The sequence below is a fragment of the Styela clava genome, chromosome 1 (assembly GCF_964204865.1).
Source record: "Styela clava chromosome 1, kaStyClav1.hap1.2, whole genome shotgun sequence".
Lineage (NCBI taxonomy): Eukaryota > Metazoa > Chordata > Ascidiacea > Stolidobranchia > Styelidae > Styela > Styela clava.
The window spans coordinates 16,624,009-16,696,097 of record NC_135250.1 but is presented as its reverse complement, the minus strand read 5'-3'; the positions used below and the strand labels follow the sequence as shown (position 1 = coordinate 16,696,097).

The 72,089-nt window shown below is 34.8% G+C and overlaps 2 protein-coding genes across 4 annotated transcripts; both read right to left on the bottom strand.

Moving 5' to 3' along the window:
- Positions 1 to 23,072: 23,072 nt before the first annotated feature.
- On the bottom strand, positions 23,073 to 39,658 carry LOC120348431 (outer dynein arm-docking complex subunit 4-like). Of its 3 annotated transcripts, none has more exons than XM_039418547.2 (13): positions 39,435 to 39,658; positions 35,459 to 35,590; positions 35,049 to 35,202; positions 34,660 to 34,756; positions 32,237 to 32,373; positions 31,470 to 31,697; positions 30,335 to 30,542; positions 29,459 to 29,545; positions 28,792 to 28,988; positions 28,332 to 28,455; positions 28,096 to 28,139; positions 26,305 to 26,347; positions 23,073 to 23,212 (listed from the first exon to the last, which is right to left on the bottom strand). In XM_039418547.2, exons 1-12 carry the CDS (start codon positions 39,549 to 39,551, stop codon positions 26,307 to 26,309), a joined length of 1,566 nt encoding a protein of 521 aa, XP_039274481.1. In that variant the 5' UTR covers positions 39,552 to 39,658; the 3' UTR covers positions 23,073 to 23,212; positions 26,305 to 26,306. The 3 variants fall into 3 exon arrangements, with proteins under 3 accessions (XP_039274481.1, XP_039274479.1, XP_039274480.1); XM_039418545.2 differs by lacking the exon at positions 39,435 to 39,658 and adding an exon at positions 36,443 to 36,631; XM_039418546.2 differs by lacking the exons at positions 26,305 to 26,347; positions 39,435 to 39,658 and adding an exon at positions 36,443 to 36,631.
- Positions 39,659 to 49,270: 9,612 nt separating this feature from the next.
- On the bottom strand, positions 49,271 to 49,797 carry LOC144426940 (uncharacterized). The gene is made up of 2 exons (XM_078115769.1): positions 49,670 to 49,797; positions 49,271 to 49,539 (listed from the first exon to the last, which is right to left on the bottom strand). The coding sequence occupies exons 1-2, from the start codon at positions 49,785 to 49,787 to the stop codon at positions 49,271 to 49,273; spliced, it is 387 nt and encodes a 128-aa protein (XP_077971895.1). The 5' UTR covers positions 49,788 to 49,797.
- Positions 49,798 to 72,089: the final 22,292 nt, after the last annotated feature.

Genomic DNA, 72,089 nt, shown 5'->3' with positions numbered 1-72,089 from the left:
CAGGGCCCGTCTTGGTTCGAAAATTTGTTAGAAATAAAGATGATCCTTTATGTGAAGAAGTCGATTTACTGGATGCTAATCCAAACTTTGCTTTAATAAAATATGAAGATGTACGAGAGTCTACAGTATCAACGCAAGATCTAGCCCCTCTTGGATGCACTGATAAGGTATCACATTGTGATGAGAGTAATAGGTCAAAAGAGGTGGCAATTCCTATTGAACAAAATATTGAATCTGAAGAAGTTCAGAACACTGAGATCAAAAACCAACCTTCAACATTTGAAGCGGAAATGACCCAGGTACCTGTTCCAAGCAGCGTTATAAGACCAACAAGAATAAGAAAGCCTCCTGAAATATATGGTGATTGGGAATAATATTGATAAATTTTGAAGGAGGTAGAGTGTGGTAATTTATATTGTATTATTGCATATTTTGGTATTCTCAACTTACCTGTTTACTGGCAACAGTAATTTATCTGCCGAGTCAAACTCGCCTTGCTTTTATCTGAGTCATGTTTTGTTGGTGCTTTATCATTTCATTGTGAACTGCTTTAAGGTGCTGCTAACGTTTATGTTAATTAAAGCCTAGTATTTGTGGATGGGTTTGTTTGTGCAGTAATAAATAGAACTTCTGTTACCACAACTGGCTGATGCGCTCTTGGTATGAAAGGTGAATCGTCTCGCAGCATATGAATTCACTACTGGCTGATACGCACCAGTAGCGTGTGTTAACACAGGATGAGTACAATCGCTCTGAACGAGAGGCGCAGTTCTTACCACTTCATGGCAGCTCCTGCCACGAACGAACCGCGGCAGCTCTTGCCATGGTTTTATAGCGCTGTTCAGTAAACAGTATTAACGGTATATTCACAAATTAATGTACCAAATTTTAATTGATCATGTGGAATTATATTTACTTAAACCCTAACCCCAAATCCATCAAAACTGTATCCATAAGAAAAACGTTCCAACTTACCCAATATTTGTTACCATGAGGCAGCAAAATTTTACCTGCCATTGGTTTTCAATTTGCTGCCGCGATAACGGCAGCTCGTCATTGGTTTGTGGCAGCTAAAAAGTCAGTCGCCATAGGTTTGGCCGTAGCGGCCATGGTATGGAAATACGGCCATGTGTTTTTTAAAAGTACCGGTAGAGAATTTTAGCCTAGTCTATTATAGCTATTTCTATACTAAGTTTTGATTACTGTTATTAAACTGAAACTCCTAGGATGACAAAGTGATCATTGACTTATTTGATTTATATTTAAATTTCCAAAAAATAAACTGAAACTAATGAATTTAATTCAAAAACGCGAAAATGAGGTAATGTTCACGACCACGCCTGAAAATCTGTCTGAGTGAGAAATGTGTCTGAGCGGATGCGAAGGGGGCATTGTTACGTTTATTTTTGCATCTTGCTGATTGGTCAATGTCACGAGGTAAACAGGGAAGTCTATGCCCGGGGAAACATTCAAGCGGCGGTTTTGACTAAGAATTAATTTTATTCATAATCTACGCAAGGAATATATTACATTATATCCTAAAAATTCTACTGAACAGCTACTCGTTTAACAAGCCTACAATAATTAGACAAATGGAACCACGCAGAAAAGGTGCTGCCGAGTGCAGAGGTTCAATACCGCAGTAAATATTCGAATATATTGCCATGCAACAAGGAAATTTAATTCATATGCTATTCGAGAGATTCGTGCATCTTCCTGAAGAAAATCTTTATCTAAATTTCACAAATCATGCGCAAATATTCACTTCGATGTTTGGAAGTACATATTTGTGCGAACAATTATTTTCGAAAATGAACATTACAAAGAACTAGGATTAGTGATTGTAAGAAATGTTTGCATGCATTTTAGGGAACCTTAAGTCCTTCCCTTTAAGCACCCTTAGTCACGCCTTATGATTTAACATTGCCCATCTTTACTGTGACGTAATAGTCACTTATTCCCCCGCGCTTTATGGCCTTCTAGAACTTTCCTTGCCACGAGGTAGACGCTTGTTGCGCTTTGCTTATTAGGGAGGCTTCTGCGCGATTGCAGATTTTATAGTTTATAAGTTTTACTATTTTCTGGTTATATTACTAAATCATTATCAGGTAGGAATTCTAGAGTTGATATGATTATGTTTATCCATATATTGTCCGATAGGTTGTGAGGATTGCTGTAATTATTTGCATCGTTATATTGATTATTGTATTATTTTGTATTCTAGTACACTTATGGCTGTTCTTTGAGTCCTTGTCAAAAACAGTCAATTTATCACCGACACTAACACTGACACTAATACTGTAATAGACTGTTATCACTGACGTCAACATTAGATGTGTTTAAACAAGATAATAAAGTTTCTTTCAACACAAGTCTACGGAATTGTTGGTGTACAGGTTGCAGTGTGTGTTGGTCAGTTGGTGCATAGATTGAAGACATTATTTGGGATTGGGACACATTAGGTACCGTACCCTACGCGTAGGCTACTTATCCCACATCGAAATAAATTGACTCGTGGCTTTAAATGATTTAATTCTTCAATCTGCTGTGTCTCACACCAGCACAGCATTGGAAATCCAGACACTGTAAACAATTCAACTCGTTCATGATCGAAACATCTCTACATTACTTACCAGTCTTGATAGACTGATGAATATTCCAAATAATCGAAAAAATGTAGTTGCTGCAAAAGATAGACTGGATAGTGCAGTGGCTACTTGGAAGGAATATTTGAACAATTACATTATTTTGCATTCAGCAACAACAGAATCTGATGCCATGAATATTCAAAACGCTTCACAGTATTTAACTCGGCTAAATGATATGAAAAATTTATGTAATATGAAATATCGACATTATCAACAAGAATGCCTTGCTAGTGCGAGTCCCAAGCTAGCACAAGAAAATCTAAACATTCACACTCAAAGACTAGTAGCACCATTTCTTCCACAAAAGCTAGATTACTGAAGCTTGAGGCAGCTGAAGAATTAGAAGAAGCCCAACTGCAACTTAAAATTAATAAAGCGTATTATAAGCAGCAACGTGCCAAATTTCTATCACAAGCCAGTAGTACAAAATCTTCAAGAAGTTCATTGATTGAAGTCAAGCTCTTGATGAAACACTGTTTGAACCACCCCCAGCGTTGAATTTGCGAAATTATGTGCCGGAATATCCTTGTAACGTCATGCAACCTTCTGTTCAAGTTTCAACAGGAGGTGGAATAACTGGCATTCTCAGCTCAGCAATTGACACTTCTACAGGTATTGCCATTACAATGTCTTCTGCTAGTATTACTGAGCTTACGTTGTGTAATTCGACTCATGTTATCAGTAGGAGCCAACAGCTTCATAGAATTGGAAATAACATTGGCACCTCACTAGTTGTATCTTCAGCTATCCACTACAATATTGCACCATTGCAAAATTTGCCTGCTGTGACGACCCCAGGTATCTCTATGGGGCCGGCGTTATCTCACCAAACTGTAAGAAAGGAATTTGTCCTATCCCACTGTCACATCAAGTCACCATGATAACATGTTACCCGCATATCCCCCAATGAGGCCGCCATCTTGCTATTTGTGAACCAATTTTTACCTACCCACAAATTTTTCAGCCTGTGACTTATCCTGACCCCCTTCGTACCTTGCCTACCCGACCCATTATGTCATCAATGGCCAGAGATGACTGTTGGATGCCACCGCCTCCAAGATTCTATCTTTCTCCTAATTCTGCACTACCACCAGGAATTTGAATTGATCCTCACACTTCAGTACTCCCGGAATATCCATCTCAAAGATTTGATCATAATTATCCCAGCAGGGATGATTTGTATGTTTTGGCAAATACCATGAAACAAGGCTTCACACGGCCTAAACTCGACCCCATAACATTTGATGGTGACCCAAAAATCTATCATGCATTCATGCGTGGATTTGACAACATCATTGGTCATCACGCCTATGAACCTGCGGTGAAATTAGCTCAACTTATACAGATGTGCACTGGTGAGGCCAAGGATGGTATTACGCATTTTGTAATTGTCGACTCTCCATGCGAAGGATATCAAGCAGCACGAGACACCTTACTTTATTAATTTGGAAATCGTACACTGGTCATTGACGCTCACATTCGTCAACTGACAGAAGGTCCTAGAATAAGAGTCAACGATACTAGAGCACTGTGTCGACTTGCTTCACAGATGAGAAACTGTTTCATTATTCTGACACAGTGGAAAGCTGAACAAATGCTGGATGCACAAGCTTATTTCAAAGATATATTTCGTCGTTTACCACCAACATTACAAGCAGATTATGTACACGACACTTCTTGGAAGAATCATCCGATTCCTTCATTCACTCATTTCTTGGAATTTGTTGAACTGAGAGCCCATCTCAGTAATAATTTTTATGGACGTTTAATGGCAGAAAATGACAACAAGCCAAAGGCAGTACAAAATTTTAAACCTCGCTCTGGGAAAATGTCTGCCTATTCTACAATCAGTTCTTCAACATCACAGAAGAGGAATTCATCACCTGCTTACAGACCAACGCATCACAATGGAAGACAACAAGCTCATGGTGCTAGCCAAAAGCACCCACAAACTTTATGTTTATGTTGCAAGAACGATCACCCTTTATATCGTTGTGCAACATTCAAACACTATGACCTGCAACATCGTCGTGATTTCATTCGAGAGAACAATTTATGCTTCAACTGCATGAGATCCGGACACTTCGTCAAGGAATGTCCGTCTCAGAAACGTTGCCAAGCTGATGGGTGTACACGGAAGCACCACACACCACTTCATCAGTATGAAATGCCAACCAGGACTCAATCACCTGTGACCGGAGATATACCCACTGACACTAATAGTAAGGTCAATTCATCAAATGTAAGTTCTTATTATGCCAATGTTGTAAACGTTTGTGATACAGATTGTTTTGTTAGGCTCATGGTTGTCCCTGTTGAGGTAAAAGTTTTGTAATTCGAACCATGAGTCATTGACATATGCCTTCCTAGATTATGGGGCAACTAGATCCTTGTGTTCCACTAAATTAGCTAGGGATTGGGCTCTCAATGGGGAGCCAGAAAGGTGTTCAATACGGACTGCCACTTGTCCAAAACTTCATGATGGCATGAAGGTTTCCTTTACTATTAGAGGTGTCCATGAACCACAGACCGTTGATGTTCACCATGCCCTGACCTGATGAACGAGATTTAATACCAAACACTGAGGCCACACGACGTTATCCTCACCTTCAGAACCTGGATTTTCCCCTGTTAGATGAACCGATTGATTTGCTTATTGGGGATGTCCTGGGTCGTTATCCAATTACCGAAACCCGGGTGGGTGCAGCTGGATCCCCCACTGCATTACACACCATCCTAGGTTGGGCCCTTACTGGCCCAGATGTAAGCATGGTAGAGACCAATGCAGAGGTCAATTATTTGAATACTGTACAACCATTTGATTGTATTCTTACTGATTTTTCTAGTTTAAATGTTTTGAACCTCCACAACGGCGGTTACATACGCGTTACTGAATAACAATCAACAATCACGCATTCTTATTTATCATTATCAGCGCCAACTAAAATAGATAACATATCGCAAAGATAAAGAAGTCTGGCGATGTTAATTGCGCTACAGTGATAATACACAGAATAATATCGTTTTGACGAAACCATAATGCGCGACCGTAAAACGACGGTGCTGCTTTTTTGTGGAAGAAATTTCGCATGAAAAAAATTTTCGCACCCGACGCGGCGGAAGCAAGGAATTTTTGCAGCGAGCGATATGTTTTCTCCATATGCAACGAACCATTTAGCTGGACGACGTAAAAAATGCAGGGCACAATGGATTAATGAGCAAGTATTTGGAAGTTTCTACTCATTGTATATATGCTTATTGGTTGTGCACATGAAATATTACACGATATACTTGACTACAGAACTGATAGAATGCAGATTACAAAACAAAATAGAAGAACCATCAATTGAGTGGAATGTTCTTATAGGTACCCAATACAGTAATGATTTGTCAAGGAATGTAAATTTTGATAAGAGATATGTATATTTTCGGATCATAAAAAAGTTGCAGTGTGAGGATTTGATTTATGCTGTGTGATCAAAGGAGTAAGCAAGAATATAAATTGACTGATGGGTGATGCTTTATCTCAAAAATCAAAATTAGCTTACACCATATCAATGAAAATGTTTTTGGTGGAGCAACTAAAACTGTCAGCAAAAAAAGAAATGTGGTGAGCGATACCACCCTGAAATTGCGACGTCTGTATGAAAAACATAAATTAAACACACATATTTTAACTTCAATTAATTAGTGTTTTATGATGGAGTTCTACTGATCTTGATAATTTTTCCCCAGACTCATTCTGTCATTGTATACGAAGTCACCAGCTGCATATTACAACATACGAGGCGTTGTTATACGTTTGCCATGATAATTCATTTTGTTTGATTTCAGGCTGGTACTAATAACTTTTTTCACATAAATTGGATACCTATTATTGCTATTATTTAAACATGGCTTCAACATATATATATATCTATAATTTTGGATGTGCCAAAAAGTTTTGAATTATTTTGTCGAGTGTTTTGAAATTATTGATTTGTGATCAATAGCAATAACTTTTTTGCTCTTGTAAAATCCACCACATTCATTGAATGCATTAATATTTCTCCTGGAACCGTTACGTTTTATCAATTCCAATTTGTTTTGTGGGGTATTCACTTTTTTGTTTTAAATAATACTTTGTCGAAGTGGCTGTTATACTTATATATAAACACATACATGCTTAGATGGTAAACAAGGTTCAGATGTTGTGGGCAATTTACTTCAAAATACCCTAACTAAAATATAAATTTTGCAGACGTCTCAAAACTCACTTTTGAAGAATGATTTGCTGTCACCAGATGGGGTTTTGGCATGAAAAAGTATCTAGAGGAAATTTATAAAAATATGTCTAAAAAAGCGTTTGAAACAGCCATGTAAACTAACAGACCAACATGTTTAACTCAATAGCTTGATAAAAAATGTATGTTAAATATTAAGCACAGGTATAGCTCAAAGAATTGTTTTGGGTTTTAATTCATTTGTATTTTCTTATTAGATCTATCTCCTATTGAGCATTTAAATACTTGGATCATGATTAATATTTCTAAAATTACCAACAGTATTCAGGTCATTAATAACAGATGAACCGGGGAAATTTTTCTTGGTAGGTTCTTCCTGCATCTGTTGCTAGGATTTCGGAAATGTCTGAATTTGAAGCAACTGCCAAGTTTTGCAAACTGCAAAATACCTTTTTTGACATATGCAACAGCACTACTGACGTGGCTTCCCTCAAAAACGAAAAACTACTACTACTCTCTGAAACATCTGGAGACAAAAGACTGCAGTAGATCAGCTAAAATTTCATAAATTATTTTACACACTGGAAGTCTACAACATGTGATTAGCTCAAGGATTTTTTAACAAAATAAATGCTATACAGCTACATGCAACACATGCTCCAAATACTGGTACCTTCAACACGTGATATACCATATTAGACCAAACATCTGTCAGCCCCCCTAATCTTCTAAATTGTTTTACTATATCATACATATAAATTTTTCGTGGCTTGAAACACTTTTTAAAGTTAGACCATCGGGACTATTATAAACTAACATTTTCGACCAGACCTGCTAGGTGTTTTGGTCTAACTTGTCAATTAAAAATTTCTTACCCACCCTTCAAAATCTTCTCTAAGCCTCATCCTAGATATTGAATGAATCACCAAATGATTTTCAGTTTAAAAAATGCATATTTCGCAGGTCGCGGGGCTGGGAATCCATCGGTGCTCCAGTTGATTGAAAAGCAGCAAATAAAAATATGTAGCAATGTCCACGTGATAGAACTTAAATTGCCTTTTTACTCCAGCTAAGAACCACTCGCAAAGCCTTAAAAAACATCAATACCACTATTAATATAACTCGATATTCAGTGTTTATTCACATTAGTAATTAAAATAATAATTTCTATGGATTATTGAGAAAAAAAACTTGGATACTCCAGAAATACGTGTACCAAGATGACGGACAACGGAACATAGTATGTGTACCCGGTTAGGCCATACTTTTAGGTACAAATAATACAAAACTCACTTGGTTAGTCCCTGAACTCGTAATAGAACTAAAATAAAGAAAAAGGAATAAAAAATTTTCCTAACCTAACGTGGTACACATACTACGTTCCGGTGTCCTCATTTCCTGGTACGCATACTTCCGAAGTACGGAAACTTGACTGTAATCACATACATCTTAATCTTCGTTCTAGCTGCTGTGTTTCTTCAATTGTTTTCGTATTCCACGAGTCTTATTGTCCATCTTGTTGTTATTATTTTGGCTGCAGTCCTTTGCGTATACATTTACTCAAATTTTTTGAATACTTTCTCAAGTAGTGTTGTTACATTTTGACATTCAGTTACATTGTTTAATAGGTATTCGCTCATTAATGATTTGAAAATATTTTCCTTTTATATCAAGTGTCGGATGTTCAATGATGTGATGATGGAAATAAATTTCAGCTGCTTGCATGTGTTGAGATAGCCTTTGTATAATCATTGACTCTTAAAAAATTATTTATAGATTGATTTGATAAATTTCTTGAGCAGAGCCTTGTGTTTCTGGGTTGCATTATTAACAGAAATTGCTTCTACCTATGCATTCCAGATTGTTGTCACATCCACAAAAGCTGCAGCGCGCAAATCACTGGCCCTTCGTTTCGTTTGACGCCGTTGAATTCTTTCTCATAATCATCACGGCAAATTTTTCACGTTTACTCATTTTATCTCTTATGAAGTTCCAGATCTAAACTAAATTCAAAATTTAATTTACTGGTATATTCATTTATAAGGTTAAAAATTAGGACACGCGTCAAAATAAAGATGTTTCTTAGAAATAAAGACAAAAATATTTCCTAAAACAAAGACCTTCAAAATAAGGACAAATTCTAAAAATAAGGACGTTATGTCAGCCCTGATTATAGGCCAAGTGGACAAAAAACTTCTGTGAAAGCTACAATACTTGAGATGGAGTGAGTAGCGTTTTTTTTATATAAAGTGCAAAGTATTTATTTTCGTCACCACTTTACCTACATCTGACTGACATTTTTTGCAATGCATCGCATTTTTGATGCCTTGCTTTCTTTCGACAAGGAAGTTGTCACATCATCCTGGTCATTTGCAAGACAGACTGTGTCTTAATTTTCACATTTATTTGTTCATTTTTATCAAATTCCTTCGTCCTTCAGCAAATATTTCGATCAGTCATCAATGAACAGGGCTAGTTTTCGAGCTGCGATGCAGGGGCGTCGTCGTCGTTAAGCATCTTGTCTGAAAAAAACCAGCCGTGACGCCCGCCACTTGGAGTTGCAGCATCGCCTTTGTTTGTTTATTATACGGCGAGCGGAGTTGGACATCTAGTAGTAGTATATATTTACGCTCAGACAAACATTGCAAATATCCAGGCTCCTTTAGGGCGATAGAATGGTACGTTGCTCGTTTTAAAGGCCTTCGAATGGCATTTCACTGGTGATGGCGATATTTTCGTGCTTCCTACAGTCTGAAGTTATAACATATTGTCAGGGGATCTATTATTAACGTTATTTCACCTTCACATTGCCGTTACCGTACCTAACTTAGTTCCAAAAGCTTATTTAACATACAAAAATTGAATCACTTAGACATGACTTTTCTATGACTTGGTTCTCCAAGAACTTTTCTTTCCACCAGCTGGAGAAGGATACAAAACTTTTCATTGAAAGATGATATTTAAACTTATATGGTTGAAAAATGTCAGATGACTGTGAGACCTGCGTGACATCCGGTACCGTACCGTATCCCATGGTTCATAGACTAATAGATATCGTCCTAGTTAGAACTAAATTGATGGGTTTAGTAAAGAAGCAAATGAAATGCAGGGACGGTTTAAAAAGTCTTTAAAATACATTTTTGCAAATATTGCACAAACTACAGCAATCTGTAATTATGAACAGATGAATATTTTTTCAGATACATTCGTGATTGGTTCAGTCGTCAATCTAGGTTCAACGCTGGAGTTCAAAGCCAAGTGCTATAGATAAGTTCGGGAGTCTCTGCCACCATATCATCTTTAAGTAGTGGTGTCGCTGGATAGTCACCAAGTCTCTGATACAATTTGTACATGCTAGGCACGGTGAGGGCACTTAAGTTTATCGTATCATAAAAACACAGGTTTATTAGATCAGTAAGATGGGTGCAAATATACTCTTGAAAGATTAGATTCAACTGGTTTATTGAGGTATTATGATCGATTACATACCACATAAAATTACAAGACCAATATTATTATAGTGATAAACATGGTTTAAAAATTGTTACATATTCATCAGAATTACTGGTGCTTGTTGCCATATCGTTGGACTAACCAACAGATAAAATTGAGGGGAATAAAAGATTTTCCGCCGAGCCAAGCATGAACAAGCCTTCCCCAGCATTGGTAACAACCTATATGGAGGGAACAAAATAGATCCAACAGTTTTGTCGTCTGTAGTTGGTGCTAAGCCCACAAAGTTAGATCGAGCCAGAGTTCCAATCATACCGGTTCAACTAAAAACAGTCGGGTATCTGATAGGTTTTACAATATAGTTTATTCATTCAGTGTAGAAATAGAATATAACAGATTATAAAAACATATGATGAAGGAACAAGCTAGTAAATTCAAGAAAATTACTACAAATTATACAGTTTTCCAGATATTGTGTTGTAGGATAAAAATACACACCAGATATATGCTTATAGGCACAACAAACAAAAACCATGACAGCAATGGAACGTCAAAATAATAGAATTAAATTCATTTCACAATTTCATTCACCCACCACTTGGTTCGGTTTTAAAGTTATCATGTGATTATGAACAAGTTGTAATATATATAACAGTAATATATTCAAAACAACCTAACAAAATAAGGATATTTATCACACACCACAGTTACTACCAACTTCTGGTATCAGGAGCAGCTTGGTGTGACTTTGCAGTCCTCATAAAGAATGATATTGCAATCACAAGGGTCACACCGGACATGGCATCCATGCGAAGCATCCTTCATAGAGTAACTTCATTTTATCACCAATGGATTGTAGAAGATTCTGCATGCAGTCCCAAGTCTTCAATATTAATTTTCCTTTTTTATTCATCATTTTTACAATTAGCAAATATGACACCAATGCTGGAAATGTATGTGTTTTCTCATTTTAAATTACGTTAAAAGTGTTGCCCGATTCTGAATCTTGTTAATTCTTTCGTGCCCTTTTATTTTTTTGTTTCGTTTCTTGGTATGTAGACGCGTACTTTTTGAAATCTATTTTAAGTTATGCTCGACTTCCAATTTTCTCTGCATTTTGTTTGTATGTTGACTTTTTGTGTTGTTTTATGCCAGAGAACCAAAATAAAATGATGATGATGCTTGCTTACATTTTCTGCTATCTGACAAAGCGCTGTTATTTTCATCAGCGGCACTTGAGGTAGTTTCAACTAAAGAGTCTGGGGCAGATCTGGTTGGATCCCTGACAATCCTTTCTCACTTTCGTCAGATTCGCATGTCTCTGTATCAAATGAAGTATCTGGTGACAGATCCTATTAAATTATGATCCAAAGTTAAATTATGGTATAATTAATCCTTACCTCACTATTTGATAGTGCTTTTTTGTTGGGCGACAAGAATCAGATATAGGGTCAGGGTATTCATCAGTTGGTCTTACTCCATCTCCATCTCCATTTGAACGGCATGGGTACCGTACACTATTGTCAGACCGGCAAATACTATATGCGCAGCGTTTACACATAGTTAGTCTACCAAAATAATTCACTAATAGATTCTGTTTAATAAAAATGCAACATCGTATCGAAGGCGAATTCGTCCGTACTGACATACGGTGGGCTACTAGCGATGGACCGGGATTCGAGTCGAATCCCGGCATTTTTTGGACTCGGATCCGATTTCGAGTCCACGTCGTTTTTACCGAGTCCATAATCAATTCTGTTTTTACTAATTTACGTCTATGTTTGTAATTTTACCCCTATAAATCTCTCTACATACGTTAACTAGTTGAAATTTAAGGTTAGATATGTAACAATATCACTCGTGTGTATTATAAAAACTCCTAATAAAAACGACGACAGATATCCAGATAATATAACGCAAGTTAAAAACTATTGATATAGGCCGCGAGCCGAGGCCCTGAAAAACGCCTAGAAAGTGAATTTCGTAGCGCACATCAGGTAACTACGTGAAAATGATTTTAAAATGTTCCTTAAAAATTTAGTAACAAATATTGCCTTGTTCCCACTTCCAAAAGTTGCACGTTTTACGGAAAATACGCTTTTACTACAATAAATATGTGCTACGATCTGTCCTATATTCTCTACATTTTCGGCAATAAACAAGGACTTCTGCATGACGTAACATTTGAATTGAATCAGCTGTTAGCGAGCGGTTGAATATTATTTATTACTGCTCGACCTTGCGTTGAGTTGGGCAGCCTTTCCATAGCCCTGTTTAGTTATTATTAGTTAAGTTATGCTAAGACGTTGTTGAAAAATGTATAAGTAAGTTATTAAACACTTGTAGATCCTTTCCTTTGTAGTTTTGTGTGAAAATGCACATACCGAACGCATTACAGCTTGTTCCACAATCCTGATGCGAAATTGAATAAAAGAGGTTCCCGGAAATTCAATAACCATAAGTTTACAACACATTCATACTTTATAAATACTTTAAAAAATACTTTAATTTTGTGACAGGAGTCGCGAGTGACGGCGAAAGCAGCGACACCAACAACGCTGATTCACATTAGCGAATAAATTTTATTTAATAACCACGAGCAGTTTACAACAAGAACAGCATAAAAAGCTACATCCATTTTATAGAAGCTATCAAACGTATTTATTTTTAAGCAATGAAGTCACAAATTAACATTGTTAGAACGAAAACACAAATAAATCAGTTATTTCTCACTTAGAAATTTACCGGAAAAGTCAAGAAAATTAAATGAATGTACAATATGTACATAACATGGTGAACAGAAATATTACAATTAGCCTTTTTTTAGTTTGTGGTTATGTATTTGAACAAAGGCAATATTATTTCTAAAAACAGGACTACGACACTAACAAATGTCCGAAAAAAAAACAAATAAATGATACTTATTAAATCAACTGCAATATCTAATTCACTTTCTTCTGAATTGTTTTCGAAATCCACTATCTCGAAAATCGATTTTTGCTTTATAAGTGTACTGTGATTTGCAGTTAATACAAAAACAAAAGTCTGTGCAATTCAAGTTGATTTTGGCACACTTGCGTAAATTATTTTGACTATTTTTCTTACACTTGCAGTTTGCCAACTCAAGAACTGATTTGAGGGCCACATGCTTCTTCAGTGAATCATTGTTGGGTGAGAGAGTATAATCTTTATGTTTGCCAGCTAGACGTGCCCTGGTATCATTTACATTTTTCGTATCCTCTTCATACAGTGAACAAACAAATTCCTCAGCTTTATTTTTTAATGCCTCGTTAATCTCAAAAGATCTTCATAGTTGAGAAAAAAATGAATTGAAAACCTCAATGAAGTCTCCAACATGAGTTTGATGGGCAGTTCCAATTGCAGAAAAGTGCTAAGTATTTCAATATGAATAGCCCATCTGAGCTGTTTGCAACTATTATGATTCTCATATACCTTTACGCTTCGAGACTTCTTGTTTAATCCATTTTATAGCACTGATAGCAGCAGGGATTAGAGCTTGCGTTAGGTCGGATTGGTGGAACATTGCCGTTTTCTTTTGTAGTACAGCATCTAAAATGAGGAAGAAAATCGTATTTGGAACAGCATGAGTGTAAAAATACCACTAAATACTAACTAATACCTTGAATACATAATGCAATTTATCTGATGTACTCAATGAGTGTATATATGCTCATTGCATGTACTACAGTCCAGCAGTGTTTGCATACCATTACTAGACTATATCTACACTAAATTTTGATATATCACAGTCTGAAATGCCCTATGACAGTATGAGTATGGACTATAGACTATATTTTAAAACATCAACTGTCTGTCTACAACCTGATTTCTCACCTCTCAATCGTTCCCAATGCTACTTACTTCCTTCTCCGGCATAACTTATCATTGCTTCCCAGGTTCTTGTCGACTCTATGAATTTAGATTTAGACCAACCGACATTAGTAAAATTGATTATTTTCTTCTCTTTCACACAACCGTGCATTACAGAAACAGCCATTAATTTCTATTTCCAAATATGCTGTGGCCTATATAGTAGTATAAGTCTGCTGAATAGTCAAGAAGAGTCATTAAATTAATCATAAACAGTTCATGCAAGCCAGAAAATATCGTTGTTTGTGACATATTATTCTAGGTCTAGCCTTCCTTGGAGTTACCGCACCGTACCTATTTAACAACATCTTATGAGCTAGTGCTCAACTAAAATTGCTATTTATGGTAAGGATATACAAGTGTTTAATATCTAACTTATACTTTTTCAACACCTCCTTAGAATAACTGAACTAATAATAACTGAAAAAAACTATGGAAAGGCTACTCAACGCAAAAGCGAGCAGTAGTAGTACATCTGATATTCATCCGACCACTGGGGATCCAGCTACAGCTGACTAATTTGATTGTTACGTCATGCAGAAGTCTGCGTTCATTGGCCCATGATACCGAAAAGCAGAGAAAATAGGACAGATGGTAACACATATTTATTGTAGTAAAAGCGTCTTTTCTGTAAAACGTGCAATATTGGAAGTGGGAACAAGGCAATATTTGTTACTAAAATTCTAAGGAACATTTTAAAATCATTTTCAGCTAGTTACCTTATGTGCGCTACGAAACTGAAAGATAAATGGCCTCGGCTCGAGGCCTAATAGCTTATAACAATGATGCGCCAGTCGCCTTCAAACTATCTATCTTTTTTGGTATACATGTGGTACACAATAAAATATGTGTCAGCGCAATATTTCTGAGTCTTAATGAATATGAAACATGCGAAACCCACGAGGAAATCTCATCGATACCTCTTTTAAATCGTGTTTATTCCGTGCAATCCTTTCTCTAAAATAAGAGCAATGGAAAGCATGGAGCGTTTTAGAACGTTTACATGAACTACTAAATTAAGGTTAGGTTAGTAAATTACAATTACATCAAATTTTAATCCACCCATCAATAGAAACAGTTCTCTTTGTCAAAGTAGCATACTGGGCCTTTTCTTTCTCAAATAGGTCGCACAAAATCACATATATTCCTTCCTTCCCTCACCCCAGGAAACTATATTACTCTATTGTAATTCTAATACAATTAGGGCAATCCATGATTTTTGTACATTTATTTTCTTCTGGCAAAAATGCAATCATGACAGGTTTTGTTGAAATGCTTTTCATTAAGTTTATTTTTCGTTTAACCACATTACAACCTTACCACATTCGGCTTTAATTTTATAAATAAAACAAGAATACCTAAGAATTTGACACACGAACTGAAGTATTTCACCAAAATCTGCTTGGTTCACATTTTTGCTGAAATAGATATATTCTATCAAAGACTCTACTAGCACCCTTGAGTGACGCATACCATATAGGCACAAGAACCGCAAATTTATCTCTTATACTTCGCCCATTCATATGATATGTTCTCACCACTCGAAGGCGCTGTATTTGCACCTAAATTTTGATTTCATTGTTATGTATATGTTTATTTGGTGTTGTGTTGTCTCTATTTATATATATTGTCTTGTCTTATAAACTCCCATATATAAACAGTTTTGTATACTTCACCCTTACCACTTTCACCACACCAAACGACCCACCTTGCACAACTGTCTATATATAAGGGAGTAAGGGACCATATTATACATATTTAATCTAATGTTTTTTGTTTTATATTTGTCAAAAGGGGTGCATGCCGCACATTTCTGTTTTAGGCCAGTTACGGTCTTGTGCATGCATCCCGTCTTAAATAATATTAATTGTTCATTTATTTATTTATCACTATTACGAGACGAATATACATACATACATACATACATACACACACACACACACACACACACACACACACACACACACACACACACACACACACACACACACTCACACACACACACCTATTGTCAACTGGAATGGTAAATGAAGGTTTCAATAGCTGTTTCAATTATATGGAGGCAAACAAAATATCTGAAACCAATCCAGTACGAACATAACAGTTTCTCACATCTCAACTCACTCTTGGACAAGCTCTTTCAATCTAAGTAAATTTTTGCATGCTTCAATTATGTTTATTCTAACGAAAAAGTGAGTTAAGTTTGGAAAAAGGGCTTTTTTAAAATAAAAGACATTCTGTGGGTGAATATGATACAGCAAAAATTCTGGTATCGCGATGAAATTAACTTTCTTTGCAGCACGGGGGTGTGGTATCATATTTATTGGAGAAAAATGTTTTCAAGTCGCATGTATTCGCTATCGAAATATGTAATGCCGGATCTCCTGTTTTATTTCTATAGCAGATAGTCTAAGTAGTTTGTAACGTAATATGATTATTTCGTCAGATTTCTGAGATATGTTGCGTAAATAAGAGTTTTGCGAGTCAGCCACAGAAATCCGACAAAGACATTTAATATTTGTGAATATCATTTGTTGATGACAGAGTTGTTGACGTGATCAGAGCCGTAGTTATGTTATGAAGCAATGTTGAATTCTCAAATATCTAAATTTTATTCAAAGCCATTATTAATCACAGTGCAATACGATGACATTGTTTATTAATAATTGGGACATTTTTAAAAACGGTGTACATATTATCTTAATTCAATATGACAGTGAAGAGTTGGCGCAAATTAGGTATCTATTTATACGAGCCTAGTTGATTTTATAGTTTGTGAGTACCAAGCACATCAGGTGTATAAGAAGCGTTATCTTGTCTAAAAGCTTTTTTTTCCATTGACTATTGATATGCATTAGTAAAAATAAGGTTTATATGTTCAGTTATCTAGGTCAGTGATTCCCAAAGTGGGCGATATCGCCCCCCAGTGGGCGAAAACGATACAGAGGGGGGCGAAAAAGTCGAAGGAGGCGATAGGGGGGCGATTTCGCGAAACCTGTTCTATGTTCGGCGCACTTAATTCTGTAATCTGTGTGCAATCGCAGGCTTGAATCACGTGGGCGATTATCACACGCGAAAGGATTTCTGGACTCGTCTTCGCAGTAAGGGACGGTAGTTGCATATCCCAGTGGTCGGCAAAATACGGCCGGAGTAAAATAATCTGGTCCGAGACGATTCGCTGAATGGACCTTTCCCCGACCTTTGACCGCGGAAAATTCTTCTCATACTTTACCATTTTAAGATTTTCGGTGTTTATTTTAAGAGTGGTTTCGCGAATTGTTGCCTGTAAAATGGGGTATTTGTTTCTAACTATCATTCTAATACACACCATTCAACAATCTGTTTTTTAAAAGTACCGATGAAGAATTTTAGCCTAGTCTATCACAGCTATTTCTACACTAATTTTTGATTCCTGTAATTAAACTGAAACTCATAGGAAGACAAAGTAATCATTGATTTATTTGATTTATATTTAAATTTCCGAAAAACAACTAAAAACTAACGAACATAATTCAAAAAGCGAAACTGAGGTAATGTTCACGACCACGCCTGAAAATCTGTCTGAGTGAGCGGATGTGAAAGGGGGCATCGTTACGTTTTTGCATCTTGGTGATCGGCCAATGTTACGAAGTAAACAAGGAAGTCTAGGAGAAGTAAATTACATTTTTTTACGTAACAGAATTTATCGTGAGACACGTTTGGACTAAATTTTATTATACCCTAAAAATTCTATTAAACAGCTACTTGTTCAACGAGCCCACTATTTAATTATAATTAGACAAATGGAAACACGAAGAAAAGTTTATGCTGAGGGCAGGGGTTCAATAGCGCAGTCAATATTCGAATATATTGCAATGCAATAAGAAAAGAAAATTCATATTCTATTCGAGACATTCATCACTGCTTAATTTTTGTAAGAATGTATCTTCTTAAAGGAAATCTTTATCAAAATTTCACAAATCATGCGAAAATATTCACTTCGATGTTTGGAAGTACATATTTGTGCGATCAATTTTTTTCAAAAATGAACAAGCAAAGAACTGGGATTAGTGATGCCCATTTAGAAAATGTTCCAATTTTGGCGTCGTAAAGCTATTCAGCGTGATGCAGCAACAAGACAGTGTCACATTAAATGTCATTGTAATATTTTTTTGAGAAGACGACTGAGTTGAGTTCACGAATTGTCGCAGTTTTCGCGCGCTGTTCCGTTTTTAACTTTCAAAAAATATATGCGACCCGCAAAAGACTGGCAACCCTGAATTTTGTCCCGCGAGCGACATAAAATTTGCCGACCCCTGGGCCGTAGTCGATCACGACTTCTTCCACATCCGAGTCCATGAATCCAAAAATAAATGGCTGATTAATTATGGACTGGAGGCCGTGGTAGGATGAGGAATCGGGGATGAATTTTACCAAAGTATTTTGGTGCATGTCATCATGCTGTACGAATGAATGAGATGTACGAAAATCATTATTATAAATTCGGGAAAATTAACTTCGTTTTCATTATTTTAATGTGAAATAGGGTGAATTTAGGAAGTGAAATACTATAAGGCAAGAGTACACGGCGGTTTTTGAGGAGGTAGAATCCTGGATTCTTTCATTTCCGACCTATTATATGGTGAAAAAGGGGTTTTCAGCCGTGCTACTATTGCTATCAAAACAACGAAATCGCCTTTCCACCAGTAAACGGGGTAATTTTAGATACAATAAAAAACTCGCTGAAGAACACCAAGCTCATCTATTTCATTAAAAAACTCTATAAACTATGATTTGTCTTCTTATTTGGTCTGTAATATATTCGTTTGGTGTTGGTCATAACAATTTATATTCTGGCTATAAGCTGTTGTGCGACATCCAGGTCACAGGCCTGTAGCCCGTGGATAGAACATATTGTTTTTGCCGGATAAGAAAAAGATTTGAGAGATTTAAAAAAACATCCCCGCCACGTATACGAAGAAAAAATTAGTAAATATCCGGGGCTCCCGAAGTATGCGAACCAAGATGGCGGACATCGGAATGTAATATGTGTACTAGGTTAGGGTTAGGCCATAATTTTAGGTATAAATACTACGGGAGGCTCTTGGCTAGTCTTCGAACTGATAATAGGACTAAAATAAGGAAAATTGTAAAAAAAATTATCGCCTAACCCTAACCTGTTACCCATGTTACGTTCCGATGTCCGCCATCTTGGTTCGCATACTTCGGGAGCACCAATTATCCAGTTAGGTGTAGAAATGCATAATGTGCAGAAAATTCAAATTTTTAAATCATTTCAACTTGATAATTACTATTTTTTTTATTTTAAAACGTGGCGGGGTGTATTTCTAAAATTTTGCATTAGGGGCGGGGGGTTTGTACCAAAGTAATATATATATTTGCTATACTATGTTGTAGCGAGTACATAAGGATAGTTATTTTATGTGAACTTTATTACTTTTCACCACTTATTATTAACAGTGCGTGGTATTTGCCTGAAAAAAGATTGACCCAATTGACTTCCATTTTTTTATTATATTTTTGTTTATGTTTGTGATAAGTGTATTTAATTATTTTTTATTTGAATCAATTTGCTTGTGCAACTTTACAATATATATATATATACGAATAATTGGCACCACTCCGCTACAGCCTAGCATTATACTCCCGCCGCGTTGTATTTTTGTAATCAGCATAAACAGTGATTTATATATACTGAAATTGGTGCCTATATGTCAAAATTTTTTTTAGTAAATGTCAATTAATGTCGCAATATTACCCTGCAATATTATCGATTAATCTGCAGTGATTTGCAAGTCGCTTTGTAAACATGAGTTATAAAAGAAAGATGACCAATTCAAACAATTTCTTGGTATGGTAAAACTCGATATGATAAAAAAATTACTTGATTGTGGAAAACTAAGCTCCAATGCTTGCAATGTCTGCAAGTTGTGTCATTGTCAGACGAATATATTCTAAAACGGCATGTTATCTATGTTCGGGAGCGCTTCATTTAAGAAAGCACTTTCTCCGTTGTAAAGAGTCTGTAATTAGGGTTGCCAACTTTGTCCCATTCCGGGAAACCATAATGTCTAAAATTTGAAAATTGATGAAACAGAAGCTTGTGGAGCACGAAGACATCAAAAGCAACAGTGCGCGCCCGAGAGGGATGATGATGCAGCGTTATTTTCACAAACTGTAAATAAATTTACCATACTCAGAAAAACTTGTGAAATGGTAACTCTCTTGGGCATTAATGCAAAAACAAAACAAAACCTAAAACAGGGAAAATGTACAATTTGTGCCAATCAGATTGAAATATTTATCACATAAAAAATCAATCTTTCTGATATTTTGTTTTGTGATTATGCCACTTTAAGAAGATCTTTGTTACTAAGCTAAGTATCAATTTGAGTAAACTAATTAATCTGATCCTATCTTCACCTTTACTTGTCTTCCAACGAAATTTATTTTAATGGTATAATCTATTTTGTAATTGTTCAGTGTATTCGATAGTATTATGTCATCAGGACGTCACGGTTGACGAAAAATGTCTTATGCACACGTTTCAACTCACTTCTATTTGAATGAACCATACAGATGTAGGCTAATCATTTTTATTTCATTAAAACATATTTGCGTGAATTACATCGGTTTGCAGTTTTGAACGAAGCCGATACGCTTACACGTTTTTCTTTTTTAGAACGCCTTAGTTGTCAGTAAATGCCCGGACATTCGTTACCCAGCCCGAGTCACGGGACGCCAGACGTTAATTCCGGGACTGTTCCGGCCATTCCGGGACGGTTGGTAGCCCTATCTGTAATATAATAGCCTACAAGGGACCGGTTGGGTGGCGAAACATTGGCCAGTCAGAGACTTTTAACCACCAACATAATTGTTGATATAAGAAGACTTTTAGTTAGAGAATTTTAACCACCAACATAGTTGTTGATATAAAAAGATTGATTAATGATAAATAAAAATAAAATGTCTTGGGACTGATGTGGCCCGTGAACAACACAAAACTAATATTGTGGCCCCCGACAACATTCGACCACCCTGGGCTAGACTATTGGTTGCAGCTGTGGTTGTTTCAGCTAGATTTCCAGTCTATAGTCCAGTTTATGTCAAATTGTTGTTAGTTCTTAGGTAGGATACCAAGTGTGTTTATTTTTGATTTTATGGTTAATAGTTTCAGATAGATTCAGAATAACCAGGCAAGTGGTATAAAATACTCATATATATATTATACGTAACATGGAGTCATTATCGACATGCTAGTATGCAACAATTCTAAAATGAAAATGCATTAGAAATCACTTCGCCGAACGAATATTATGCGACAACGCCACTAAATCTTACAAGCATTTTGGAAATTTCTATCCAATTCCTACATTTGAGCAGTTATTTTTATGAAGACTTTGGCATATTAGACTTTAAATAATATATACTTAAATAGTATAATTATTCTTTCCAGAATGTAACCACGCCTGTTCATGGTTCTCTTTATACGACCATGGAGCAATAAGCAACCGAAGTTTGCAATGTCCAACTCTACAGCTGCTTATTCTAGCAAATCTACTATCATGTTATCAACATGCCACACACCCTTAATCCCGGCATATCGAATCAATTTTCATGTGTGGATCAGGGGCATATATGACAACTACACAGTAGGAAATAAAATCCTGCAACAAATCGTGAAATTGGCTAATACACATTTGAGCATCATGATATAGAAACTAAAACTATAATGTGCCACCAGTATACCTAACAGTAAAATAAAGTTGGTTTTATGCGCGATACCGCTGTATACAATTGCACTGACTTCTTCGGACGAGTATTGCAGCCGACACTTTGGGATAAAAAAAATATAAACTCCATGCAAAATATTTGGAATTGACAAAAATTATTCTGTTTCAGTTTAAATTTTCACTTTTGATAATTACTAAAACGTCACACTGACTGCAAATGGCCATTATATCAAAAATGCAGGACTATGACAATTAGCGATGGAGTAAATTTGTATTTCTACTTCCACGTGAAACAAGGGATACAAAGATACGACAATGGCATCCTGGATCACCTAATTGCGCAAATACGAATTTAGCCATAAGAATTAAAAGTATTTTATCGCCTAAACTTTTTTCCTGTGTATGGGAACGAATGCCCATTTTCTTTACCTATGTCGGAATAACTAGATCAGCAATAACCGAGCCTGGCATAAGCATGTATATACGTCCCCGTTTCTGACTTCGACACAAATAAGAAAAACGTCCAGCTTGTCGCCGTAACTATGCGAAAAAATGCTAACCACAGAAATTTAACGACCATTATATATACATTTAAACTGATGAGCAAAACTCCAGCCTGTTAACAGCTCGGAGTGGCTGTAATGCTTTTTCTCTGTAATGCTTTTATACATTACGCGCAGCCCTTCTGAAATAGGGTATATCCTCGCATTTTACGTAATATATAAATAACGCTTTAGTGAATAAATTACAATAGAATTAAGAGAGTTTATATACCCCCGCCAATCTTCACTGAAAAGTAATTTTTGTGGCTGTATCCATGAATTCAAACCGTATGGTTCCTCATATGTTTGATGTTGTGATGGCTAGCGTCAATGCGCTAATTTCATATAGTTGGTCAATTTTGTGGTTACTATATATCTTTGTAATAAAAGGCACATTTATGAAAGCAAATAATACTTTAAACAGCGGTGGTGCTTGTCGACCAAGGGCCAAAGATAAATTGAGATATCAATTTATCATTGGTTCATGTCCAACCAAAATTTTTAAAGTTTGGCATTGGTACCAAATTAAAGAAGACTCTTCACAAAAATATCGTCAACAACAGCAAAATGAACAGTGATATATCTACAGAATATGAAAAAATATAATGTTTACATGTTCATGAATACTAATCAAACAATATCCAACAAAATAAAATTGATAAAAATCAATTTCACATATAATTATTCAGTTTCTTCTTTTATTTCTTCTTCTGATTGTCCATCTTAAAAATAATGAAATATTTAAAGATAAGAGTATAAAAAATAATAGTAAACTGCATACAAAAGGAAATTTTTTCACCATAAAAAAAGGAGAGAAAAAAAATCATGACAAAGGGAGGATAAATAGTTTTACTGAACACATTGTTTCCACCGAAACGGATAATTTTATGCGGTAAACAACGTGAAATTTACGAACAAGGTGCTATCTATAGACAGCAGTTGAGTAGACCATGCTCTATTTTATGAAATACATTTCACTTTCCACGTTTTTAAAATTTTTTTTGAACTTCTATAGTTAGTTCAGCCTTTACCGGACGAGAGGCAGTAGTACGCCGTATGATTAAACCATCCTGTCGGCTGTTTATATGTCCCAAATAGTAATAAATTTTAAATTGTTAAGATATGGATTAGTTTGCTGTGATACTTATATACAGTTGGCAACGTTCGGTTGATTCTGAGATATCAAAGACCAGTATTAATGGTGAAGACCTGGCGATACATCATTTCACGAAGATGGGAGGTGCTTCGATAACGTTTCTGTATAAATTATTTGCGACTCCAGAAGTGTACCAATATAAAGGTAACTAATTTTGTTCGCCTATTTACATCAAGTTGTGTAAAGGGGCTGATACCTATGGGCAGGATGGGGGGCAGGGGGTTGGGGGGTTACTTGGGTCGTAAATTTTTGAGAAAATGGGTTATAAGCTAATTTGAGGACTTTCTTTTCCCGACTTCCTTATTCACTTTAAATAATACAAATCACAGCGCATTGGAAAGCGATTTTGCATAAAGCGTGTCAACGCCGTTTTTGTACATTTTGAAATGGGAAACAGATAAGTAAGACAAGCAAATAATGTATTTTATGGAAATTTCTCGAGATATCGGGGAGAAATATTATTTTGACCACGTAGAAAAGTCATTATTGCCGATTTATTTACGTGGCTAGTATCAGTGTTTTAACCAAAAGCTGTGTTACGCGAATACTCAACATTGGGTATTCAAGAGATTGCCAATTTACGGAGTTTTTGAGAATTATTTAATACGAAAATAACACGGACACGACCTAAAATTAAAAGCATAGAAATGTCAACTATCCGCTTTAAAAATATCGCATCCCGGGGTCAGTAATAATAATATTGTTTGCTTAAAACTGGGACCGTAATCATTAAACTGTGATACAAATTCTACACAGAAGATAGAAATCAGAATAAAATTAATTTGTTTTATGAATGCACTCCTTATTAATTGTCTTTAACATCTTCGCCGATGTGAACTCACAATTCTGTCCGAAATATAAAAACCAAACCCCCGATATCCGCCGTTGCCTGATATTTGATATTTGCTAGTGAATAAAAAAGTGCATTAATATAGTTTAACAACATTAATCGGAATGTCGCCGCCGAAAATCTATTGTGGTGACAAAAATTCACTGCAGCTTTCGATTATGACAAAATCATGAAATAAAAAACGCCGCATTGTTACGGAGTTACAGGTAAGAATTATCCGAGGGCTATCACTAACAGGTAAAAACGATAAAGCGTGTCAACGCCGTTTTTGTAAATTCAGAAACGTCGAAACAGATAAGTAAGACAAGTAAATAATGTATTTTATGGAAATTTCTTGAGGTAATTCCAAAATGACTCCAGAAGTGTACCAATATAGAGGTAACTAATTTTGTTCGCCTATTTACATCAAGTTGTGTAAAGGGGCTGATACCTATGGGCAGAATGGGGGGTTACTTGGGTCGTAAATTTTTGAGAAAATGGGTTATAAGCTAATTTGAGGACTTTCTTTTCCCGATTTACTTATTCACTTTAAATAATATAAATCACAGCGCATTGGAAAGCGATTTTGCATGAAGCGTGTCAACGCCGTTTTTGTACATTTTGAAATGGGAAACAGATAAGTAAGACAAGTAAATAATGTATTTTATGAAAATTTCTTGAGGTATTGGGAAGAAATATCACTATTTTGATCACGTAGAAATGTTATTATTGAATAATATAGTTCGCTTAAAATTGGGAGCGTAATTTACAAACTGTGAAACAAATCCTACACAGAAGATAAAAGTCAATAAAATTAATTCGTTTTGTGAATGCACTCCTTAATGGTTGTCTCTAACATCTTCACCGATGTGAACTCACAATTTCGTTTGAAATATGAAAATCAAACTACGATATCCGCCGTTGCGTGAGAATTAATATTTGCTAATGAATAAAAAAAAGTGCTTTAATATAGTTTAACAACATTATTTGGAATGTCTCAATAGCTGTCTTTAACATCTTCGCCGATGTGAACTCAGAATTCCGTTCGAAATATAAAAACCAAACTACGATATCCGCCGTTGCGTGAGAATTAATATTTGCTAATGAATGAAAAAACTGTTTTAATATAGTTTAACAACATTAATTGGAATGTCCTAAATAGTTGTCTTTAACCTCTTCGCCGATGTGAACTCACAATTCTGTCCAAAATATAAAAATCAAACTACTATATCCACCGTTGCGTGAGAATTAATATTTGCTAGTGAATAATATAATATTAATATAGTTTCAATATAGTTGGAATGTGGTTGGAACAATAATTGGAATGTGGGCCGCCGAAAAAACGATCGCGGTGACAAAAAATTTACTACAGCCTTCCATTATGAAATAAAAGCGCCGCATTGTTACGGAGTTCTCAGTCTTCTAGTAAATTCCGAAAAAAAACTTATTGTAACGGCGATCGTTTTCAATAAGATTTTGAATACCCAAACCAAATATAAAATCATGATATTTGGTGAATTTGCGCTATGTTAATTATATTATGCTATATAAATCCAACACTTATCTGACTGAAAACTAGACTTCTTCAGACCTAATAGATAAAATTATCTTGTAACCTTATTATATTTCTAAAATCTCATAACATTTTACAGAAAAATTTGCTTTTCAAAACATGGTAATTATGCTAAATCAAACTACACTTTAGTTAATAACATCTCATTGAAATATCCTGTTCATATATAACATGTATCATTCAACTTTCTACCTTTCTCTAATATTTGAAATATGAAAATCACAAAATGTAAATTTCATATTTTACAATAAAATACCTCTAACAGTTTCCTGCTCTTGGCTGCCCTCCGCTGATAAAATCTTGATAAAAAGATCATATATTTAGTTTTTAAATAACGAAACTGACGTGAATAAAATTGATGAATATTTACAAGTGTCCTATTCCGAAGCTACATATTACATTCATTATAATTAAAACTTAATGTATTTAACAAAATTTCCTGCATTCTCAGTAAATTAGGCTGGGTCTATTTTAGGATAAAGTTTTTATATTTAATCTGGGGAGGAGAAAGCAGATAAACTGCTAATCATATGGCGAACCATGGTCCCTCAACCGTTCACCAGTCCATGTAGAGCAAGGGAATAGTTGGCCAGTTATTTGTTTCAGACGCATGAACTTGACAGCTTAAATAATAATAATTGCCAATTTATTCATTTATCACTATTACGAGACGAATGAACATACATACATAGCGGAGGAAGTCGTAATCGACCAGCGTTAATGTTAACCACCCTACAGAGGTGAGGAGTCAGCGATTCTCTGATACATTATTATCCTCACAGGATTCAAACATGCAAACCCACGCAATGAAATCAGAGGTGGGGTGGCAAGCATATTCCTAAAGCTTAGCATGATGTGTCAACCGTTGCACCATGTTTAATAACGAATGGAGTAATGAATTAATGAAAACGAAATCCTGATAAGAATGTGACAAAAACTGTGATTTCAAGTAAAACTTATTATTGTGTTTTGTTTGACATCATTTCATTACAAAAAATAAACATCACATAGCATAGTCAAATTAAATCCCCAGTATGAAATGTAAAGTGGGATGAATTTTAAATATATATTTGATATAAATTCAGGGGAAAAAAAAGTCAACAAAATAGCCTAATCACCGAATACCAATTGGGTATGGGAATAGCTAACCCCTTACATATGTGTGGACTTCGATAGTGGAGAAAGTGCCAACTGACCAGCGGCCCTCACAGACATAAATATCCCACAGGATTCCAACCTGCAAACTCGACGGTGAACACAATCCTGACACTTAGCCCAATCCGCTAATGCCTAAATGCCATATGGTATAGAGCAGGGCTACTAAACTGGTGGACCGCGGTCCAAATCCGAACCATTCGGGTATTCGGTTCGGATCGCGCATAATCCTTTATTTTGGATCATTAGCCCCACTTTTGAAGTTTCCTTTTATAAAATCACTTTTATAGATTTAAATATATATGGAAAGAATTATAACGTCATAATAAACAATCTTGGGTGCTCCCGAAGTATGCAAACCAAGATGGCGGACATCGGAACGTAACATGGGTAACAGGTTAGGGTTAGGCGATAATTTTTTTCCCATTTTCCTTATTTTAGTCCTATTATCAGTTCGAAGACTAGCCAAGAGCCTCCTGTAGTATTTTGACCTAAAATTATGGCCTAACCCTAACCTAGTACACATATTACATTCCGATGTCCGCCATCTTGGTTCGCATACTTCGGGAGCCCCCAATCTTGATTAGCTAATAATCATTAGTCGGCCGAGGAAGTGCGCGTTTAAGGGTGCCGAAATATAATTTCTGGAAAGACCGGACCCAAATATTTTTTGAAGTTTTGCATGCGGATCTTCGATAAAAATAGTTGAGTAGCCCTGGTATAGAGAACCACATGGCAGCCACGGTGATTAAGAGATATCTAACCATGTGATAGATTCAAATGCATGGAATTATATGGTGCAAGAAATAACCTACCAGCAGTTTTAAAAAGCACCTACCAAATTTTATTCAACATTACATAGTGTCAAAAGCTGACCCCCAATTTTTCTCACCTGATTTCTCTTCAACTCCACTCTCCTCTTTCTTTTTGGTAATCCTGTCAGGAAATCAATTTCATTATAATTAATATATTAACGTTGTCGTATTGGATTTGCACAGAAATAACCCACCAAAAATGAGAATACCATACAGGAATTTATATCTATTAATTTCCCATAGAATTTGAACTCCTGTTAAATAATTACCTTATTTTAACGTGACTGAAAATAAAAAAATAAAATCGAAATACCTTTCTCTAACATCAGTTAATGCCTTCATAATAGCTTGCTCTGCTGCGTCATCTCCTTGAAGCTTCGCCATTTCTAATGACTGTTCAAATGATTCGACAGCAGCTTCATATTGTTCAAGTTTAACTATAAATTACAAACAGAGTCTTATGTAGTCTGATTGGTCCTTGTAAATTTTATGCTAAATTGGCTGGTTCATGAGAAAATGATTACATGCTTGATAATGATTGTTTGATTTGAAAATTTCTTTCTTCTGATTTCTTCATGAAACCTCTAACAGATTTTGATTGATATAAAATTCAGCTAATCCACTACAAATGTGGCCACAAAAGCTTGCTGGTAGTAAATTTCAGCAATAGTTTTGTTGTATTCAGTTTTTTATTACAAAAGACTCGCATTCTTAAACATTGATCAATATTCCAATTTTATTTCAGAAAAAAAACTAAAACTTCAGAAACGAACCTTCGGCTTGTGCTATCAATACACTTGCATTCAGTTGCCAGACGTCATCTTCTGCTTTTTTTGCTTCAAGTAGTGAGTTTTTGCCAAATTCTCGTGCTTTCTCACACTCATCAAGCTCAAGATGACATCTCCCAATTTCATGGAAAAGCCAAGTACTCTCGAGCGCTGATTTACTAAGTGGGATCTTTTGTGTCCAGCTATTCAAAGAATTTGATGTAAAAAAATTCTGTATTTAAATGCCAAGTTTAAAAATCTCTCCGGAAGATTATTGTATTTTCTGTAATTATATTAGACAGCATGAATTAACCTTATCAAATAGTTTAAGTATCCAAGATTCCTGTCCTGCAATTCATTTTAGTTTCAAATATTCATTCAGTACAGAAAATTAATCCATGATATAGCCTACTAAATTTTATGGCATATTTATTCCAAAAAATACAGTTTGACTTAATACTACCTGAGCAGTAGTAAGTACACTTAATAAATACATCAATAAGTAAATTTCGCCGGCAAACTCCTGTTGTATAAATTTAATACATTTTTTATATTTCATCTGAAGCCTTGAGGGGATAAGTTATTTTAAAAAAACTTGTATTTGTGGATGAACGATATTATTTTTCATTTGATTCAATAGTTAGAAGGTTGCAATTTGAAAAATAATACTTACCATTCTATTGCCTTTTGGAATTTTCCAACTCTGGCATAAACTCTTCCAAGATTATCAAGCGCTCTAGACTCTGCATCTGACAATTTGCTGAAATACAAATATAATTGAATGAATGAAGGAGGAAATTTTCCCCAGAGTAATGCCAATTTAGTACAATACCAAAATATACCAAATAAAAAAATCAATATCAAGTGCCGAGATAATTCTTTAAAACTGGAAGTGGCATATTCAAATCAGTTAGATAAATATTAACATTTTAAATAAATTTTATTAATCTAAATAGAATTGAGCAAGCGAGTTAAAAATTATTACCTGTTTATCAAATAATAACACAAAACTAGAAATCGAAAAAGAATTTAAAGAAGAAAAATGGATTTTTAATGAATATTTACTGCTGTACAAGTAGGCAATATACATAAAGAAACAAAAGTTGTTTTTTGAAGTTTGCACATTGTCAACACAGTCCCATCATTTCACTCTAAATGTAAAAATCGGACAAGCTGTGCCAAACCAAAGGAATTCAGGTCCGAGTGAATATAGAACGTTCCAAACATTTGTTGCGTTTATAGTGAAATTAGAAAATCAGAATTTTGTGCATTTGAAACTGTGTAATTTCCACATTATTAACAAATATTAAGTAAATAATATAAATGGAAATTAACAATTGAAAATTCTACTTGTACAGTGTACTTCATGTACGAAAAAATATATGAAAGTACAAAAGTTGAGGACGGAAATACATTAGGTTTGTTTGAAACAAACGCATTACGTTGCTTATATAATTGCTATATAGCATAGTAGCAAAATAAAGTTGGAAAAAGTTAAAAAGCAACGAAAATTTACATAATATTATTATATAAACATAAATTGACATACTGTTCATGCGCGATTGCCAAATCTCTTTGATGGTGTTCAAGTGCTTTGTCGGTTTGTCCAAGTTCAAGATGTGCATTCCCAACACAACTATGTAAATTTGCAACAACATCGGGTTTGTTTGGAATATCTGATTCATTCATTTTTAAAACAGTTCGAAGAGTCTTGTCTGCAAGAGTAAGACTGTCTGATGCTCGCCCATCAGCTAATGCTGAAATGGAGGAAAAAATATTTCATCAAGATTCAAGCTTTTGTATACCGTATTTGCTCGTTTTGTAGCCCGGGCCTATATTTTTTTCAACCAACTCACTAACCGGGCCCTTATTCAAACCGGCCCTTATTCAAGCACGGGCGCTTGTTATTTTCGATCGTTACAATAATTTATATATTGGTATTTCCAGTTCTCAAGTATGATTTAAACAAGAATAACGAAAATTTCGACTTTTCCTAGGCACCGCAGGTACAAATCCGCAAAAGAAGAAAAGTTTTGCGACACCCTATCAATATTGAAACGACGCACTTGGGCGTTGCGACGCCCAGTTTGAGAACTGTGGTGTTACGTAATCAATGCTATCTGTTATGTACTTGGACGCCTGAGGCGTGAGTGTTATCTACCGGCGCTCAAAATTCAACAGCGTTGTGACAAAAGCGCTACTTATTTCCCATTGTTCTCTAACACTAAAAAATCAGCTTCTACATCGGGCGGGTATTCAAGCACCGGCCCTTATTTATCTTTATGTTCTGTTCACACGGGCGGCTATTTAAACGGGCCTATAATCAAGATTGGGCTGTAAAACGAGCATATACGGTATCTGCTTCATAATTTTTATATTACAACTTAAATTCAACACGAGTGGGATTGCTTGAAGCAAATTCAAAATCCATCAGCCATGGGGTCAAATAAAAATTACTGAGAAAATAATTGCAAATAGCCATTATTGTGCTGAGATACAAAGTACACATTTTGTATTTTAACAATTTGTGCACAATTTTAGGGGCTGCCGAAGTATGTGCACCAAGATGGCACACAACCTTACCTGGTAAGTAAGGTTCAGGTTGTGCGCCATCTCTGTGCACAAACTTCGGGAGCTCCCAATTTTAATATTGAAAGAAAATAATTTGTAATAGAGTTGAGAACCTTGATCAATCTCTTCTAGATTTTTCAATATAAATTTAGTCGGATCATCATAAGTTGCATCTGTTGCTTTCCTGTTTGACCATTTTTGTTGCATCAGAGCTTTATCTCGCTTTCTTGCATACATTGGTTTCTGTTGTCTCCAAAATTCAGTTCTTGTATCGAGATAATTAATTCCAGATGACACTAAGTCATATATGCTCATACCACCTGAACTGCCTTTTACCAAATCTGCAATGATTTAATTGGGTCAGGATATAAATTTTAAACTTTGTTCAAACATCTTTGAGCTTCCTTCATGACAACGTCCTTGAATTTTACATTTGTAAAATCAGACAGAAAATTGTACTGTCTACAATAGCTTGATCTGAAAGACTGAATGTGTCAAAAATTATATTTTTATTGTGAAAAAAGAATGTGTGTGTCTGCATCAATGAGGAACTTGTTGTTGCTTTTCTGCAATTCTTATAATATTAGGTTAATAGTATGTAGTTTTGAGCCTTACATATGCAGCATTTATATCAGGACAGAGCCGATTTCTGAAACGAGGTTTCACAAAATTCATATGTTAAAAGACGGAATCGCACACATATGATATACTAAAAAAAATTCATAACGTTTTGTCATCCCTGGTTTAGAACTATGACCTAAAAAATGGAATACATTAAAACCAAAACCGTAAACTTTTGGTAATGGCCATAAATGCCATTATTGTTACTGGAGAATTTCATTCCATTTCAAGAATAAATGAAAAAAATGTGTAAATATACCTTCATCTTTCAATAATTTTTCAAGATATTCTTTGTCAGCATATAATTCTCCGAGTAAGGCTTTGGCTGTTTTATCGCTTGTACCACTTTTGGTTTTATGAACCCGTGTTGTTTTTTGAGCTGCTTTGTTGGGTTGTCTGGATGAATTAGATACGGGATGGAATGAGAGGAACATGAAAAGTGTAACAACAAAAATCTAAATTTATCATTTGTCTAGTACAGTGGTTCCCAACCTTTTGTCGCGGCACACTATTGAGCTATTTAAGTATTCGCGGCACACCTATCACAAAACAGGAACATTTTCTACTCTTGAAGCCATTTAGCTATAAAATTATAAATACCATAGAAGATCAGATAAGGGAAATTCTATTTTTGATAATATAACATATCTTGTATTTAAAATAGATGGTTAATAGTTACTGATATTATAACTGTTTTTTTACAATAATGTACATGAGACCCATCTTCAGAGCACCTCACATTATTGTAAAAGATGCGCGGCCGCACTGGTAATACGAGACAGGATACGCTTTGGTTTTTCTCGACCTTCCCCTGGGTGTAGCCTTATTATTATCACATGTATTCTCACTTTTGCACAACCTAATTCATTTTTGTTACAATTTAATGTTTCTCCCATTGCCAAAATCATTCAACGATGTAATTATCGGCACTAGCGAAAGAAATGAAAGAGGCAAACAAACTGTATTTCATTACAACAATTAATTATTATCGCTAAAAACACCAAATAGGTTCAATTTTCCCCGATGAACGAATCAATTCATGTTATGAATTTCGTGCAATGCCTGAGCATAATTTGATGGCAAAGATTGTAGCATTTACTATGTCAAAAACCCTTATTCGACTTTTCAGACCGCAGAAACTATCTGAAAAATAACCGTTTCTGTGTTCGAGATATGAAATAATCGTCAATTCCACCACGCTTTCGTGAATTAGTGCAATTTACTAAATTTAATGAATGTATGGTTACAGATCGCAAGAATGGGCAAAACAAAATATTTTTATCGAATGGAATAATTCGAATATTTTTAACAAATTGTCGAATACCGGATATTTTTAATACAAATACAATGGGCATCCAGAATGCTAGACATTCTAATGTTGGTGAGCTATTTCCACCCATCCTCTCTTTTTTACAAGGACTAACTCTTATGCAACGTTTGGTTTTATCTTCCTAGGAGAACCATGCGTTCATATGGGCGACATATGTTAAAGACGGCTATTAAAGAGTGAATTCGGGATTTTATTCTGATTTTTATCTTTTTTATCCCAATTTTAAGCTAACAATATTATCATTTCTGACGTCGGAATGCGGATATTTATAAAGACGATAGTTGACCTTTATTTAATTTTACTTTCCTATTGTGTCTGTTTTATTTTCATATTAATTGGTGAATAAAAAACCTGCAAAGTCATTGCGTGAATCCGGAATGTTATTTTGAGTTTAAATAATAATTAAATAAATGGGCAATAATGGGAATTCTCAAATAATAATTCCCTGGTCCAATTTGGGAAAAATTTCCCACAATAATTTATTCCCTTGGTTGACATTTTCAATTTTACGATACAGTGTTGGCGGCTGGCGCGCATTATTCAAAACTTAGAATTGAAACAATACCCAAATACCTGGAATATGACTCCTCAAATTTGTCGTTTTTGTTTGTTAGCAAAAGCCATGAGCCTTGTGGAATTCAAGGGATTAGAAATTGGAATCACTTGAAATAAATTCAAAAATGAAATCTCTTTGCGGCACACCAAAATCTTTTCGCGGCACACTAATGTGCCGCGACACCCTGGTTCATAACCACTGGTCTAGTAAATTATTTGTATTCAAATAGTTTGCTATTCTAGGATAATTCTGTAAGTGCAAATAGAGTATTTAAATTGTTCAATCTTGTTCAATTGTTATAGAATGAGTGATATACTAAAAAATACCAAGTGCAATCATTCAGTATCAAAAAACTTATGCATGAAATCATTATTTTCAGTTTCAGAATAATATAAACATTTCTGAATTACGGTATGTAACAAATAAGTAATGACTTGTGCAGTTAATTGTCATCTTTGTCACAGAAATCGACCTAGAGTGCAGAGCACTTTGAGCGTCTCCGGACGTTGGAGAATATTATTATCAACAAGATAGTAACCTAAATCTAGAACCAGTTCTGTCAGTCAATTGCAATGAAATCCTGTATCCTAAACCTAAAGTATTATAATTTGTGTTAAAATATTCATGATTTCTTGCATGTCGAAATAAAGTTATTGTCCATTGACCAAATTGGAAAAACATTTTTTCATCTGAACAAGGCAGATCAAACCAAGAGAAAAGTGCATATTTGTTGAATACCCATGTAGAGTTTCTGCCATTGAAAATGTAAAGAAATGATAAAGACAGTGCAAATAACCTGTAAGCTCCCCTGGGTTTCGCTTTTCCCTTTCCTTCATCCATCTTATTGAAAAATGATAAATCACCTTTGTTTTCAAGTTTAACAGAGGATGGACCTGAATTTTTAGACAAATTAGGAGAAGTTATAAAAACAGAAAGGGTGAAGTTGCATTGAATATACTGTCTTGAACCTATTCAGGGAACTCATATGTCCTGGATCCGATGATGAATTTGGGATGACCAAAGAACTGACCAGAACTCAAATCGAAGCTTGAGCTACATCTTTACAGCACTAATAACTAGACGAAACATTTAGAATTGGGAAATTTAGATAATTGGCATGGAGGTTACTTGATTATTTCGTAAATACAAATTCAAATAAAGCTGAATATATTTTATAACACTTACTTCCTACACAATTATCAATTGCTTCCTGCGCTTTTTGAATTCCGAGTCTGAATTCTTGAAGTTCTGGACGTAATTTATGTCCTCTATGGTAAAATACAAGAGCGTATTCGAAATCTCCCATTTGGTATAGAGCTTCAGCTTTCTGATATAAGCCCTGAATGAGATAATATGAAAATCATTTAAAATAATAGAAAAATCATTTACAAGAAATCGTTCATAGACAAGGGTATCAACAATTAGGTAGGCGTTCCTCCAATTGATCATATATTTGGTAATCTACATTTTTTCTAGTGTATTATAAGGTTTGAACTCGGATTATCACGTTTGCGATGTGAGGTACCAATAATAACCATAAAATCACAGAATCTTAATAAATATTGGCCGTTCCATTTTTATATAAAGCAGCTAACTTTATGAAATTCTTTCTCTTCTGAAAGTGAAGCTTCAGCATCTTTCAATGCTTCTTGTGCATTACCAATCTGGAGATAACACTTTGATCTTGCAACAAGACAATTCTTGTCTGTCGGCTGAATACTCAGGGCCTGAAAAATAAAACTCAAACTGTAAGCAATTGGTATACTTTAGCATTAGACATAGGTAATAAAGGTTCCATAAGGTTGAAAAATCATCTAGGCATATTTTTTTTTTATATTCATTTATGGCAGACACTTGAAACATCTATATAGAATGATAGATAAAAAAAAAGCACAACGAACAATTATAGTGATAAACAATGAGCAGAAAATAATGCATAAAATTAATATGAGCAAATAGTATAAGCACTCTTAGACTACTACTACTACAAAACTCTTTTATAACAAGACCGCTACACCATCCTTACTTTACATCATAGATTCATGGTGTCTTAAAAATATATTTTTATAATAATTTGAAGAAAATATTACATAATAATATATATTACATATTTTGGCAAGATATTGCAATTATGGTATACAACACTGGCCATTGATTGTAATCGGCCACAAATGAGTCGAATCCCTCCCCTCTTTTATTCACTTCACTTCGTACTGGCCAATGCCGTCCCATACATTCGCTAAAAATAAGTCACCGCGAAGCAACCTTCTAATTTATCTTGAGAAATGGCGGACATGGGGCTTGAAACCAACATAACAAAATTGTGACTACAACATAGCTCGAACCAATTACCTAACCATTAAATTATTATCTAGATTGGGAAATTCAGAATTGTTTGATATATATTGAAAATTCTATTAGTTTAAAGTGAGTTATTGTGTTTTAACATTGAAAAAAAAAATTTCAACTATTTAGGTGGAGATATACTTCTCATATGCAATAATGTGACAATCTATAGGTGAAAACAGATTATGTCATGAAATGTCGTAGCAAATTTACAAGTTAATAAGAATTCTTACTTTGCAGAAATCTTCCAACGCAATGTGAAAATTTTGTTGCAATCTATTTTTTTCAGCTCTTTTAAAATACATATCAGCATATTTTTCATCATATTTTGTTTTTTTGTCTGGTTTTTTGATCTCTACACCATATTTATTAACTACTTTATTTTTTTCCTTTGCACTCTTTTCCATTATGAACTAATCTTTGCTGATAGTTATCCTGAATTTAATAACATAAATTTTGGAATACTGAATCAAAATTTTTAATCAATAACCTCAAAATCAGATTCCCCGATGAACGCTAAATCTGTGAGCACTGTTATAAACAGTAAAACCTTTATGATAACTTTTTACAGCTGGAGCAAGCTTATAGCAAAGTACCTCTGCATAACAGATTCTCTGATTATGGGCATTCTATTCGCCCTGTTATGTCTGGATAAAGTCATTTTTCAACTTCCAAATATGAAAACCCGTTTTAATGATAAACGAAATCTTCAGAAGTCATTAGTATACCGCTCATACTCCAAGCATAACTGCGTTTGGTATAGTTTTGTATTGAAAAATAAATTGTATGGAATAAATATTTAAAATGCTTAAATTAGAAGTTTATGACAGAATGTATAACACAATACTCTGCCTTCAATATGAGCAAAAAAATAAAATATGCTTGTTAAATGGTTAAATTCATGACTGACGGAAACTGGTAACCATATGAATTTGTGGACCATTATATGATTATGCCATTCTTTCCACACACTCTATATATAAATCATATCCTGCCTCCACAACTAATCTTACATTGAACTGCATTACACCATGTATAATACAAGTGATGCCTTATTATAAAATATTACACTGAGAGGTAATGACTCTATACATTCTTATACACCCAGTGCATGAACTTTTTATAATCGTTATTTTATTTTCTGGGCAGAAAAAGAATTGTTGCTATGTATCTAGTAACGCACCATAAACTTCATTTTCAGTCTCTCATTAGGAAAAAGAGAAAGGAAGAGCTTGTTTTACGAGAGTGTAGACAAAAATGACAATATTTTAGTTCTAAGCAAATAGTGTAATTGTCTGCTTTTCATGTTTTATATATTTACTTTGGTGGGTAGGTGGTATTTTAATTGATAAAATACTTAACCAAACATGAGTGTTAGAAACTTATCTTTGAATGAAAAAACTAATATGCTTGACCAAAATAACATACCGGTGAATAATTTTATTTTATCTTCAATAAAAAGTGACATCTAGGCATAATTGACTTCATTGTTGGATTACTTTCTAGGGCAAACAAGCCTCTATAGAAAAATTAATTTGTGAACAATTTAACAAGATGTCAGAGCATTATTCTTTAAACTGTTGATTCATGGTATTGGGATATATAAATAGCAGGAAGACTTACTTCCTAAGAACGAGCAGATGAGTCAGTCGAAAAGCAAGAAGCTCAGGTAAATTTGGCCCATTACAATATTGAACTAAAACACCGGTATTCCAGAGGAATTGTTTTAAAAGCATAGGCTGGCTTAAGTTATCAGATAGTTTTTAGTGAAAAAAAAAACAAATTCGGATATCAGTACTTTATGTTGGAAGCTGGCACTGCAATTATTTTCAAAAAATGGTATTTTTGAAGTCAATTGCAGTCTATGAATAATGCTTTACTAATGAAAAGGACAACTGAATACTCTTTGGAAACTATTGGATATAATTAAAAACAAATTCAGGATAAGTCTATGTTTTGAATGAAACCAGGCAGAAGAAAATCCTGTTGCAAATAACAAATTGTGATTCTGGCTGTGAATATACCATTGCTTCAACATTAATGACTAATATCAAGGTATGATAGAAAGAGCTTCAAAGTGAAAGGCAAGATTAATTCAGTTATACAGGGAAATCGTCGATTCTGCAATCCATGTTAGATAATTGGAAGAACGAGATTTTATTACCTCAGCACAGTTCTTCGATTCCAAGAATAACTCCTATATTAAAAGACATTAACTAAAACGATGAATGCAAACCCCTCCTTTACAAGACAAGCTGGCGCCTCCATATCCCCACCAAACGCAAACCAATACCACACAATAAACTAAAAGAAAGAAAATCTAATAAAGCTATAATTCTGTAATTGGATTACTAGGAAAAAATAATTTGTTTCACCAAAAAAAAATTATCATAGCATTCACAAGTTTTTAGCAAAAAAGGATGAATGCTGACATGTGACAGCCGACGCATGTGTGACAGACTTTTCGAAAAAGTCTACAGAGTTTTTTTTTTAAGAATTCTATTAGATGAAGAAAAAAATCCATATTAATCACTAATCTCTCAATATGCAACACATCTATGAAATATCGAGCAAATGGCAACAGTCATTAGGGCCAGCGGTCGATTAGACAGTGATTCTTTCCGGGTAATAATTACAGATGTTCTAATTAAACAAAGTTCATAAAAATTGGTAAGTTTCAACTTAAGAACTTTGTGTTGTGCGTAAACATTCAGGAGGATTTACATATTTACATATTTCTCCCGGGGGAGAGGAAAGCCGATAAGACGGCTTATCCATATGGCGAACCACGGCCTCTCGTCCGGTTACCATTCCAAGTCGGGTATGGGATTAGTTTTACTGTATTGTTTGTTTTCGGAAGCATGAACTTGGTGGTGGAGGAAGCCGTAACCGACCAGCGGTTACGTGAACCACCCAACGACGGCGAGGAGTCCAGCAATCCTCTCGCACATAACCATCCCTGCATGGGATTCGAACCTGCGAACCCAAGCAGAGTAGTTAGAGGTGCGGTGGCGAGCGTATTCCTAACGCTTAGCCCGTTGAGCCACACCGCCGCGCCTGATATCCTGATACCGTGATATCAGAATATACGGTACTTAAATACTGACGAAAATTAGGGTATATAAATAAAAATTATTGAATAATTTGTTGCCATATATTGTTATAAATTAAATATAAATTGAGACAACAAGAAAATAAAGTAAATCTGTAAATGGAAGTTTATACCGTTGTATAACTCTCCAATGCTTTCTGAAATTCTCCCGCGTTATAAAGTTTGTCTCCTTCCGCTACGTAAGTAGGAAAAGAACTTTTAGGTTCATCTTCTCCTTCTTCGTCATACATTCTCTTATACAAATACCTTATATGTGTTAAACAGTAAAAGTAACGAATAACTTTACAACCTAGAAAATCAGAACGTCATAAAACAATGGGAGCAGGATAAGAATGCGGCGGCGTGTTGTCATAACAACTGCAAAGAGTAGTCTCCTAGAAGCCTGCACATTTATTTTTGTTATACCGGATGTTTCTCCTAGGGTTGATTTCCGTAACAATGATAAAAAAGTCGACGTAACAATTGTAAATTTTTGCAGACGCTCAGATCTTTCGTTTGCTCAGACAAATATTCAAGCATGGTCGTGAACATTGCCTCGTTTTTTGCGGTTTTGCCTGTTATTTGTCAGTTTCAGTTGTGTTTCCAAAAATTAGTTGTAAATGGGGTATTTTGCTTTTAGTTCTGTCTTCCGATGAGTTTTAGTTTAGTAGCAATAATCTAAAACTAGTTTCGGAGAAGCAGCGATAGACTAAATTAACTATCAGTACGCGCGGGCGGCACGTGATTGTATATTTTAATGAAAATAATGATTTTGAGCATGTAGCCTAAATCAGTTTTTCAAGTGTCAAATCTCTAAAACACTTGCAAAATAAGCATCCCAAATTTTATAGTACTGTACATGGAGAATTTTTCTGGGGTCAAGGGTCATGCCAGCAGCAGCAACATAAAAAAATATTGCAGGTGCAGATATAATTTCCATGTGAATCCAAATCATTTTTGTCCAATGCGAAAAAAAGAGGACTTGCACGGGTCACGTGACTTTGTTACTGGACGGCAATAAAACAAAAACGTCCATTTGGCTCCTGTCAGTTGCAAGTCGGATTATACGTTTCCGTTTTGTTTGGCTGTTGAAAATGGTTATTTCGTATTGTTCCGTTGGCTGTACGTATAATATATAGACAACGAAATGGATCTTAAGTTATATTCCACTGATTTCAAAAGATCCGGAACGTCGCGCAATGTGGATATCATCTATTGCAGGTTCGTCCAACCCGTGGCCGAGGAGTTCCGAGTGGCCTGCGCTGTATTTTCGGAATTAAATAAAAAAAGGAGTAAAACTTCTATTTTTCGAGTGATGTAATTAATATGAAGATTTGATACAAACAATTTGTTCATTTTCCTGAAATGCGCTCTGCTGGCCCTTTCAAACGAGCCATGAGTGCCATTTTGAATAGAAACCAACTGGAAGATATCGATACATAAATAGTCGCTTACACCCTTGGGCAGAATGGCAGTTTTAATGACCTCATTATTTGGCAGCACTTACTTGTACAAGCAAGTTTTTTCACATATGAACCATGTCAAATCCCCTGTGAGATCACTAATTTCTGATAGTCATATGGAAAATTCGCTTCGCATTCCTACATCGTCCATCTCAGCAAATATTGACAAACTTGTTAGCAAAAAACAGTGCCAAACTTCACACTAAAATATCTACGTGTAGAAAAAAACTTTGTTGACTTTACTGTATTTTCATTTTTTTATTGTTCTTATTATTGAAAAAGTTTGGTGCAAGGGTTTTGTTTGTTTTTTCATTAACTTTTAGTCAGTGTAGCAAAACTAGAACATAATAACCATGTGGCCCGCGCAATTAATAGTAAACTAAATATGGCCCGTCGGCCAAAAAGTTTGGCCGACCCTGATCTATTGCCTATTGGCAGAACTGCTTGGTGTCAAGTCCAGAAGCCATCTCACTTGTGTTTCACTGTTTGCGGACAGCACTTCGTTTATGGTGAGTGATAATGTCGTGATAGTGTGCCGTTATCAATTTCTTTAAATGTTCACAAGCTCCCTTATTTCAATGGAAAGCAGATGACAAACTACTGTTATTGGTAGGCCTAGGCGTGGGCCTACTTGCAGTTTCAGACTTGACTTGTGTAAGACAGTAAGGAATTAATAATCAATTGCTATGTTTCCCTAATTAGCAGGTAATCTATTACTAAGTGTGAAAGGTTGAATAGATAACTAAAGTTTAACACCGTGGGGCCTGGAAAAAATAACCAGAATTCAATTGAATTCGCCATCTAGGAATACGCTCGCCACCGCATCTCTGATCACTCCGGTAGTTTCACAGGTTTCAATCCCATGCGGGGATAGTTATGTGCGAGAGGATTGCAGCTCTACTCCCACCGAGGGTGGTTCACATGACCGCTGATCGGTTACGACCATTCCCTACCATTCAAGTCCATGCTTCTGAAAACAAATAACTGGCTCCCCCCAATCCTAATGGTGCTTGTACAACTTATCCAAAATGTCTTTTTATTGTCATTGGTCAACTCTATCTGTATCCATTATCTTACAGATATGGGTGCGACCATGGAATAGATGGATGGCAAAGTATACGTTGCAACAAGACCACAGTGGCACAAAACCTCAGCTTGCGTGACTTGATAATACATCCTCAGTATCCATTTATTGATGCTTGTCGTAATGACAAAGTAACTTGTGATTACTGTGGATTGGAGGAGATAAAGTGTCCATTGTGCTTTAACGAAAGCAACTTCAAGACGACCCTATCAAGAAAAAAAATTGTTTCGGTGGGTCTGGTGATGAAGGTTTCAGTCTAAAGTTGGACACCGATACTACAACCAGATACAGTTGCCAATGCTACTTAGCGAGGCGTAATATTTCTTTGTGATCTGAAAGAAAATTCTGATGGGTAGCCGGCTAGCCGCAACATTTTGTTTAAAGAATATTATGAGATATGACTTAAGAGTCTAAACTTTTATTTGAGAGGGGTGTAACCCAAGATAATTTGCAAATGGTATTCATATGGTACCAAATGTATCACACACTTTACAGTAATTATGAATTATATTTGAAAAATAAAGCACATCAAAAATGTATTTTTAAAAAACAATTGGTTTTATCTGCAGATACTAAGTTGATATTGAGATTGACCATTTCAATGCTAAATTTTCTTTAGTCAAAAGGCACACTTGATTCGCAAAGATTTGTGAATGCGCACAGTACACCGATTTGTCTAATGTTTTGATTCCATAGGCAGGAGGTTGTGGATCGGTGCTGCTCAGGATGGGATATTTTTGCCTATAAATGCATATTACGTGTTTCACATGAATCCATCGTGCTCAGATTCGACTGTTTTCAAGGTCTGAAGGCTCCAACAGCCTAATTTTATCGGTAAACAAGAGAATTTTCAGTGTGGCATGCATGGGTCAGTTGGAGTCACTGACCTCAAGATATCTATAGGCAAGGATAAGATAACCTGGAAGTAACATTCCATAATTTAGAGTAAAAAATGTGTCCGCCTCCACAGGCCTTTCAAATGGAAGATATGATGCCTCGGGGGTAATTTCTATCAAATATTTCACAGTATTATGGTTCTAGTGAAAAGGGGTGTAGGCGGCTTCTTTTAAAGTGTGGTAGGTCTAGTTGAAAGACACATTAAATGTTTATGCTAACAACTGTAAAGTAATATTGCAACGCATGCAAGTTAACAGAATTTGTTGAAATGGTCCTGCCTTTTGCCTTTCTTCAAAATCCCCCTTTTTCTAACTATTCTCTTCCTCTCTGGAGATGGCGAAAATTCACATATCGATGGGACATATAAGCAGCTGATAAAGGGTTATCTTCCCTTTTTCCTGAAAATAAATTAAACACTAATCATCATTTGACAGTGCCAAGTTTGTGTATCAGATCAGTAATAAATTACCTGCTAACTAATACAAACAATCAGAAAACACCTTCTGACCATTAATGAAGATTTCTTTCAATTTAAAATGCAACTATGCCTACCAATGTGGGTAGTTTTTAGAATAGAATTTATCTGTGGTTGGGGACAGATTGCAAGGTGCAACATCGTACGATTACCATTCTATGTCGGGATTAGTTAGCCAGTTATTTGTTTTAGAAGCATGGACTTGATGGTGGGGGATGTCGTAATCGACCAGCGGTCGTGTGAACCACCCTCAGTGGGAGGAGAGCTGCAATCCCCTCGCACATAACTATCCCCGCATGGGATTGGAACCTGTGAAACTCGCAGGGGGATCAGAGATGCGGTGGCGAGCGTAGATGGCGAATTCAAACTTTAGTTATCTATTCAACTTTTCACACTTACTAATAGATTACTTGCTAACTAGGGAAACAATACCTTATGGCAATTATTGATTAATACCTTACACGAGTCAAGTCTGCAAGTAGGCCTACGCCTCGGCCTACCAATAACAGTAGTTTGTCATCTGCTTTCCATTGAAATGAGGGAGCTTATGAATATTTAAAAAAATTGATAACGGCACATTATGACTCACCATCAACGAAGTGCTGTTCGCAAACAGTGAAGCACAAGTGAGATAGCTTCTGGACTTGACACCAAGCAGTCCTGCCAATAGATGATATCCACATTGCGCGACGTTCCGGATCTTTTGAAAACAGTGGAATATAACTGAAGATCCATTTCGTTGTCTATAGTTATACTATACGTACAGCCAGCGGAACAATACGAAATAACCATTTTCAACAGCCAAACAAAACGGAAACGAATAATCCGACTTGCAACTGACAGGAGCCAAATGGACGTTTTTGTTTTATTGCCGTCCAGTAAACAATGTCACGTGACCCGTGCAAGTCCTCGATATGGCTACACTAACACCAGCTAACGTTTTTTCGGGGGCATGCAACATCAGATTATATTGCCCGAATATAAGCGGCGATCGCCTGCAAGGTAAGTATAATATGCCTCATTATTGAACACGTAGTGAACAGAGCGATCGTTTCAATATTATGTTGTTGTTCTTTGACACTTTTCGGACACCTAGTGGGAAATTTAAAAAGTTGCTTTTCTCTTTGATTACCGGATCAATTGTTTTAAAATTTTCAGTAGTTGAAGATTGAATTTTTTTCTAGCAGGCTATTACTTTTATTTATTTCTAAATTTTGTATGAATTCTATTAAATTTGATATTTCGTCCAAAATTTCTCTGTATTTTTTTTATCCATGGGAGCACGGATTTTAGTCCGCGTGAAGACTTGCTGTACGTTTTGATTCTGCAAAATTTCTGCTAATGAAAATCTAGAATTTTCTTGATGGTATCGGAGGTACCGGTAAGGACTGATTCGCTCTCGTCTACGTGTTCATATATTTGAGCGTTGCTCTCTTGTATCATATGTTAATTTTTGATACTTGATGAAAGAAAGTAGAGTAAAATCTTGATTGTTTCGAACAACTTACAATTTAGGGGTTTTATTTTAATACAAAGCACGGCGCATTGAAAGCAAAATAGAATTATCAACATTAATTTACAACGAGTTACGGGTAAGAATTTACCGACGGCTATCGCTAACTGGTTGAAACGATAAATGTGAAAAAATTTCCTCGCCTCTTTCCGTCATATTTTTCGATTCCTAATTTTGCAATAAAGCGTGTCAGCACCGTTTTTGCACAGTCTACTGAATATAGTTCGCTCTGAATATTTAATCAATGAATGATGTTTCAATGGGATTCTCTCAGTAACTCTGAATTAGAACAGTTCACCGGTTTTAATAGATGCGAACTAATAACAATATATTCATGCCTCGAACCATTTCTTCGTCTAATTCAATATGAAAACTGCAAAAATGCTACGAGTACCAAGAGAAAGACTTCTAAAAAAAATGAATTCTTGGCTGTAATGGCAATATGCCGCCATGCTCTACCTCTTGCAATAGTTGCCTGGATGCTACAGGTTTCCCAACCTACACTAACAAGAATATTTGAAGCTTGGGTAGTATTTGGAGATGCTGTTTTTAGTAGCTTGAACCTCCAACCATCACATGACCTGATAACATCTAGAACGCCTACACAATTTAAATGTCTCGGTTTTGGGCATGTGGCACTTATACTGGATGCAACAGAAATCGCGTTGGCCGATTTTCTGACTTGAACTTGAATAGGGGAAAGTGAGGAAGGTTGGGACACTTTTTTTCTTTTGCATATTTTGAGCCGTTTATTCTGCACATTTACTTAACTGTGCGCGACTAATGCGGAGAGGGGTAAATGTAGTTTTTATTCAGCGACTAAGAAATTCCCTTGCAACGCACATCTTACTACCAAAATGCTTTGAAAAACGTTTGTTAAGTGTCCCACTGTACCCCACTTGTGGGGCACATTCGGACAGACCATGGGGCACAATGGGTTGTTCTGTCAAAATGCAACGATGTATTCCTTTAAAAATAAGAAATAAATCATCATAATCGTCTAAAGAACAAGAAGACTTCAAATTTAAATATTTCGGATTTTTAAAATCAATGTTCAACCGAAATATTTCAGACATTTTATCAACATATTTAGCAAACAAATTAAATTATTTTTTTTCTCAAATCTGAGCCTGGAAATATTTTTGATTCTCGATTATATTCCATATTGGGCCATGGGTCGAAAGATACCATAATATTACACAACATATAACCCATCTCTGGATCTCTAAGAACTTATTGTATCAAACACTGTCGAGTTGTGCCATGTAGGGCATGTCCCACTGAACCCCGGTCCATAGTTCCACATAATAAACAAATATTTTCAGACCATCCCACGGCGAAATTCGGAAGGCACATCCATACGCCAACGTTATGAATATTTTACAGTGGACTAAAGCTAAAAAAAATATCATACCATGGCTTGTCACGTTGAAAATACTAAGGTAGAAAAAAGAAAAAACTGGAATAGTGAAATTTTAGTTTTAACCACCAAAACCAATTTCACCTCATAGCTTGCGTCGCTCTACCTGTCCGTTGTCCGTTTGCGGGGACGTTGTAACTCACCAAAGGGCAGATTGAAACATCGAACTGCGGACCGGATTCCGGATATAGTATCGGTGTGAGAGTTGATTTCTCACTGTGCCCCATGTCCCAACGTGCCCCACATTCCCCTACATTATTTTTTTCGGATTGTAAACAATGTCACACTGTTAAAGTTAAAGTTAGTTTGTCTTTCTCCTCATGGAGCTTTATGTCAAGTACCAGACTTATACCCTGGCTCAATAACTGACATCACAACAATTTCCGGAGCTTTGAACAAATGCCAAGTTCTTGATGGAGTGCTCACTGACAAAGGTAAGAGTTAGTTGACATGATTTAATGACAAACTGACAACTCATTGCTAGAAATTGTTTAAAATTTTAAGGACGCTAATAAATAATGAAAGAAAAATGTTTCCCTCTCTTATGCGCTGTTTCACGCTTTATTCAGTAAGTAATAGGGATGGCGGAATCGACTACGGAATCGATTCTTCGTGGAATCGACTAGAATCGATTCCGACGCATTGGAATCGATTCTCAAAAATTCGGTTATCAACAAGGTATATAACGTTTTGTGACAAGTCCGTCGCCGTATAAACTTGCTATGTGGAGTTTCACGACGCCGCAAATATCGCTATATTTCTACACGCTTATCGCACTCGCTCGTTTGCGCGGGTCATGTGAGCACGCGGCACTTTCGGACCATTCCGTATCTTGTTTCTCTTAATTACTGTGAGGGAGAATTAGTGGTGCTTCTTCACTTTTTATCTCGCACGCCATTGGCTGCTGCATTCTCCCGTATCACTCGCTTGTTTGCGCCGGCACGTTTCGTCTTGCGAGGGCAGCTTGAAGCGTCGGGCCCTTTTTCAAAAAAATCTCATGTTGCGCGACTTGATTTGCGTTTATGATATTACACCGGACTAGTTTATTATATTCACAAATGCAAGCGTTAGGCTGTTTAGTGCTGTGTCTGTCAAGCGCCATTTATTTTGTACATTATAGACTACTCCATTTAGTCTTGAGATAGGACATTTTGTAGGCTAGTCTGCTAGTACTGTGATTTTGAGACCTGTATATATACTGGTAGTCTAACTGAATAGTCTGATAGTAGATTAGCTCATTGGACAATTACTAATCCGGCAGTACCGGTATAGTAGGCTGCTGTACAGGCACCTCTTTCTTATGTAAGTAATATTACTGCGTTAAGGGTCCTATACAGTACAATGCCCCGAGATGGCTCACCATGTGATTGAGCCATCATAATACGGTACGGTACCCTATTACAGTTTTAGCTTTCTCTTTCAGGATATATAACAATATTCTTCTCATTTACAGAATATTCTACATACTATTGAAAACTTAGCTACATTCAGACATTTAAATCAGAGTGCCCAATATGAAAAGGAGTGGAGCACATCGGCGAAAGTCTTTCGTTTGGCACCACTTTAAGGAGATTAACAATAATGGAATAGTCAAAGTTAAATGCTTCCATTGTGGAGAAACTATTGCTTTTCACAACAGTACTTCTAACATGCTGAAGCATATGAATGGCCGTCATCCTTTTGTAAAATTGCAAGAAGATGACATCCAAAGTTGCAGTGAAACATGTACAAGTGCTTCGAAGAACAGTTCAAATTCTAATTCCAGCAGCATTAGTAGCTAAAATCTTAGTTTTTCAGAAACTGAGACACCAAGAATGAAACAGACAATATTGCCTGATCGGAACTTACAACACGTTACACCTATGGAGGCTAAAAGAATTGATGATGACATTGTCAATATGGTTGTCGGTGATTTACGTCCAATCAACATTGTTTCAGGCAGATATTTTCAAAACTTGGTAGCTATGCTAGCTCCGCCAGGATACACGATTCCATCCAGGCAAACTATAACAACCAAACTGGAAGATCTTTACAGAGAAAAGAAAGAAGTTGTAATGAATTAACTACTCAATGCCACATATGTTGCACTGACAACAGATGCCTGGACTAGCATAAAACATGAATCATATTTGTGTGTCACCGCACACATTCTTTCCCAGGATTTCACTATAAATTCATTCCTACTTCCAACAAAGCAACTTGATGACAAGCAAACTGGAGAAAATATAGCAGGCTGGATACATGGGATTTAAAAAAAGTTCCTGTGGGCTCTCATTTTTGCCCGATTTTGTTATTATGTTGTTGCTGATGTTTTTAGTGTTTAAAATTGTATTTTTTGCTAGAAGGCTATTACATTTATTTTTTAAAAAAGTTCCTGTGGGCTCTCATTTTTGCCCGATTTTATTATTATGTTGTTGCTGATGTTTTTAGTGTTTAAAATTGTATTTTTTGCTAGAAGGCTATTACATTTATTTTTTAAAAAAGTTCCTGTGGGCTCTCATTTTTGCCCGATTTTGTTATTATGTTGTTGCTGATGTTTTTAGTGTTTAAAATTGTATTTTTTGCTAGAAGTCTATTACATTTATTTTTTAAAAAAGTTCCTGTGGGCTCTCAGCAATTCATTTTTGCATGATTTTATCTACTGTGACTACTGAATACACATACTACTTAGTTTTAGCTTTTTTGTGTCCATTCCTTTGAGCATTGCTCTCTTGTTTGATTTCACATGGTATGGTTTAGGTGGGTATCCATTTTCAATAATTTATGTCGAGGAATCGAGAATCGGAATCGAAAATTTAGGAATCGGATAAGAATCGAATACTTGTAAGTACTCATACTTAGCATCCTTAGTAAGTAGTAAGAACCTCGGTAATTATCGCAAGATTTCTGGTGTAATCTAACATTTACTGAAATAGTGTTTTATGTCGTCTATTTGAGCACATTGCCTGGTCGCTTGGGTGTACATAGACCTCAGATTGCGCAGCAAAGAAAAGTTTGGAATTTGTCCAAAATTGGCCATCCATAGTTTCTCATGAATTAGACTGAGGGGTTCCCAGCGATCAGATTCAGATATAGTTTTCCTATTTTTAATACAATTCAGCAGTTTGTGTTATATCAACTAAATGGGCCATGTATGGTATGGAAAAGTAATTTGAACAATTAGTGTCTGGATGATAGGATTGGAGACTGCAAATTTCTTCCTCGTGCACAACTTTTGTATCTGCGTTTGAATAATATGAGACTTATCCAAGCTTTTCAAAGGGCTATCTTGGTTGGCAGCCCTGGTTTTTATTTCAAGAATGTAGTCCGTTTTTGTTGGCAATAATGCGTCTGGGCTGGCTCCTATTAATCCATATTGAAAGAAACCACATTCTACAGCATCAATGCCTAAAAACAATGTGAAGAAGCTTTCATTTTAATTGAAAAAAGACCTTACTAACTTTAAAGCAGCAGACAGTCCTACATTCATAGGACCTATTCAGAAAATACTCACCAGACCTATTTGGATAATACTTACCGGAGTCTGTGCAAAATTTGCTTCGTGCAATAGCTTCATAAGCTCTCCCGCGCCCATAGTTCAGCCAGTTATTTTTTTCTGGGGCTTTGTCACCATTATTGAAGAGAGACCAGACCATTCTTCATCCATTTTTTTCTCATATTTACCTGTTTAGACAACTGTGTAATTCTTAGAAAAGCAGTCACTGTTTATCAAGCCTTTCTGGTGTGAAATGAGCAGATATAGAGAGCCTTACCTAACAGAGTACCACAGGTAGACGCTGTAAGCAATCCTTTCCTCAACCCAAACCAAGCATTTGTTCTTTGCTGAACCGCATGGTACACTGTCTCACTATTCTGACTACCCGAGACTAGATTACAGAGGTTCGAAGACTCTGGAATATCAGTAGCTTGGGTCTGTATGCTTAGTGGATCGATTGTAGTCTGCACTGGTAAAGCCTGACTGTAATTATGATCATTTGTGGCTGCAGTTTTGATATATCTCTCCGAGAGTGTGATGTAAAACCCTCTACTTCTAAACCTTTCGTTCTGTCCCAATGTTCTTAAAAAATGTAATTCTACTTCATGCTTGTTTATTTGTGACCTAATGTATTTGACCTTTTCTTGCAAATCCCTCTTTTTTAATGGTTTCTTCATTTTATCGTTTTTTTTTTAATATGTCTTGTTGACTTAGCCTGTTAATAAGTTGCATGTGAATAATAATTTGAAGATTCTGAAAAAAGTGAGGAAAATGGTTGTGTCAAATATAAAATGACTGGGCAAACCTGAATTTTTTGTATAGGGAGCATAGCCGCAGATGTCCTTTTTCCTCGCCTGTGCCACTGCATAGGTAAATTCGTAACCTGGGTTTCAAGAATTGCATTGCCTGTTTTTTATTTTTATCAAGGTATATTATGGCAGAATACTATGACGCATCACTCAAGCGTAACGAGAGAACTGTGTAACATAAATAAACAAAGACGAAAACAGCGTGAGCGAACTATATTAAGTTAACTATGGTTTTTGTGAATTTAGAAACGTCGAACCAGATAAGTAAGACAGGTAAATATTGTATTTTATGGAAATTTTTCGAGATATTGGTAGGGAATATATATTATTTTGACCACCTAGAAATGCCATTATTGCCGATTTATTCCTGTGTTTAGTATCAGTGATTTAAATTAAAAAAAAGGCTTTAACATGCGCCGTGATTAGTGGCGGGTAAAATCGTATTTTTTAATAGAGTTATTCGAATATTTTCTACGAACACCGAATAATAAGTATTGTCATTTTAAACATTCATTTGGATGTCGACCGCCGAAACAATTTATTTTTTTTTTTTTTTCTGATTTTACTTGAAGACTGAAAACTCCGTAACAATACCGCGCTTTTTATATCATAATTTTGTCATAATCGAAGGCTGCAGATTGTTTCGGCGGCCGACATTCCAATTAATGTTGTTAATATGGGTGTCTTCAAAATGTCGTGTCCCACTTGTACCACGTGTCCCACTTGTACCTCCTGTACCACGCGTCCCACTTGTACCACGTGACCCACGCGTTCCATTTGTACCACCTGTGCCACGTGACCCACTTGTCCCATTTGTACCACCTGAACCACGTGTACCACTTGTCCCATTTGTACCACGTGTCCAACTTGTACCACTTCTAGTGGAACACGTGGGACACGAGATTTTGGAGACACCGCTTTAATATAACTTAATAATCATTGAATGACAATAAAATATTAACTTGATTAACAATAAATTCCAAGTAATAGTTTGGTAATAAGAGATGCATCTGTGTTCGTCACCTAATTAAAATGTAAGAGAGTTGGAAGGGTAAATCAATTACTCTGAAATGAAGTTTATTTACCCAATTGATTTCAGCTGTCTACTCCAACCTGGGTGCGAATTGTGCATGTTGTCAAATACACAAGATAGGTCCGGGATGTAGGGTCACAATTCTGGAATTGAAAAGCCCGGGTCTTATTTTAAATATCGAATGTGAATAACAAATAAAAGGTTGTACATGGTTTATAAATGGAATGCTTTACTGTGTATGGTTCGAGTGAGTGATGTACTAATAATTTTCTTTTTATTATGCAAACTTAATCTGAAGGATGTACGGAATTTTTGGACGTGGCACCTAACCTCGAAAAACTATAAATCGCACTAAGACACATCAATTAATTATTTGAAAATAGAAAGCTTCCAACAAAGAACCTTTAATTAACAGTCTGCAATGCTCGGGCATATCTCATTATCAATACGAGTTGAATATCCAATGAATGCACTTGAGTCTAGTAGTGGTATTTGGAAATATTAAATTGTTACCAGTAGGCATTTTTTAGGCCCTTCGGAAAAAAGATAATGAATCAGTTTAAAATATTTAAATTGAATATTGAACACGCAAATTGCAACAAGTAAACCCAATGATAATATTAAAACGTAATATTATAAGGAGGCACACGCGCTCGATCACCACATATGCTTGACCCCTCGAAAAATGAGGAAAATTGGAATTATCACCAATGAAAGAGACAGAAAATAAAAATATTAGTCACAGTGATTTGCTCAGGTAAATATCCAATGAATGCACTAGACTGACCAGAGTCTGGTAGTGGTATCGGAGAATAATAAATTGTTACTGGTAGGCACTGTTTTAGGCACTTTGAAAAAAAAGGTAAAGGGGCTTAATAACTTTTAAAAAAAATAATGAATTAGTTCAAAATATTCAAATTAAATATTGAACATGTAAATTTCAACAAGTACCCCATTGGTGATATTTAAAACGTTGTGATATATGGAGGCACACGCGCTCGATCACCACATATGCTACGCACTTCGAAAAATCAAGAACATGGAAATTATCACCAATAAAAATAAGGGAAAATAAAACTATTATTCACAATGATTAGCCTAGGTCAGTGGGCCCCAAACTCGCGGTCCGCGGGCCAATTGCGGCCCGCAGGACGATAGTTTGCGGCCCCCGCCTTGGTATGAAAGTTCAATGTTAGTGCGGCTGGTAAGTCACTCAGCTCAGTTGGAATGATTGATGCATTTAATATATGATCAGGACAAGTAGAGCAAAACAAAAGATTTTATAATCTATCCCCCGAAAGGAATATGCGGTACGGTAACCTACTAGTACCGTACCTGTAGGCATGATATTCGATGGACCTTTGACCCCGAAGAAAATTTTCTTATACTTAACCATCATTACAAATTCTTGGTGCTTATTCTAGAGGTGGTTTCGCGAGTTGAAGCCTATAAACTGGGGTTTATGTTTCACGTCATCATTTTGATTCAAAACATTCAACAACCTGTACCGGTAAGTTTTTAAGAGTACCGGTAGAGAAGTTTGACCTAGTCTATCACAGCTATTTCTAGACTAATTTTTGATTACGGCAATTAAGCTACGACGCCCAAGCAATCAGAATGATCATTGAGTTCTTTGATTCATAGTTGAATTTCTGAAACACAACCGAAAACTAACAAATGGCATGCAAAAACGAGGTAATGTTTACAAACATGCCTGAAAATCTTTCTGAGTGAAAAGTGTCTGAGCGTTTGCGAAAAAGTCTATTGTTACGTCACTTTTTTGCGTCTTGTTGATTAGCCAATGTTACGGAATAAACAAGGAAGTAGATGCTCGGGGAAGGTCCATCGCGAAATTACTTACATTTATGTTTTTGACATGTTTTGCGTATAGAAAAACAGAGAAAAAGATTTACCGTTTTAAGTTTAATGCTTTCATTGTGAAAAACCCGATGCGCACGGACTCACTAAGGCTCCGTCTCAGCGGCCCCCAGGTAAATTGATTTTGAGACCCCTGGCCTAGGTGAATATCCAATGAATGCACTTGAGTATAGTAGTGGTATTTGAGAATAATAAATTGTTACTGGTAGGCACTTTTTTAGGCACTTCGGAAAAAAGGTAAAATGGGCGTAATAACTTTTAAAAAGATAATGAATTAGTTCAAAATATTCAAATTAAATATTGATCTTGCAAATTGCGGCAAGTAAACCCAATGACAATATTTAAAATGTAGTATTATAAGGAGGCGCGCGCGCTCGATTACCACATATGCTAGGCACTTATTTAGGCACTTCGAAAAGTAAAGAAAATGGGAATTATCACCAATAAAAAAGACGGAAAATAAAAGTATTAGTCACCATGACTTACCTGAATATCCAATGAATACACTTGAGTCTAGTAGTGATATTTGAAAATAATAAATTGTTACCGGTAGGCACTTTTTTAGGCACTTATTTAGGAACTTTGAAAAAAAGGTAAAATGTGCGTAACAACTTTCAAAAAGTTAAAGAATTAGTTTAAAATATTCAAATTGAATATTGGACATGCAAATAATCAAATATTTTTCTCAAGCCTCAATTTTTGGAAAAACAAATGATTTAGTAATCGATTCTACTTCTGTATATTCGATGGATAGTTTGAAATGGTCAATCTGCGAGAGCACCACTTGTCCTGGCAATGGTCGTGAGTGAGTTACTTTAAGCCAAATGCTGCTGGTGCTGTAAATGGTACCACAATCAATGCATCATTGTAAACATATTGGGTATGCAATAGGTTTATGCAATAAAACTGTATTTTACATACTGTATTAATTAACTCAATGGTTTTCAACGTTTTTTGACGTTTTTCCATTTTGAAACTCTGTACACCTCAATTTGCGTACAACTTCATTTGTTATCATTTGTTTTGCCTTCTTGATTCATTATTGAGTGATACATACTTTAGGTATAGTTCAAAATTGGTCCATATATATATATGTAATAAAATAGTAGTGACTAAACGATATTATTAATACTACGTGCAAACGTGCAAAACATTTTTTTTTTTTCTACTATAAAACAACAATATTTCTTACTAAGGAGGAATTCCCTTTGCTGGAAAACGCTGATTTAACTGTTACCGCTAGGCATTTACTTAGGCACTTCGAAAAAAGGATGAATGGGCGTAATAACTATTAAAATGATAATGAATTGGTTTTTTAGAATATTCAAATTAAATATTGAACATGCAAATTGCTGCAAGTAAACCCAATGATAATATTTTTAAACGTAGTATCGTAAGGGCGTGCACGCGCTCGATCACCACATATGCTAGGCACTTTTTAGGCACTCATATAGACACCTCAGAATATGGGCGTAAGAACTTTTAATAAAATGATGAATTTTTTTAAAATATTCAAATTATATATTGAACATGCAAATTGCAACAAGTAAACCCATTGGTAATATTTAAAACGTAGTATTATAAGGAAGCGCACGCGCTCGATCACCACATATGCTAGGCACTTATTTAGGCACTTCGAAAAATATAGAAAATGGAAATTATCACCAATAAAAAAGACAGTAAATAAAAATATTAGTCACAATGATTAGCCTAGTTCAATATTCAATGAATGCACTTGAGTCTAGTAGTGGTATTTGGGAATATTAAATTGTTACCGGTAGGCACTTTTCAGACATTTCTGAAAAAAGGTAAAATGAGCGTAATACCTTTTAAAAAGATAATGAATCAGTTTAAAATATTTAAATTGAATATTGAACACGCAAATTGCAACAAGTAAACCCAATGATGATATTAAAACGTAATATTATAAGGAGGCGCACGCGCTCGATCACCACATATGCTAGGCACTTCGAAAAATCTAGAAAATGGGAATTATCACCAATAAAAAGAATGGAAAATAAAACTATTAATCCCAATGATTAGCCTAGGTCATGGGTGGGCAACCCCTGGCACGCGTGCCAAACATGGCACGCGAGCTCATTTATTTGGCACGCGAGCGAGGCCTTAGAAACGAGATCATTCTCTTTCAGATAAAAAATTTCGAGACTCTGAATTATGTGATGAACTCGGTGTTCGTTTATTCATTATCGTTTCTTAACAATCTGCTATTCATTCGAACTCGTTTTGTCTTTTCATGACATATGGCTAGAAAGAAATATATTATGACGTAACAACTGAGTGAGCTCCCGACGATTTTTGTCGAGAAGAACACTCTTTTCATTTGGCTACATTGTTACGTATCCTACATCGTCTGTGCCACACTTTCTCTTCATTTCTGATTGATTTATGAAGTTGTACAGCTTATGTTGGTTAGAGTTACTTGCTAACTTACTGTTATAAATTGATTTCGAAAGAAATATAAGCGATTAGGGAAGGGAATACAAGAGAGAAGTGCAGAAAACGAACTATTGCGTGATTGGGATGCCATTCCCGAGAATTTTTCATGTCCTAAAAACTTTGCAACTGCATTACTCTCCATGTTTTCATCTACATATTCTTGTGAATCTCTGTTCTCAGTTATGCGCCGGATTAACCATTTATAAACGATATAAGCACGTGCTTAGGGCACCAAGCAAAGAGGGGCACCACAGAAATTTTAAAGCAAAATTTTATATAGTTTATCGGTGTTCATTAAAATATTACGAGTTCACCAGACGACTCAAACTTTAAACTATCCGCTCATTTTTCGTCTTGAAGTATCATATTAACCTTCTTTATTGAAAATAAACACTGAAACTTTTTTTGGACACGAAATGACCTATGAGTCGTTTTCTTAATGTGTTGTTGTTTTTCTTTCTAGTATTCTCCTTGTTGCTGCATTTTTGTTTTAAGAAAAATTCATTTCTTTTCAACAATTGGACCAATGAACTATTTACACTATGTGGCGGTTCCACGATCGCATTTCAACGATCTAGTGGTCAGCGAAGTCGGGAGTATTTTGATAAGATAGACCAGGGTGGTCCAAACCCGGTCATGCTGATACATTCCGTGCGGCTCACCCCTCACCGAACAATTTTAGCGTATATTTGTATCTAATGGGGGAAAGGTTTTTGAGTTTTTTTAGCTATTCCAACTGGGGTTGGGATTTCGAGATTCAAACCCTTTTTCTAACGCTTTGTGCCTTTATTTTAGTAAAAACACTCCTCTGTTTTAAGCGTCGGCCATGTGACAGTAGTGACGAAACGCAGAGCCGACTTAACGCCGCGCAATCCAGTTTTTTTTAGCTAGGTCCCGAAATACCAACTTAGACGGACTTGGTTGGTATTTGACAATGGCACTAAGCTTGCTCACGCTGCAAGTGTTTAAATTACTCAATATAACAATTCGTAATAAAATGTGTGTCCCAAGAAAAGTGATATAAGGAAAAAAAAAACGGAAACGTACTTCCTTGCCCATCACACAGTGTCTGGTTTGATTTCAAGTAATATCTGTCACGAAAGAATATAATTTGAAGCCCTATTAAACGCGAGATGTGCAAAATACAACGGTAATTCTCGGGAATTAACTTTGAAATAACTGAAGGCTTTATATATCTTCTTTAATAAAAGAACGCCATCCATGCAACGTAATAATAGTCTGATTAGAACGTTAAACTCTCGTTGATTAATAAATTTAAAGCATGTAAACTAGCGATATTTCGATCACTTTTGGATTTTCTCCGACTTGCGGCCCACGAGACCTCCTCAAAAGTTTTTGCGTTCCTTCAACCTAGCAACCCTGAACCACCCTGAGGTAGACTACTAGGTAACGGTAAAATTCCAAACTACAGTTGTGACTTGTATCCTTTGGTATTTCGATTGACGATTCGATTCACTTTGCGACTGGAGGCATGAATCTTTATTGTCACACTTCCTCGGGATTTATATTTGTATATAGGCTATATATAACAGTTAAAAAGCCTAAAAATATTCGTAAAAATTTCATTTACTGTTGGGTGTGATAATTTTAATTGATAAACACTTATGTGGTTTATTGTTTTTATAATTAAATTGCACATGAGGGGGCACCAAAATCTTCAGTGATTAGGGCACCAAAGGGGCTTAATCCGCCCCTGGTTATGACCTTTATTAAGTCTCTTAACAGGAGTAGCCTGAAAGATGAAACCAGTAGTTCGTGTATTTCTTTGAAACCTAAAAATATAAACCCAATGTAAAATCTCTATCATCGGTAATGCAGCAGCACGGATATATAAAAGTAATCAAATCTATTTGTCGGACTGATATTTTCCCGAATAGTGAATCTTTTTTGCTTTGAAAGTAGCAAAGCATTGTTTGTAATTTCGGTCGGCACGCGGAAGAATTTTGTGGTCAAATTTAGCCGATTTTGGCACGCGATACTAAAAAGGTTGCCCACCCCTGGCCTAGGTGAATATCCAATGAATGCACTTGAGTATAGTAGTGGTATTTGAGAATAATAAATTGTTACTGGTAGGCACTTTTTAGGCACTTCGGAAAAAAGGTAAAATAGGCGTAATAACTTTTAAAAAAGATAATGAATTAGTTCAAACTATTCAAATTAAATATTGATCTTGCAAATTGCGGCAAGTAAACCTAATGATAATATTAAAAATGTAGTATTATAAGGAGGCGCACGCGCTCGATTACCACATATTTAGGCATTTCGAAAAGAAAATGGGAATTATCACCAATAAGAAAGACGGGAAATAAAAATATCAGTCACTATGAATTACCTGAATATGCAATAAATGCACTTGAGTATAGTAGTGATATTTGAAAATAATAAATTGTTACCGGTAGGCATATTTTCAGGCACTTATTTAGGCACTTCGGGAAAAAGGTAAAATGTGCGTAACAACTTTCTAAAGTTAAAGAGTTAGTTGAAAATATCAAATTAAATATTGGACATGCAAATAATCAAATATTTTTCTCAAGCCTCAATTTTTGGAAAAACAAATGATTTAGTATTCGATTATACTTCTGTATATTCGATGGATAGTTCGAAATGGTCAATCTGCGAGAGCACCACCTGTCCTGGCAATTGTCGTGAGTGAGTTACTTTAAGCCAAATGCTGCTGGTGCTGTAAATGGTACCACAATCAATGCCAAAATATTTTTAAATTGTAAACATATTGGGTATGCAATAGGTTTATGCAATAAAACTGTATTTTACATACTGTATCAATTAACTCAGTGGTTTTCAACGTATTTTGACCTTTTTCCATTTTGAAACTCTGTACACCTCAATTTGCGTACAACTTCATTTGTTATCATTTGTTGTGCCTTCTTGATTCATTATTGAGTGATACATAATTTTAGTATAGTTCAAAATTGGTCCATATATATATATATGTAATAAAATGGTAGTGACTAAACAATATTATTATTACTACGTGCAAACGTGCAAATAATTTTTTTTTCTACTATAAAACAACTAAATTTCTAACTAAGGAGAAATTCCTGCTTGCTGGAAAACGCTGATTTGACCGTTTTTCATACTATTCTGATAATTGGGATTCATTAATTCATATTTTTATTATGTTTATCAACTTTTCGTAACAAATGTGCATTGTAAATCAGTATTTTAATATCTCATTCAAAATTTATTTAATATTAGGTATTTTATCATCTCTTTACAAAATGTGAGATTGTGGACCTCTTCACAATTTCTGTTAATTTTTGAATTATAGGCTGTTGTAAAATCATTCACCGGCGACTGTATATTTAGATCATATATCAACATCGACATCAAGTTTTACTGCAGCTTATTTACAGATTAATTCTGGCTATAAATGTTCAAAATTACGATAATTTTTAATTGATTTTTGACAGCACAGTATGTTGTTTTGTTAAATAGTATACAGTCTCCCCATTTACAAATTAATTCTGGCTATAACTGTTCAAAATTGAGGGGGCACCAAAATCTTCAGTGATTAGGCCACCAAAGGGGCTTAATCCGCCCCTGGTTATGACCTTTATTAAGTCTCTTAACAGGAGTAGCCTGAAAGATGAAACCAGTAGTTCGTGTATTTCTTTGAAACCCTAAAAATATAACCCAATGTAAAATCTCTATCAGCGGTAATGCAGCAGCAGAAGTCTCACGGATATATAATAAGAAAGTAATCAAATCTATTTGTCGGACTGATATTTTCCCGAATAGTGAATCTTTTTTGCTTTGAAAGTAGCAAAGCATTGTTTTTAATTTCGGTCGGCACGCGGAAGAATTTTGTAGTCAAATTTAGCCGATCTTGGCACGCGATACTAAAAAGGTTGCCCACCCCTGGCCTAGGTGAATATCCAATGAATGCACTTGAGTATAGTAGTGGTATTTGAGAATAATAAATTGTTACTGGTAGGCACTTTTTAGGCACTTCGGAAAAAAGGTAAAATGGGCGTAATAACTTTTAAAAAAGATAATGAATTAGTTCAAAATATTCAAATTAAATATTGATCTTGCAAATTGCGGCAAGTAAACCTAATGATAATATTAAAAATGTAGTATTATACGGAGGCGCACGCGCTCGATTACCACATTTGCTAGGCACTTATTTAGGCATTTCGAAAAGAAAATGGGAATTATCACCAATAAGAAAAACGGGAAATAAAAATATCAGTCACTATGAATTACCTTAATATCCAATAAATGCACTTGAGTATAGTAGTGATATTTGAAAATAATAAATTGTTACCGGTAGGCATATTTTCAGGCACTTATTTAGGCACTTCGGGAAAAAGGTAAAATGTGCGTAACAACTTTCAAAAAGTTAAAGAGTTAGTTGAAAATATTCAAATTAAATATTGGACATGCAAATAATCAAATATTTTTCTCAAGCCTCAATTTTTGGTAAAACAAATGATTCAGTATTCGATTCTACTTCTGTATATTCGATGGATAGTTCGAAATGGTCAATCTGCGAGAGCACCACCCGTCCTGGCAATGGTCGTGAGTGAGTTACTTTAAGCCAAATGCTGCTGGTGCTGTAAATGGTACCACAATCAATGCCAAAATATTTTTAAATTGTAAACATATTAGGTATGCAATAGATTTATGCAATAAAACTGTATTTTACATACTGTATCAATTAACTCAGTGGTTTTCAACGTTTTTTGACTTTTTTCCATTTTGAAACTCTGTACACCTCAATTTGCGTACAACTTCATTTGTTATCATTTGTTGTGCCTTCTTGATTCATTATTGAGTGATACATAATTTTAGTATAGTTCAAAATTGGTCCATATATATATATATATATGTAATAAAATGGTAGTGACTAAACGATATTATTATTACTACGTGCAAACGTGCAAATAAATTTTTTTTTCTACTATAAAACAACTAAATTTCTTACTAAGGAGAAATTCCTGCTTGCTGGAAAACGCTGATTTGACCGTTTTTCATACTATTCTGATGATAAAGCTTCATTAATTCATATTTTTATTATGTTTATCAACTTTTCGTAACAAATGTGCATTGTAAATCAGTATTTTAATATCTCATTTAAAATTTATTTAATATTAGGTATTTTATTATCTCTTCACAAAATGTGAGATTGTGGACCTCTTTACAAATTCTGTTAATTTTTGAATTATAGGCTGTTGTAAAATCATTCACCTGCGACTGTATATTTAGATCATATATCAACATCGACATCAAGTTTTACTGCAGCTTATTTACAGATTAATTCTGGCTATAAATGTTCAAAATTAAGATAATTTTAATTGATTTTTGACAGCACAGTATACGTTTGTTTTGTTAAATAGTATACTGTCTCCCCAATCATGATGCCCTGAATATATCAATTAATCTTGGCCTCGAATATCACGGATATTAGCCGGATCGGATAGCTACTTGCTTCCCATTGCGGTTAAGCCAAATTTTCCTTATTGTGCAAACGTTGAATTTCAGTTCTACAAATTAGAATATCTTAGAAGAATTCAATTTGAATGCAAATGACAGTAAACTACTCTATTAAGTCTTCGTAATTTTGGAAGTTATATTTCACTCCCACGTAATTCAAATCCGAAATTCGACACTAGGCGAATTGACAATTACTTTCAGAAAATCCTTCTAGGCTGCAATTATAACAATGCCAACTTTATAATGAGATTCGTTTAACGCAAATGGCAGCCATTTATTTATTTTTATTTAATTGCAGTAATGAAAATTAATGTAGAAATAGCTGTGATAGACTAGGCTAAAATTCTTTACCGGTACTTTTAAAAAAGCAAATTGTTGTATGCGATGAATCATAATGATGGTTTGAAACACAACCCATTTCACAGGCGCCAAATCGCAAAAGCACTTTTGAAATAGCCCCGAAAATTTTGCAATGGTAAAGTATAGGAAGAATTTTTCGGGGGTCAAGAGTCGGGGAAAGGTCCATTACGCCCAATTTACCTTTTTTCCCGAAGTGCCTAAATAAGTGCCTACCGATAACAGTTTATTATTCTCAAATACTACTACTAGACTCATGTGCATTCATTGTATATTCAACTACGCTAATAATTGTAACTAATACTTTATATTTTCCGTCTTTTTCATTGGTGATAATTCCCATTTTCTTTATTTTTCGAAGTGCCTAAATAAGTGCCTAGCATATGTGATGATCGAGCGCGTGCGCCTCCTTATGACAATACGTTTTAAATATTACGAATAGGTTTACTTGTTGCAATTTACATGTTCAATATTTAATTTGAATATTTTGAACAAATTCATCATTTTTTTTAAAAGTTATTACGCCCAATTTACATTTTTTCCGAAGTGACTAAAAAAGTGCCTACCAATAACAATTTATTATCCTCAAATACCACTACTAGACTCAAGTGAATTCATTGGATATTTACCTAGGCTAATCATGGGAACTAATATTTTCCAACATTTTTATTGGTGATAATTCCCATTTTCTATATTTTTCGAAATGGCAAAATAAATGCCTAGCATATGTGGTGATCGAGCGCGTGCGCCTCCTTATAATAATAAGCTTTATATATTACTAATGAGTTTACTTGTTGCAATTTGCATGTCCAATATTTAATTTGCATATTTTAAACTAATTCATCAGCTTTTTAAACGATATCACGCCTAATTTTCTTTTTTTCCGAAGTGCCTAAATAAGTGTCTACCGATAACAATTTGTTATTCTTAAATACCACTACTAGACTCAAGTGAATTTATATTCACCTAGGCTAATCATTGTGACTAATATTTTCATTTTCCATCGTTTTTATTGGTGATAATTCCCATTTTCTAGATTTTTTGAAGTGTCTAGAATTTGTGGTGGGTGAGCGCGTGCGCCTCCTTATAATACTAGTTTAAAAAAAATTTGAATATTTTCAACATATTCATTATGTTTTTAAAAGTTATTGCGCCCATTTTACCCCTTTTCCGAAGTGCCTCCTTTTAATACCACGTTCTAAATATTACCAATGGGTTTACTTGTTGCAATTTGCATGTTCAATTTGAATATTTTTAACTAATTCATTACGTTTTTAAAAGTTATTACGCCCATTTTACCCTTTTTCCGAAATGCCTGAATAAGTGCCTAAATTCCAAGTCCGTCCCGTCAGATAGTGGCCAACAGATTCACGTTAAATTATAATAAATAAACAAAGGCAGCTTGTCGTCTTCTTGTTATGCATTGTCTCTGGGCTGACACTGACAGGTGTATTTTTTGGTGCGATTATCCTGAGGGAGTCGGCATGTTTATTACCGGTATATACTGATACACGGTATAACTGTGCTAAACCGGCAGAACCGGGCCTCGAGTCTTATTCCTGTATTCGCTGTTTCGGTTGGTCTCGTCGGTTGACCCACTGGCTGAGTGGCGGGTCTGACCGTACCGATACCGGTACCGGTACTGAACTAACTCCTGAACTCAGGAACTGCTTAAAGACCGGTACCGGTACAGTACCGACAGACCGGTAGTAGCTTCTCTTTGCCAAGCTCCACGGTATGGCGTGATTGTGACGTCGTAGTGAGTAATTTTTGGACGACGTACCGTACCCAGATTCTGAGATTGGGGTGAGGAATACCGGTAACATACTGTATGGTAGTCTATGCAAAAATATTGGGGTCTGGTATAGTTCAGTACCACATATACTTCTAGTGGGCGTGGCTTTTTTTTAGTATGTCACTCCTGACCTCCACCTGACTACGTTAACCAAAAATTACGTCACTGCGACGTCAAAATCACGAAATAGAACTTGCCAAAGTATAACGAAGTCACCCGTAATAGCGCCTGCGACTACGTTAATAAACTTCCTAACGCCAGCGATCTCTCTCGTTTCATGGTCGCTACGCAGAGCTCAAATGAATATAAAACACAAGCGAGACGCCAATTTCCGACAACGAACATTCACAAATGCTTCATCTGAGCAACAGTGTGATTCTGTGGGTGGATATATTAATTTAAGTTCACGCAATGAATATAGTTGGGTACAACACATAAAAATACCTATTATTTTATTCGTTATACGTTAGACAAGCAGAAACTGACATATTAAATTACGTTTGATGCCCTGCGATATACCAAATATTGCGCCACACTTTAATAATAAATATGATTTATACGTTTTCACTTTAAGTAAGGCTTTAGACAAGCAGAAATAGACATATTAGTTTACATTCACATGGGTGTAGTTTCGCACCACAATAACTTCTAGTGGGTGTGGCGTAAGAATTTTCGCATATATCGTTATTCAAAAATTACGTTACATATTTTATTCTAAATCCCCATGTGACTACGCCATCCAAAAATGATATCACTGCGACGTCTCAATCGCGCAATAGAGCTGATTAAAGCATAAAGATACACAATCGGGATATATTAACCCATACGCGGCGATCGGACACGTACGGCGATGGGTATAGTTTTATACCACAAGTACTTTCAGTGGTCGTAGACTAACCATTTTTACATATTTTATTCAAGATCCTCATGTGACTACGTCATCCGAAAATGACGCCACTACGACGTCACAATCAAGCAATATAGCTGATTGAAATATGAAGACACAGGAACTAGTTATATATCACTTACGGCGATGGGTATAGTTTAGTACCACAAGTACTTTCAGTGGTCGTAGACTAACCATTTTTACATATTTTATTCTAGATCTCCATGTGACTACGCCGTCCAAAAATTACATCACTACGACGTCACAATCACGCAATATAGCTGATTGAAATCTGAGGACACCAGAATGGGATATGTGCCCCATACGGCGTTGCTATAGTTTAGTACCACTACTACCTTTTAGCAGTCGTTGGCTAACAATTTTTACATATCTTATTCTAGATCTCCATGTGACTACGCCACCCAAAAATGACATCAATTCGACGTCCCAATCACGCAATATTGAAATATGATTGAAATATAAAGACACAGGAACTAGATATATATCACATACGGTGATGGTGATGGGTATAGTTTAGTACTACTATTAAGTCATACTCTGGGAATACGGCCAAACATTATAAATACAGTATACAGTCTGATGTGAATTGCAATAAAGTATTCGTATACATGTCGAAAACTAAATAAATTTTCCAAATACCAGAAATGAACAAGATCTGCCATTGGGGCTAAAAAATTATTTTAACCATGAATTGATACCTTCAACATATTTTTTGGAATTGAAAAAAAACTGGATCAGTTTTCGAACGAAATAACAACGTAAATTTTCCAAAATCGTTAAATTGACCTAAAATTGGAAGTAGATTCGTCTTTGGGGCTCAAAAAATAATTTGGGTATGAATAGCTTGATAAATTTCCTTTTCAATCAAATAAAGAAATTGGAAAAAAACTCAATCAGTGTTCTAACAAAATATATTTTGGGTATGGATAGTTGGATTCATTTTCGTTCCAGTCATGTAACGAAATTAGAAAAAAACTCGATCAGCGTTCTAACAAAATACTTTAAATACAACGTAATAACGTAAATTTTCCAAAATCGTTAAATTGACCCAAAATTTGAATAAGATTCGTCTTTGGGGCTCAAAAGCTATTTTGTGTATGGATAGCTGTATTTATTTTCTTTCCAATCAAGTAAAGAAACTGGAAAAATACTCGATCAGTTTTCTAACAAAATACTTTTATTAATATGCCATATCGTAAATTTTCCGAAATCGTTCAATCAACCCAAAATTTGAGGTAGATTCGTCTTTGGGGCTCACAAAGATTCATTTCCTTTTCAATCTAATAAAAAAATTGGAAAAAAACCTCGATCAGTTTTTTAACAAAATACTTTAAATACAATGCAGTGAGGTAAATTTTCCAAAATCGTTAAAGTAACCCAAAATTTGAAGAAAATTGGACTTTGGGGCTCAAAAAATATTTTGGGCATGGATAGCTGGTTTCAACATCTTTTCGATCAGATAAAAAAAATTGGAAAAAATCTCGATCAGTTTTCTAATAATATACATTCAATAGAACGCATTAACGTAAATTTTTCAAAATCGTCAAATTGACCCAAAATTTGAAGAAGATTCGTCTTTGGGGCTCAAAAAATATTTTGGGTGTGGATAGCTGGATTCATTTTCTTTTAAATCAAATAAAAAAAATTGGAAAAAAAATCGATAAGTTTTCTAACAAAATACTTCAAATACAACGCAATAACGTAAATTTTTCAAAATCGGTAAATTAACCCAAAATGTGAGGAAGATCGCTCATTGGGGCTCAAAAAATATTTTGGCCATGGATTCACTTTCTTTCCAATGATGTAAAGAAATTGGAAAAACATTCGATCAGTTTTCTAACAAAATACTTCAAAAACAATGCAATACCGTAAATTTTCCAATATCGTTAAACTGACCCAAAATTTGAAGAAGATTCGTCTTTGGGGCACAAAACATATTTTGGGTATGAATAGTTGGATTCATTTTCTTTTCAGTCAGGTAAATGATCTGGAAAAAAACTCAATCAGTTTTCTAACAAAATTCTTTACATACAACGCATTAACGTAAATTTTCCACAATCGTTAAATTGACCTAAAATTTGAAGAAGATTCGTCTTTGGGGCTCAAAAAATATTTTGGCCATGGATAGCTGGATTCATTTTCTTTCCAATGATGTAAAGAAATTGGAAAAACATTCGATCAGTTTTCTAACAAAATACTTCAAAAACAATGCAATACCGTAACGTTTCCCTAATCGTTAAATTAACCCAAAAATTGAAGAAGATTCGTCCTTGAGGCTCAAAAAATATTTTGGGTATGAATAGTTGAATTTATTTTCTTTCCAATCATGTAAAGATGTTGGAAAAAAACTCGATCAGTTTTCTAAAAAAATACTTTAAATACAACGTAATACCCCAAATTTTTCAAAATCGTTAAATTAACCCTAAATTTGAAGAAGATTGGTTTTTGGGGCTCAAAAAATATTTTGGGTATGGATAGCTGGTTTCGACATCTTTTCGATCAGATGGAAAAAAAATTGGAAAAAAACTCGATCAGTTTTCTAATAAAATACATTCAATAGAATGCAATAATATAAATTATCCAAAATCGTCAAATTGACCCAAAATTTGAGGAAGATTCGTCTTTGGGGCTCAAAAAATATTTTGGGTATGAATAGCTGGATTCATTTCCTTTCAAATCAAATAAAAAAAATTGACAAAAAAATCGATATCGAAAAATAATCGATAAATACTTCAAAAACAATGCAATACCGTAAATTTTCCCAAATCGTTAAGATAACCCAAAATTTGAAGAAGATTCGTCCTTGGGGCTCAAAAAATATTTTGGGTATGAATAGTTGAATTTATTTTCTTTCCAATCATATAAATATGTTGGAAAAAAACTCGATCAGTTTTCTAAAATAATACTTTAAATACAACGTAATACCCCAAATTTTCCAAAATCGTTAAAGTAACCCAAAATTTGAAAAAGATTGGCCTTTGTGGCTCAAAAAATATTTTGGGTGTGGATAGCTGGATTCATTTTCTTTTAAATCGAATAAAGAAATTGGGAAAAAAATGATCAGTTTTCTAGCAAAATACTTCAAATACAACCAATAACGTAAATTTTCCATAATCGTTAAATTGACCTAAAATTTGAAGAAGATTCGTCCTTGAGGCTCAGAAAATATTTTGGCCATGGATAGCTTGATTCATTTTCTTTCCAATCATGAAAAGAAAGTGGAAAAAAACTCGATCAGTTTTCGTACAAAATACTTTCAATACAACGCAATAACGTGAATATTTCAAAATCCTTAAATTGACCCAAAATTTGAAAAAGTTCCTTTTTTGGGGCTCAAAAAATATTTAAGTTATAGATAGTTGGATTCATTTTTTTTTCAATCATGTAAAGAAATTAGAAAAAAAACTGGATCAGTTTTCTAACAAAATACTTCAAATACAATGCAATAACGTAGATTTTCCCAAATCGTTAAATTACCCCAAATTTTGAAAAAGATTCGTCGTTGGGGCTCAAAAAATATTTTGGGTATAGATAGTTGAATTTATTTTCTTTCCAATCATGTAAAGATGTTGAAAAAAAAACTTGATCAGTTTTCTAAAAAATACTTTAATTAAATACAACGCAATAACCCAAATTTTCCAAAATCGTTAAATTGACCCAAAATTTAAAGAAGATTCGTCTTTGGGGCACAAAAAATATCTTGGGTATGGATAGCTGGTTTTATTATCTTTCCAATCAAATAAAGAAGTTAAAAAAAAATTGATCAGTTTTCTAACAAAATACTTTAAATACAACGCAATAAGGTAAATTTTCTAAAATCGTCAAATTAACCCAAAATTTGAAGATATTCATCTTTGGGGCTCAAAAAATATTTTAGGTATGAATAGCTGGATGAATTTCCTTTCCAATCAGATAAAAAAATTGAAAAAAAAATTGATCAGTTTTCTAACAAATTACTTCAAATTCAACGCAATAACGTAAATTTTTCAAAGTCGTTAAATTAACCCAAAATTTGAAAAAGATCGGTCTTTGGGGCTCAAAATATATTTTAGCCATAGATAGCTGGATTCATTTTCTTTCCAATCATGTAGAGAAATTGGAAAAAAAACTCGATCAGTTTTCTAACAAAATACTTCAAATACACTGCAATAACGTAAATTTTCCCAAATCGTTATATTAACCCAAAATTTGAAGTGGGTTCGTCTTTTGGGCTCAAAAAATATTTTTAGTATAGGTAGTTGGATTCATTTTCTTTCCAATCATGTAAAGATGTTGCAAAAAAACTCGATCAGTTTTCTAAAAAAATCCTTTAAATACAACGTAATAACCCAAATTTTCCGAAATCATTAAATTGGCCCAAAATTTAAAGAAGATTCGTCTTTGGGGCTCAAAAAATATCTTGGGTATGGATAGCTGGTTTCATTGTCTTCCGAATCAAATAAAGAAATTTGAAAAAAAAATCGATCAGTTTTCTAACGAAAAACTTTAAATACAACGCATAATTGGCTAAGAAGTGGAAACAAATAAACTTTTTGGTTCAATTAACAATCTTCGAAAACTAAAGATATTGACTTAATTTTTGTAATTTTTTTATTATAGTTACATTTTCTTGCATATATTCATAGGTATTTTGTTAAATATATGTGCCTATTTGTAGCATACAATTGATTCGCGTGTTCCAATACGTCCTGGCTGTATAGCAGGAATTCTTCATGTTCTCACTAGATCTGGAAGCTTGATATTAAACTGCAAGACTTCGACTTCGATCGTTAAAGTCAGACATTCAGTGGTGATAATGGAAGTCAAAACAGTAACTCAAAAATCATTAGGCTCACTAAACGTGAAATTTAGTTTATTGCGTTGTATTAAAAGTATTTTATTAGAAAACTGATCAAAGTTTTCGCCAACTTCTTTGTTTGTTTGGAAAGATGATGGAACCAGCTATTCATACCCAAAATATTTTTTGAGTCCCAAAGACCAATCTTCTTCAAATTTTGGGTTACTTCAACGATTATGGAAAATTTACCTTATTGCGTTGTATTTAAAGTATTTTGTTAGAAAACTGATCGAGGTTTTTTCCAATTTTTTTATGTGATTGGTAAGGAAATGAATCCAGCTATCCATACCCAAAATATATTTTGAGCCCCAAAGACGGATCTTTTTCAAATTTCGGGTCATTTTGAAGATTTTGAAAAATTTTGGTTATTACGTTGTATTTAAAGTATTTTGTTAGGAAACTGATTGAGTTTTTTTTTCCAATTTCTATAGGTGATTGGAAAGTAAATGAATCCAACTATCCATACCCAAAATTTTTTTTTAAGCCCAAAAAACGGATCTTTTTCAAATTTTGGGATAATTTAACGATTTTGGAAAACTTACCTTATTGCGTTGTATTAAAAGTATTTTGTTAGAAAAGTGATAGATTTTTTTTCAAATTTCTTTATTTGGTTCGGAAGACAATGAAACCAGCTGATCATACCCAAGATATTTTTTGAGCCCCAAAGACGAATCTTCTTCAAATTTTGGGTGAATTTAACGATTTTGGAAAATTTGGGTCATTACGTTGTACTTAAAGTATTTTGTCAGAAGACTGATTGAGTTTTTTTTCTAATTTCTTTAGATAATTGGAAAGAAAATGAATCCAACTAACCATACCCAAAATATTTTTTGAGCCCCAAAGACGGATCTTTTTCAAGTTTTGGGTTAATTTAACGATTTTGGAAAATTTACCTTATTGCGTTGTATTAAAAGTATTTTGTTAGAAAAGTGATCGATTTTTTTTCCAATTTCTTTATTTTATTGGGAAGACAATAAAACCAGCTATCCATACCCAAGATATTTTTTGAGCCCCAAAGACCAATCTTCTTCAAATTTTGGGTCAATTTAACGATTTTGGAAAATTTGGGTTATTACGTTGTATTTAAAGTATTTTGTTAGAAAAGTGATTGAGTTTTTTTCTAATTTTTTTTAGATGATTGGAGAGAAAATGAATTCAACTATATATACCCAAAATATTTTCTAAAACCCCAAAGACGGGTCTTTTTCAAATTTTGGGTTAATATAACGATTTTGGAAAATTTACCTTATTGCATTGTATTAAAAATATTTTGGTAGAAAAGTGATCAATTTTTTTTCAAATTTCTTTATTTGATTGGGAAGACAATGAAACCAGTAATCCATACCCAAGATATTTTTTGAGCCACAAAAACCAATCTTCTTCAAATTTTGGGTCAATTTAACAATTTTAGAAAATTTGGGTTATTACGTTGTATCTAAAGTATTTTGTTAGAAAACTGATCGAGTTTTTTTCCAATTTCTTTATCTGATTCGGAAGACAATGAAACCAGCTATCCATAACCAAGATATTTTTTGAGCCCCAAAGACCAATCTTCTTCAAATTTTGGGTAAAATTAACGATTTTAGAAAATGTGGGTTATTACGTTGTATTTAAAGAATTTTGTTAGAAAACTGATTGAGTTTTTTTCCAATTTCTTTAGATGATGGGAAAGCAAATGAATCCAACTATCCATGCCCAAAATATTTTTTGATCCCCAAAGACGGATCTTTTTCAAATTTGGGTTAATTTAACGATTTTGGAAAATTTACCTTAGTGCGTTGTATTAAAAGTATTTTGTTAGAAAACTGATCGATATTATTTCAAATTTCTTTATTTAATTGGGAAGACAATGAAACCAGCTATCCATACCCTAAATATTTTTTTAGCCCCAAGGACCAATCTTTTTCAAATTTTGGGTCAATTTTACGATTTTGGAAAATTTGGGTTTTTACGTTGTATTTAAAGTATTTTGTTAGAAAACTGATCGATTTTTTTTTTCAATTGCTTTACATGATTGAAAAGAAAATGAATCCAACTATTCATAACTGAAATATGTTTTGAGCCCCAAAGACGGATCCTTTCAAATTTGGGTTAATTTAACGATTTTGGAAAATTTCCTTATTGCGTTGTATTAAAAGTATTCTGTTAGAAAAGTGATCGATTTTTTCTCAAATTTCTTTATTTGATTGGGAAGACAATGAAACCAGCTATCCATACTCAAGATATTTTTTGAGCCCCAAAGACCAATCTTCTTCAAATTTTGGGTCAATTTAACGATTTTGGAAAATTTGGGTTATTACGTTGTATTTAAAGTATTTTGCTAGAAAACTGATCGAGTTTTTTCCCAATTTCCTTAGATGATTGGAAAGAAAATGAATCCAACTCTCCATACCCAAAATATTTTTTGAGCCCCAAAGACGGATCTTTTTCAAATTTTGGGCTCATTTAACAATTTTAGAAAATTTATCTTATTGCGTTGTATTAAAAGTATTTTTATAGGAAAGTGATCGATTTTTTTTCAAATTTCTTTATTTGATTGGGAAGACAATGAAGCCAGCTATCCATAACCAAGGTATTTTTTGAGCCCCAAAGACGGATCTTCTTCAAATTTCGTTTCAATTTAACGATTTTGGAAAATTTACTATATTGCGTTGTATTTAAAGTATTTTGTTAGAAAACTGATCAAGTTTTTTTTCCAATTTCTCTAATTGATTGGTAAGAAAATAAATCCTGCTACCCATACCAAAAATATTTTTGATCCCCAAAAGCGGACCTTATTCAAATTTTGGGGCAATTTAACGATTTTTCACATTTTTTGTGAAATTTACGTAGTTACGCTGTATTAAAAATATTTTGTCATTTTGTGGATCAATTTTTTTCCTATTTCTTCATTTGATTAGAAAAATGTTCA

Coding starts and splice junctions, on each gene's coding strand:
- LOC144426940 (XM_078115769.1), bottom strand. CDS start 49,787: ATGGTCTGGTCTCTCTTCAATAATGGTGACAAAGCCCCAGAAAAAAAT. Junction 49,540..49,669: donor CAAATTTTGCACAGACTCCG/GTAAGTATTATC, acceptor CATTGTTTTTAG/GCATTGATGCTGTAGAATGT.
- LOC120348431 (XM_039418545.2), bottom strand. CDS start 36,616: ATGGAAAAGAGTGCAAAGGAAAAAAATAAAGTAGTTAATAAATATGGT. Junction 28,456..28,791: donor ATTGATAGCACAAGCCGAAG/GTTCGTTTCTGA, acceptor TGTAATTTATAG/TTAAACTTGAACAATATGAA. Junction 28,140..28,331: donor TTAACTGATGTTAGAGAAAG/GTATTTCGATTT, acceptor ATTTCCTGACAG/GATTACCAAAAAGAAAGAGG.